Source organism: Mixophyes fleayi, chromosome 1 (genome assembly GCF_038048845.1).
Source record: "Mixophyes fleayi isolate aMixFle1 chromosome 1, aMixFle1.hap1, whole genome shotgun sequence".
NCBI lineage: Eukaryota > Metazoa > Chordata > Amphibia > Anura > Limnodynastidae > Mixophyes > Mixophyes fleayi.
In genome coordinates this window covers 361045833-361117921 of record NC_134402.1, presented here as the reverse complement: position 1 = coordinate 361117921, position 72089 = coordinate 361045833, and the positions used below count along the sequence as shown (strand labels likewise).

At 40.9% G+C, this 72089-nt stretch overlaps 1 protein-coding gene across 1 annotated transcript; it reads left to right on the top strand.

Moving 5' to 3' along the window:
• Window positions 1-17580: 17580 nt before the first annotated feature.
• LOC142096118 (uncharacterized) lies at window positions 17581-24025 on the top strand. Its single transcript, XM_075178502.1, has 3 exons — window positions 17581-17768; window positions 19168-19401; window positions 21812-24025. Exons 1-3 carry the CDS (start codon window positions 17612-17614, stop codon window positions 22705-22707), a joined length of 1287 nt encoding a protein of 428 aa, XP_075034603.1. The 5' UTR covers window positions 17581-17611; the 3' UTR covers window positions 22708-24025.
• The last annotated feature ends 48064 nt before the right edge of the window (window positions 24026-72089 follow it).

The following is a 72089-nucleotide window of genomic DNA, read 5'->3' as shown; positions in this document are numbered from 1 at the left end:
TATTTGTACACTGAAATTTAAAGTTGATCTAGAACATGCCTTAACCCAACTATAAATCTGTCATCACATTTTAAGTTACTCATTTTTTTTGCTTTACTTTCCTTAATGAATCAGATCCTGAGTCTTTATCCGCTTGTCACCACCACCCTTATGTGCGCAAATTAACAAGTAGGGTGTACTAGTGCTTTTGTGAAAGTAACTTGTTATTCTGCTGTATCTATTGCACTAGCTCTGGGGCTAGTCTAAGTCCCGATCAGTAATGATGACAGTCTCGTATACAAGCTTCAGTACATTCTATTTTTTCTTGGTGTATATTTATCCAAGGCTTGCAACATAGATTTTTTTTTCCCTCAAACAGATCTATAATGAGCAGGATGAAGTCACTTGTACTTTTGTATTTGAATTTTGTGTACACACAAAATACAAAGGTTGAAGCCTACTTCAGGCAGCATGTGATATCCACCTACTTTTAATGTAAGTAATTGAGACTCGGTTTGGTGGATAATCCAATAAGTGTATTAGAATTAATAACAAACAAATACCACAAGCCACTTGCCGTGCGGCTGTGTTGTTGCTTTTGCACCTGGCTTCTGGGTTCTCTGTGATGTGAAAGGCTGTATAGAAGAAGCAGAGGTCATTAGGTAAGCAGAGAGTGGCTGGGTATAGGGGGCTGGGGGGGCTGTTAGGAACCACTCAAGCCGGCACAACACAACCCGGAGTCTACTCTGCCAGTCAGGTGTTCACTGGAGCCCCTAGTGGTGGGGACAGGCTGGGCCGCAGACTGACAGAGGGTCGTGAAGTGTGTACCGGCTGGGGAGAACCCAGGCAAGCGGAGTGAAGTCCAAGCAGAGGTCAAGGACCGGCAGCAGATAGCAATTCCAATTAACAAGCCAAGGTCAAGGGTCACGAGCAGACAGGAAGATCGGTAAACAGGCCAGAGGTCAAGGGTCAAGAGATACACAAGCAAAGTCCAAATCCAGGCAAGGGGTTATACACAGGTAATCAGTAGAAAGTCCAACAGGCAGGAACAAAGCACAGAGCAGGTCAGCAGACTGGCAACAGAAGCTATAACCAGCAATGAGGCAGCAGACCTCAATACAGCCAGCAGCCAATCAGAGCCTGCCCCCAGATAGAGCACACTTGCAGGCTAATTGCTTGCTACCCTAAACACCAATCAGGGCTTAGCCCTGGAATCCACACTTGCAGGCTAATGCCTGCTAATTCAGCCACAGGCTGAATCTGATTACTTGCCCCCTATGCGCGTGCGCCCCTGGCTGCCGGGACGCGGCGCTGAAGAGGCGTCCAGCCGTTGCCTTGGCAACGGTCGGGAGTTGGGAGTCATGGTGACGGCCGGGACGCCGGAGAGGACAGGAAGCGAGCCGCGGCGGCTGTGAGTACCGCCGCGGCTCGTGACAGGGGCAAGATGGTTTGAAGATAAAAAGATGGGTTTGGGTTGGAGATTAGTGGGGCAGCAGGTGAAAAATAGGGACTTAACAGAGGGGAAAATTGTGCATGATGGACCAGAGGAGTTCTGGTGTGGGTAAATCAGTCTGATGGCTAACATAATTTTTTGGATAATGAAAACATGAAAAGATGTCTCTCTGTGAGATGAATTTAATAGTTGTGAGGTTAGTGTCCAACTTGTGGTGTGACATAGGCCATTGTAGTCAGCAATATTATTAAAAAGGAAAGCAATCTCACAAAATGTCTGAAATCTCACAAATATATGAGCTCGTGAAGTCACAAAATGGCTTGTCTGTATCTGTACCTCACCAGTCCTTTTATAGGCCATGCAGGTGCATCTTCATGTGATTTAATGCATGTGTTAATGCAGTGTATGATTAGCAAGGGGACGGGAATGCCTCCTAATTGCTTGGACACTGACAATAATTGACAGGTGAGGCAGATATCTTACAGACAGTATTGAAGGGATCCGCAAGTGACAAGAGTACACCCATGTTGCAGTGACAACCAACCACAGTGCAGAATGTTTGAGAGTCATTGACTTGATAACAAGAGTGCTGCCACAGTTGTCAGAGCTGAGCTGCGCATTTTAACTGCCACCACAGACGACCTGGTCCAGTCCAGGGGCCAGTACATTACTAACGAAGATAAGCTTTGTGCCTATTATTCATTGCGCATGTCACGCTTCAAAGTAAATCACGACTATGTGGTCCGGGATGTGATGAAGCAAAAGGTGTTTATTGCTTAGGAAATACAAATAAATAGTGCTAACCAAATATAGTTGAAACTGCACAGGGATTTCTGATAAAGGCTGAATTCTGGTTGCAAACTTACCTTGCTACCTGTGTCTGGTTGCACACACAGGTAGCAAGGTAAGTGGAGAGAGATCCGGAGAAGTGGAGTTAGCAGCAAAAGGTGAGGTTCTGAGAGCACAGGAGCAGCAGGAGAACAAAACCATAGGAAGGGCAACAAAACAACAATGACCAGCACAGGAAATAGAGGGAAGCAAATATAGGTAGGGAACCACCAGGTGTTACAGATGATTAGTCCAATAGGTTAACCCCTAGTAGTGAGAACAATAAAGCACAATAGCAGCAATCTCTGGTGAATTAGAGATACTGCCATATTATACACAATGAACACAATAATAAAGTCGAATAGTCCCGGAGGCAGGAGCTGCCAATACAAAGCAACAAGCTGAAGGCAGATCGTGAAAATACCCTTAAGGGCGGATTCCAGACGCCCAAATCACCGAAAATGGTTACAAAATATCTGAATCATAGTCCAGAGTCAGAGTCATAGTAGAGAAGTCCTCAACCAATGGCCAAAAGGAGAACTCATACCAGGGGGGAGTTGAGGCACCGCAGACCCTCCTCTCTTTTTTCGCCCTTTCTTTTTGCGAGACTTCCTTGGAATGGAAGCATGAGCCAATTGGGTGGAGCACCGTGGTAATTCATGGACCAAGGTGATAGGAGATATTACCGAATGTACTGATCACCCGCAAGTTGGCACTGCGAGGGATGGCACAAAATTTCCGATCACTGCTTCAGTAAAGAGTTGTAATCAGACAGGATGCAATGCTTAGTCTCGATTAAGGGGGCTGCCCATATCATGGCTTCTCCTCTAAAATTTGATAACAGAAACAGTACCTGCCTTTTTGGGTTGTTGTTGGGCAAGGTACAGAGGAAAAATATGAAGCACAAACCTGATAAGGGCCCTAAGTTGAGAAAGACTCCCATAAAAATTAGGTGACAGCTGGGACTGGAGACCGTCGGCAAGAAACAGCTCAAACTGCAGACCCTCGACAAGTGATGGCTCGGACTGGGCACACTTGGACGGCGACCCGGACTGGGCACACTTGGAGGGCGGCCCGGACAGGGCACACTTGGAGGGCGGCCCGGACTAGACACACTTGGATCGGACAGCACTGGGATAATGCTCGGACCGGAAAGCACTGGGAGAATCCTCGGACCAGACAGCACCAAGTAATAACTCAGGCTGAACCGTGTCAAGTGGCGACACGGGCTGGTCTGGCTTGAATGGCAACTTGGGCTGCACCGCCTTAAATGGCGACTCGGACTGTACAATTTTGACTGGCAACTCGGGCCGGACCATATTGACTGGCAACTCGGGCTGGACCGTATTGACTGGCAACTCAGGTCGGACCATATTGACTGGCAACTCGGGCCGGACCGCATTGACTGGCAACTCGGGCCGGACCGTATTTACTGGCAACTCGGGCCGGACCGTATTGACCGTAACAAGTGGCGACGTTTCTGGAGTGGACTGGAGGGACAGGGGCCTCTCTGAGGCGAATTGGAAGGGCAGAGCTGCCTTGGAAGCAGGCTGTAAGGGCAGCGCCCCCTCAGAATCAGGTTGTAAGAGCAACGCAATCTCTGAAGCAGGCTGTAAGGACAGCACCCTCTCAGAAACAGGCTGAAAGGGCAGCACCCTCACTGAAGCAGACAATGTTTTTGGAACGGAGACAGAGGCTTGTGACTCGGAAATGGAGACAAAGGCTCAAAACTAGTTGCAAGGAATACTGCAGACACAGTTATCATGGTAAGTAGAGAGAGATCCGGAGAAGTGGCGTTAGCAGCAAAGTGTGAGGGTCCGAGGGCACAGGAGCAGCAGGGGAACAAAACCATAGGAAGGGCAACAAAACAACAATGACCACCACAGGAAATAGAGAGAAGCAGGTATAGGTAGGGAACCACGAGGTGTAAGAGATGATTAGTCCAACAAGTTAACCCCTAGTAGTGAGAAGGATAAAGCACAATAGCAGCACCTCTGGTGAATTAGAGGTACTGCCATAATATATACAATAAACACAATAATAAAGTCCAATAGTCCCGGAGGCAGGAGTTGTCAATACAAAGCAGCAAGCTGCAGGCAGATTGTGGCAGCTCCGTAGGCGGCAGCCGTAACTCCTCGATGACCCAAGGGCTGAAAGCTGCAGATATGAGTTCTCTAGTAAAGGCACTTTTAAAATTAAAATGAAAGCTTGACTGTTAGATTTGTTTGCTGCTATGCTCTAACTGTAATAGGCTTAATTTGACAAAGTACAAGGCCTTACCCAAATACTATATGTAAGATGTCTACATCACCTGTCAATTATTCTGCCATTAACCATATCCTGTAATAATGATATCTCAGATTAACTATGTGATTGATATTTCCCACCCAGGTCAAGCCCACCTGTAAGTGGTGTAGAGGTTGTTTTTTTAAGCCACTGAATTGTCAATGGGGCATATTCAATTGTCTGGGTTACTCTCTAAAGTAACGTGGCATTGAAAGTATTAACGTTATTACGGTAATTCTAACCCGGATTTCAGCTCGCAGCTCCCTTAGCTGTGAGCTGCTGCTACATGCTCCGACATGCTACTAAAACTCTTATTCATTCTCTCATCATCTACCATCTTGACCACTGCAACTACCTGCTATCTAGCATTCCCGACACCTAAATATCCCCACCTCAATTCATCCTAAATGCGGCAAGACTGATCCTCCTCACTCACCGGTATAGATCTGCTACACCACTTTGCAAATTTCTACATTGGCTGCCTGTGTCCTCCAGAATCCAATCCCTTGTTTCAACTGTGCCCTCTTCTACTTAGAAAGTAAGCTTTCTAATGAGAGGGGCCCTCCTTACCCATTGTTTTCATGTCTGCATTTATTTTTTTTGTATACCTTGTATGTCCCTGTTTTATGTAAGTACTGTTTTCCCTACTGTACGGCGCTGCAGAGCACTGTGGTACCTTATAAATCTACGATAACAATAAAAATAATTGTCTGGTGATCACCAGACAATAACTACTAATAAGCACATAATTTGAAAGAAGGAACAATCCACATTAAAATGAGGGGGTCCCCATAACTTCTTGGAACCAGAAAATGGGTAGATCTGGGCACCAGTGTGATAATGTCATAATTCGTTGACTCATTACCCTCCCCCCACCGACAAGAAACACTGGTGGTGGACAGGTGGGTATTATTTTTTTTTCACTGTTGGACCACATGAGCACTCACCTTAGTACTGAAGGGTTTAAATAAACATATTAATACACATTAAAATTAAATTAATCGAATATATTACAACTACAAAAATTGTTATTGTGGACTTGCAAGAAATGTCTAGATACACTAGGATAATAAAATCCATTCTTTTTTAATTTCCCAGAATCTCTTGCATCCAAATTTGAACTAATGCTTAGTTTTATCAACATATGCTAAATTGCAACCACACTTTAACAGATAAATTACATAAATTGTGTTTCAATTAATAAATTGTCTAATCTCTGGTCTTATTCTTGTTAGTAAAAAAATAGTTTTGTATCTGTGCACAAATTTGCACATAATGCTTTTCGAACAAGGATATAATCTCTTCACAGTATTATATGTACAACAGCCATTAATGCTGCCAGAATAAGAAATCTTAGAATATGGCAAAAGGCTAGGCGGTAGTAAACAATTTAAGTTTGATGCCTTCTTAAATATAATCTTTTGTGTAGTTTGGAGAACCTTTTCTAAATGTAAGTCTCTAGATAAGATATTCTAGTGTTTACAAAGAATAGCATCTGTTTTTTTTGTAACCCTTACGCAATCTAATAACAAAGGGGCAAGTATAATCACATTCAGAATTGGCTGTTAGATTATCTTCTTTATACTGTAAGAGACTAGTTCTATTGTTATTTTGTGCCTTTAATTTACAAGCATTTATTTTGATTTCATCATGGCCTTTTTCGTGAAAATTAAAAGATATTGTTTCTGCTTGTTTTTCAAATACATTATCCATGTTGCAATGACACCAAACTGTGATTATATAATTTTTTTTTTCCATTGGGAAACATGGGAACTACTTGATAGAAGAACACTGTTAATATAAACAGTTTAAAAAGCAGTGTTGAGGATCTGACCTGTATTATCAACTTCAAATGGTAAATCAAGAAATACTATGTTGGTTTTATTGAACTTATGGGTAAATTTAGGATTCCAATAATTTTTATTGATAGATGATTAAAGAAGTAACGAAGGATGTAAAATGCATTGATTATGGCTCTCTAATATGTTCCAGTGATGTGATTTGTATGCAACACTTTGGTGTTTAGTTCAATGGCTTGGAAGCATCTGTTACTGTTGATGTGATCCTGCTTGGACACTGGGCTGAAACTTAGGGGTATATTTACTAAACTGCAGGTTTGTAAAAGTGGAGATGTTGCCTAGAGCAACCAATCAGATTCTAGTTATGTATTTAGTGCTTTGTACAAAATGACAGCTAGAATGTGATTGGTTGCTCTAGGCAACATCTTCACTTTTTCAAACCCACAGCTTTTAAATTTACCTGCTAGAGTTTCAGGTTTACCTAATTTTAATGAAAATGTGGGTATATCCAAAATTAATGAAAATACATTAGACCTTCCACTTGACCTTACCTCAAACCTGTGGGCAGCACATAGGGAAGACCCAGCCAAGATCCAAGATTTTGCTTATGTAGTCACAGTTAATCCTAACTCTGTGCAGCAATTAGAAAAATTGCATTTGCCTTATTTTATAAAATAAAGTTTGATATCAATATCTACATGGTTGTCCATGTCTCTCTGAGGCAGGCAGCCAGTTTTTTCAATGACTCATGATATTCCTTAGAACTGTCACCTTGACTGTAAAAAAGCCACGGACCAAATCACAGCCTGATTTTTCTGTTTGAGCTTGTACAGAGAGGTAGCTCAATTCTGTACAGCCTGTCAGTTCATGGTCCCAACAAATATGCCACAAGCTACCCTTGTTTTAGCATAGAGCAATAAACTTGGTGGAAGCAATATAACTGTCATCTAAAGGCTATATGTTTATATATCAGTGATTGTGGATTACTCCACCAGATACCCAGATATGTTTGCCCTAGAAAATGCCAATGCAAAAAAGAACGCTAACAGGCTTCTAGAGCTCTTTTCTAGGGTTGGCCTCCCCAAGAATATCCTTAGGGATAAAGGAACTAATTTCATGTAAGGTACATAATGTTTTGCCACTGTTAAAGGTCCACTCGGTCAGGATGTCAGGTTACCACACTTCTAAAATCAATGTAAAAGAGATTTGTGCCATCTAAGAAAATTTTTAATGAACTCTACATCTTCTTGGTGAAAGAAGTGCCGTAGGCATCCACAGGCTTTTCCCATGCAATTTACTATAGAACTGGAAATGCTGGGGTGTCCCTGTCCTGTTATGGGAGAACCAAAAAGCTCAACCCTTCCTTGGTAATAATACATTACAGTACTCAAATGGTATGCATAACAGGATGGGTTTGATGGTTCAAATAGCACACAATATTGTTATGTCATATCTAAGAGTTTCAGGAGTGACTATATAATGAAAATGTCTGCTTCTTACTCTGTTCACACAGGACAGCGAGTTGTGAACTAAATGGAAGGGTCTTTTTTAACCGTGGACATTCAAGAAAGCTGTACTATGAAGTCACAGAGCTTAACATTTGGAGGGGAAAACACATTTATTATATTATCTTATTAAAAGCTTGGAAGAACAGAATGCATTATTTATACACCTCAACTTCATGATATGATGTAAGCAGAAAAATAATTTTTGGATATTTCTCAAATGTATTTTCTGAAGCTCAAACCTTGTGAAACACAAAATTACACTAATGTAAGTATTCATACCTAAGGGCCATAAGGTTTACATAAGGGAAACCTTTTCAGTGCTGCAAGGACTGAGGTGGACCTGTGTACTTTAAATGCCAGGGCTGACTTTTAGTCCCTGGTTGTTGCTAAGTTGTTTCACTCACCTCTGCCAGCAAACTATGGATGCATAGGGGGGTATTCAATTGTTAGCGAGATTTTATTTTTCTCCCACGGGTTTTGCCGGCAATAGCGACCGTTTTTAGTTAGCGCAGCGGGAAAACTTGTGCAATTCAATTAAAAAGAGGGAACACTTCCCCCAAGTGTTAAAAATTGTGTTTGTGAGATTTTAGGGGTGTGAAGGGGAGTTTTAACGCTGTCATGAAGAACACAATTAAAAGGTTTTGCATACATTTCCATACATTAGATTGCATTACACATTGATACACATTGATAATATCAGTACTTTTTTTTAGCACATTTTTTTATTGAACTATATTTTACCATATAATCATCTATACCATGTCAAAAGACATTACTACATTCATATTTGTACCAAAAACATATATAAATCGAATTAAATAGTGATTTTGTTTTTTTTATTTTTTTATTCAATATTTTTTCACAAGAAAATCAACTTACACAAGTTAGGCATTAGTGATAAACAGTTTAACTTATTTTCAACATTTTTACATGATTTCCAATTCTTTCAGAGGTTTTTCATTTTTAACACACCCCAAGGAGGTGCGAGATAAAACAACATATTTGCCTGTTTTACTCACCGCTTTAAAAAACAATTGAATAGATTTTAACACGGCTGCCTCTCGCACACCCTATACTTTCAATAGACCTTCTACTGGAGCGCGAGAGGACCGTTTTTATGAAAAAAAACCGTAGCGTTAAAAATGGAATTGAATTGCGGGTAAAGTTAACCCGCTCGAAAATGATAAAAAAAACAGCATTAAAATGACTTAACACACTAAAAAAAAAAAACTCGCTGACAATTGAATACCCCCATAGAATTCCAGTTCTCGGAGTCGGAACATCCCATTCAAACCCTAGTTTGCACAGTAAACATCTGCATACATTTTCCCCATATGCTACACAGTTCTCCCATGTAGTGCTGCTGCTCTAGAGAGCTGTGCCAGCGCTGCTCTCACTCTAGTTCTACAGCACCTCCTGAAAACCCCTATCAAAGTTTAAAGAGTGCTGGAGAACTGTTTAAGTATGGAGAGCAGAGTAGGTGGCTGACTGAAAGCTTCAGCGTTGCTGCAATCAGATCAACACTCATCTTCCAGCGGATATCCACTACAATCAGCTGGCTATCTCTGACATGACTTGATCTGACTGTAGGCAATTATATTGGCAGGAGCCCTCACAAGTTAGTTGCCCTGGTCTCCCTACAAGTCTTAATCCAGCCCTATTGGTAATCATAGTCTTAACATGTGCATAAACCCTATTGACTTATTAATATCGCTCATTGTTACAAGTTCTGTACCCCAGCATCAACAGTCAGATTTATAATTGCATGTCAATCTACTGCCTGAAAAACAGGAGATGAAAGAACAAAAGATGAGATTCGAAAATCTAGTGTTGTTTAGAGATGACACAAAAAAATCTGAAAAAAATCATGAATTCAATTAGCAGCTACTGTCCTTGGAGATGAATAATGTATGCAGGCAGAGGACAATAGGGAACTAGAAAAAGCTTTATTCTTTTGTTAGAACACTTTTATATGGAACCATAGATTGTAAACTGGAGATTTTTTCTACTGCATTATAATTCTAATTCACTGAAAACTGAATGCAAAAGTATACTTCATTTTGCTGCTTTAATACAAATTTATCTTCTAATTACATGCAAAATCAACTTTAAAATGCATGCCAAGCAACATTATAAAGCAGCTATACTACAAAAATGTTATGATTTAATAAATCGTTTCTCAACAAGGAGTATCTTTTTTTCTTTATCTTCTGTTTTGTGACTTCGTCCTTTGTTCCTTGTTTGCTGAATATTATGCAGTATTTTACAGACAGATCATTTGAGAAATATATCAATGTGCAATGAGTCATATGATGCCATTAAATTCAAATATACATTATTTACTATCTACTAAGAATCATATTTCCAGCCTCAGGTGCTAATGTTTATTACCACAATGGGGGGAATTCAATGCCCCCCAAAGTACCGCTGAGCTAAAACTACTACCATTATTATAATAACCTTATTACGGTAGTTCTAACGCCGGCTTTTTGCTTGCAGCAATATCTATAACGCAGAGGTACTTCGGGGGGAATTGAATTCCTCCCAATGAGTCAGACTGCAGTAAAAAAAAAAAGGGGGAAAAATAATCAAAACTAAAATAACATTAACATGAGGTAAGTTTTCTCCTCCACCTGTATATTTATGCGTAGATATATTAGCTGCCCACACTCTTCTTGATTGGTGAATATCTTACTCCCCACATACTGTTATAATCATTTTCTGCTAAATTCTGAACAAGTGACCTCACTGCCTGTTTACTTTTTACCTCACAACAGTTATAACTGCATGGAGGAAACCCACACAAACACGGGGAGAGCATGCAAACTCTACATAGAGTGCCCTGATTGGAATAGAACTCATAACCCCATCCCCAGATTTAAAATGCACATATCTCTCCACTTTTCATATCCATGTGTGAATGCTCTCAATATCCCCCTGGAGTGGTACACACTAATTAGAGAATATAGAGATTGTGATTTGAGATTCGGAGTCCCCTTCATGTTATCCCCATTTGTTCAAACTCTGCTCATATACACTAACTTTAAGGGCCTGAGTCATTAAGGCATGTATCTGCAGGGCGTAGTAAAATTCCATGCAAATAGGCTCTGCTTGCACCGAAGTCAACATGGAACGGATCTCAAGACACATTCCTCGCTCACTATGGGTGTATTTTCCTTCTCTGTTCTACTATAAGTCTCTACACTTATCTCATCATTTCACCCTACAACTTCTCCCCTCAACCCTATTCCCTCCCAACGTCTCCTCTCCCTCTCCTCTACTGCATGCCCACCTCTTAACTAACCTCTTCAACCTATCTCTCTCCACTGCTACATTTCCATCCCCCTTTAAACATGCGTTTATCTTACCAACTCTAAAGAAACCATCTCTCAATCCAACCTTTCTCTCCAACTACTGCCTTATTTCTCTCCTCCCCTTTGCCTCCAAACTACTTGAGCAATTAGTATACAAATGCCTGTCTCATTTTCTCTCCTCTCACTTCATTCTTTACTCACTGCAATCAGGCTTCCATCCCCAACATTCCAATGAAATTGCTCTAATGAAAATGATTGATGATCTACTTACTGCAAAGTCTAAGGGTCAATGCTCCACTATTATTCTCCAGGACCTCTTGTTATGAATGAGGGTTCACCCCTGCTCGCTTCTACCTGCGCCCTGGCTGTTACCAGGGCAACAGCCGGGATGCTATTTGAATCATCACTTGCTGTTGACCCTTGAACTTTGAACTGTTCCTGGCTTTTGCCTCCTGTTTTCTCGTTACCCTTATCCTGTGCTATGGTTACCCTTGATAGGCTTTTATTATACTACAGTGAAGTCCTAGTGGCATCCGAGTACCTTCGAACATAACTATTCTACGGGAAAGATGGCAGGTATATGTGAAGACTTCTATTCCTATATTGTTCTAAAAGTTTATCTAGGTAGCTGTTAGCTGCTTTTGACACTGTTGATCACCCTATTTTCCTACATACCCTTCACTCCATTGGTCTTTGCAACACAGTTCTTTCCTGGTTCACTTCCTACCTATCGAACTGCTCCTTTAGTGTTTCTACCTCTGGCACATCCTTCACTCCACTCCCACTATCTGTTGGGATCCCACCAGGCTCTGGTCTTGGCCCCCTTACTTTTTTCATTGTGCACCTCTTCTCTTGGGCCACTAAATTGCTCATTCAACATCCAGTACTGCCTCTACGCTGATGACACCCAAATCTATATCTCATACCCTGAGCTCTCCGTTCAGTCCTATCTTGTGTAACCAACTGTCTTTCAGCTATCTCCACATGGATGTCCCAAAGCTACCTAAAGTTCAACATATCCAAAACAGAGCTTATTATTTTCCCTCCTGCCAGAATTATCACCTCTTCTCAAATCTCCCTCACTGTTAACAACACTGCAATTTCCATAATCTCCCGAGCCTGCTGCCTTGGTGCCACACTTGACTCCGCCCTTATGTTTATTTCTCACATCCAGACTCTTGAGTCCTATCAATCCCACCTTAAAAACATTGCCAGAATACACCCTTTTCTTATTCAACATGCTACCAAACCTCTTATCCATTCATTTCATAATCTCCCATCTTGACTGCTGCAACCTCCTGTTACATGGCATTCCTGACACCCATATATCCATCTTAAATGATGCTGCAAGGCTGATCTTCCTCTCTCACTGCTTCACATCTGCTACACCACTTTGCAAATCCCTACACTGCCTCCCTGTGTCCTTCAGAATCCAATTCAAATTACTCACGCAAATCTACAAAGCCCTCAACAACACCACCCCTTCATACATCTCAAATCTCATAAAATACTCTCCCTCCCACCCTCTTAATCTACCTTTGACCTGCACCTTGTCTCGTCTCTCTCTGGTAATCACCTCTCACTCATGCCTACAAGACTTCTATTGTCATGCTCCCCACTTATGGAATTCCCTAACAAGCGCAGTCAAGCTTTCCCACAGCCTTCAAATATTTAGATACTCTCTAAAACCCATCTCTTTTTTTAAAGCTTACCTTTATTCCTGATGATACTATTCACATTAATACACCCACACATCTGTCCCAATCTCCACTCTAAGCCACACTCGCTCCTCTTGTTTCAGCTGTGCTCTCTTTCACTTGAATGTAAGCTCTCTAATGAGCATGATCCTCTACACTTTGTTTTCATCTCTGCATTTATTCAGTCTGCCTTGTATGTCCTTGTTTTATGTATATCCTTGTTTTCTCTACTGTACGGCCCATTTACAAATCAACGATAATAATAATATTAAATAATAATAATAATACTACACAGGATGCTGCAGGATACATTGTACCTGTCAGCTCCTGCAGCAATCTGCTGCTCTCTACAGAGTAAAAATAAATATTAACGAGTGAAAAAAAAAAGTGTGCCCCCTCCTCCCAATGATATTAACCCTTTTGCTGCCAAGTGTGGGGTCCCCCTGATTTTACTCAAACCAGCACTTGGCAAGCAAGCTGAGGCTATTGGCATCAGCAGCATGGGTCCCCTCTACCATAATGACACACCAGTCCCAGGCTGGTCAGCAGAGGACTGGATTCTCTAGCGAGTGGGTCCACATAGGGATACCCAGCACCTTGTTAAAAGAACTAGGGCTCTTCCCATGCCCCTGGGCATTGGGTGGGGGAAGTGTGGGGGCTGGTGGCACTATACTTGGGGAACCTGCAGCAGGGATTTCCTCTGTTTTAATGCTAACCAGCCCCAGGCTGATCAGCATGGGACTGGATTCCCTAAGGAAATCAGGTACTTACCCTGTTGCTGAAAGCACTAAATGAGTAATGTAAGTATAAACACTCTTTTAATTGTGGGGGAAAACAGGTCCCAGCAAGTGCAGGCTGCCATTAACAGTCTGGGCATGCTGGTGTTTGTAAAACTACAAGTATCAGCATACCCATGGCTGTTAGGACATGCGGGCAATTGGAGAACCATAAGTGTCAGCATGCCCTGCACATTCCTCATTCATACCTCAACATTTTATAAGAAATAAAATAATCTGTGTTTTTCAACTGATCCAATCTTGCAAGCTTTTAATCCAGTAGGCCTATGTCCATAATAAAACCCCAATACATTCCAGGGCCTGTAGCTGTCTAACAAAAATCATATCCAAGGTCCTGGAGTTGTCCATAGAAATAACCCCCCAAAAAAATTCCACTGGTGAAGAATAAAAATCTACTGTTATTGCATCTTAAAGAACCCAAAATAATCCACAGGATCTGACTTGGGAAAAAAATAAACCCTCACAGATGACGAGAACTTAGTTCCTGTATGCATGAACACATGCCGCATAATGAAACAGGAAAGATGTGAGGTCTATTTTTAAACTAGGAGCTACCTAACACAGCACACAAGGAGAATGGTTTATTTAAATTCTATTTTGTACAAGCATCAGCATGTCCTGACTGTTAATGGCATCCTGTGCTTGCTGAAACCTGTAGTTCCACAAACTAAAATAGTGTTTACACTTATATTATTCATTTTATTACCCTCCCAGGTGTGCGGGAAGAGAGACGTAGTGCATTCAGCATGGGGCTGGTTATCCCTGAGGTGGGGTTGGTGCACTTTTTTTGCAGACCTCAACTCCCTAGCCTGAGGCTGGTTTGTCATTATGGAAGGATTCCCCAGCTATAGTGCCAACAGCCCTGGCTGCCTTGCCTAGTACTGGTTGAAGTAAAATCTGGGGGACCCCATGAATTTTCCCCCCAATCTTGCTTCAACCAGCACTAGGCTGACAGCAGATGGTTAATATTGTTTGGAGGGGGAGATTCCATGCTTTATTTGTTTAAACATCTGTCTTTTACAACTGCCTAGTGCTGCCGGGTCTGACAGCTGTAATGCCGCCAGAGGCAGCACAAGCACTTCAACTAGTCCCCTTGCATGTGCAGGAGACACTGGTGAAATCCGTGCACTTTTCAGTATGCTGGAAGCTGACTTAGACATCCCCTCAACGGGAATACACTTACTGTACACTGCTAGCCTATTTTCACCCACCCATTACCTACCCCGTTCCATCCCGTAAAACCAGCTACCTCTATGCATGCGCAAAACGTTTTGCAGAGTATATACCCAAAACAGGCAGATACGTGCCTTAATGACTCAGGCCTTAAATGTCTCGTGATGAGGATTTCAACAATTACATTAAATTGTTGGTGCTACTCAATATACTGTGATATTTAACTAATGTTCATTCTTATATTTCAATTCATCATTTACAGTCATGGCCAAAAGACACAAACATTCTTTTTCTCAAAGTGTGCTGCCTCACTTTTTATGATGGCAATTTGCATATACTCCAAAATGTCATAAAGAGTGATCAGATGAATCATATGAATTGTAATCAATTTCAAAGTCCCTCTGTGCCATGACAATGAACTTTATCCCAAAAACTACATTTCCACTGCATTTCAGCCCTGCCACAAAGGGACCAGCTGACATCAGGTCAGTGATTCTCTCGTTAACACAGATGAGAATATTGACAAGGACAAGGTTGGAGATCATGGTTATCTGCAAGGATACACGTGCAGTCATCTTTGCACAAAAAGGGCTTCACAGGCAAGGATATTGCTGCTAGTAAGATTGCACCTAAATTAACCATTTATCGGAACATCAAGAACTTCAAGGAGATAGGTTCAATAGTTGTGAAGAAGTCTTCAGGGCACCCAAGAACATACAGCAAGAGCCAGGACTGTCTCCTAAATTTGATACAGCTGTGGGATCGGGCACCACCTGTGCAGAGTTTGCTCAGGAATGGCAGCAGGCAAGTATGAGTGCATCTGCATGCACAGTGAGACGAAGACTTTTGGACGAAGGCCTGGTCTCAAGAAGGCCAGCAAAGAAGCCATTTCTTTCCAGGAAAAACATCAAGGACAGACTGATATTCTGCAAAAGGTACAGGGATTGGACTGCTGAGGACTGGGGTAAAGTCATTTTCTCTGATGAATCCCCTTTAAGATTGTTTGGGGCATCTGGAATAACACTTGTCCGGAGAAGGAAAGGTGAGCACTATCATCAGTCATGTGTCATGCCAACAGTAAAGCATCCTGAGACCATTCATGTGCGGGGTTGCTTCTCAGCCAAGGGAGTGGGCTCACCCACAATTTTGCCTAAGAACATAACCATGAATAAAGAATGGTACCAAAACATCCTTCAAAGCAACGTCTCCCAACCATCCAAGAATAGTTTGGTGATGAACAATGCCTTTTCCAGCATGATGGAGCACCTTACCGTAAGGCAAAAGTGATAACTAAGTGGCTCGGGGATCAAAACATCGAAATTTTAGGTCCATGGCCAGGAAACTCCCCAGATCTTAATCACATTGAGAACTTCTGGTCAATCCTCAAGAGGCAGGTGGACAAACAAAAATCCACAAATTCTGACAAACTCCAAGCATTAATTAGGTGGGAATGGGCGGCCATCACTCAGTATATGGCCCAAAAGTTGGTTGACAGCATGCCAGGGCGAATTACAGAGGCCTTCAAAAAGAAGGGTCAACACTGCAAATATTGACTCTTTGTATAAACTTAATATAATTGTCAATAAAAGCCTTACACACTTATGAAAAGCTTGTAATTTTACTTCAGTATACCATAGCAACATCTGACAAAAAGGTCTTAAAACACTGAAGCAGCAAACTTTGCAAAATACTTCTATCATTCTCAAAATTTTTGTGCATGGTTGTATATGCAGAGGATTCCCATATTTCATAAACCAAATATCACAGCAACCATGAAATTGGATGCAAACTCAGGGCCTCATTTAGTCCATTTCAGGTGCATCCTGCACATTTCCACTAACGAGCATGCACAGTAAGCAAAAGTTCCCTGCAGTTCTGTCTGCTTTTCAGATGCAGTGTACACTTGCGACAGCTTGCGTCTCAGTACGAGGGAAAGGGCGGAACACAAAGTAATGTCGGCGTGACCATGAATAATTTATATACTATGGGCGTCTACCCGCAAAAACTACCCTAGTCCGATCAAGATGCAGGCGGAACACACGTCACAAAAGACAGAAAATGTGCGTCAGAAATTAGGTGGCGCAAGTAGTTTGCTAGCTATGGGAACAGGTCGCAGCATTACGAGTTTGATGCAACTGGAGTTGCATGCCACTCATAATACCCTACCAAGATGTGGCACACTCCCACTTCTGCTCTTTCATGCACGTCTAGACGTACATTGCGTCCATCTCTAAATGAGGCCCTCAGTCCGTAATAGGCCCTTCCCCCTTCATTTCTTTGTTTTGCTGTTAAATATTGCAAAACTTTTAATAGCAATAAAATCTGTTAATCTGTGTTCTACAAGATTACAGTTCTAACATTGATACTTGGCCATGATGACTAACATATGTAGATTAAAAGAAAAAAAGCACTTATTATTATCTCTTTTTCATGAATATATTATTTATCATTCTATACTGGGGAGATAAAACAAATATATTTTGAGCCACTGTAAACTAAAATATAGGGGTATAAAATTGTCAAGTGTTTAGTTCTTTCTGGAGTTTGGGCTCATCGCAGGACAGTAAAAAAAACTTATTCTTGTAAGCACACAGTGAATGTTGGATATTAGTCCCTCCCACACACATACTCTTCTATGTGACAGATGCACTGTCTTGCTGCTTACCGATTTACATGTCTGATTTGGTAATATATACAGCTGTTCTGGTTTCTGGTTCTTTGTTTTATATTAACATCTTAAGAGAAGTGTGTCCCTCAGACTAAACGCAGTTAAAATCATGCGGGTGAGTGACTTACCAAAGAACCTATTAGCTGTGGATTCCTGTAAGTTTCAGCCAATGAGTGCAGGAAGGGGTTGGGACTTATACACAGTTATAAGTCAGTGTGCAGAGGCTTCTGCCCTTCCTGCTTCCGGATTCCTGAGAGCTAGGCTGAGTACTGGTTTCCAGATTTCTTTTGTATTTCTGTGTGCTGTGTCCCCGCCTTTTTCTCTCCTTTATTTCACCTTTTGGTTCTGTCTTTTCATTTTATTCTTTTTATTTTACCTCCTTTCCTCCTCATTCTTCCCTTCAATCTCTCCCTTTTTTCCCTCTCTCTCTGCAGCGCGGGGCTCCGTGTATTCTCCCTCCCCCCCCCCCCCTCCTTCTCCCCTTCTCTCTCTCCACTTGTCTCTTCCTCCTTTGTATAGCTGACAGCTATGTCTCGTCCTAGCAGGGTGAGGAGTGCCTCAGCCAGGTACAGGGACGCAGTCCCCGCAGCCCAGTCCCTCTCTTCCCCGGCGGTAGCCCACGTGGAGACAGCGCTGTCCCCTATTCCCAGCGGTGTGGCCGCTAGGGGGACTCGCAGCGCTTCTCCAGTCAGACGCAGTCAACACAGGTCCCCTTCCAGCGGGCGGCGGGCATTGAGCTCCACCGCCAGAGGTTCTCTGCTTTCTGCGGGGGAGGGGCACTAAGGCAGCCCCCGCAGCTGCTAAGGGGGCCAATGTTATTAACATGGGTAGCGGGATAGCACAGGGGGACATTGGCAGGCAGCAGGACCCTCTTCCTCCTTCCATTAATCCTCAGGACCCTGGTATCTTCCGGAGCTGGGAGGGAGCAGGTGTATCGTCTGGGGGCATATCTGAGGCATCAGTATCACAGCGGGAGGCCCTTTCTCCATATAGGGGGTTAGGCCCTATCATTCGGGACCCCCTGGTCCCAGGGGGGAGGGCGGAGTTGACCCGGACATCAGGGTTCTCTAGGAGTCAGGGAGCAGTCTTCTTGGGAAAGAGCTCTTCCCTCGGTTTCCCCGCAGCGGACACAGCGGGCGGGGATCCCTTCGTCTCTGCAGGCCCCTATTCGGGGGCCGCCGATGTTCTTGTGGGGGGTGTAAACTTGTATTCTTCCGTAGCCCCCCCCCTCATTTGCTCTTTGCCCCTACCCACCCTCCACGTCTCTGTCCCAGGTCAGGGGTGGGGGTCCCCCTTTAGTTCCTCCTCCCATACCGGTGGACCCTGTCAGTAGCCTTCCGCGGGGCGTGCAGCCGAGTATCAGCCTCAACAGGCTGGGGGGTGGGGAGGGCTGGAATTTACCTTATCCCCCGGCTGGGGGTGTGGCTGTCCCGGGTAGTTCTTTTTCTCCTTCCCCTCCTTACCCCGTTCCCTCGGGATCCTATACTCATTATTATCCGGTTCCGGTCTCCCCTGCGGGTGCGTTGGCGACGGGTCATCAGGGGTCCCCCTGGAACTTTCCCCCTCCATCGGGTTTGGTCGGGACAGGGCAAAACAGTCTCTGGGGTTTACCTCCTACTGGTGTTCATCAGGTTGTTTCCCACGTTAACGTGCCTGTGTTTTCAGAATACCAAGGTCCAGGAGTATCAACTTCGCTACAGCCCCCGAATCCGGCTGGGGTCACAGCTAGAGCCGCGGTCCAGACGGAGGTCGCATCCGAGAATCAGGCGTCTTCAGCAGGCATACCGCTAGGAGTGTTGTCGGTTCCGGAATCTCAACAGGTTGCAATGGAGACTTCGGTGGTCCCGGGGCCATCTGGGGCGGCAGAATCCGGTCGGCAGTCGGCTGCGGGTGCAGGCGGTGAGTTGTCTAATGTTGGTTTATCTCTCGCACCTACACATAGCCCACCCATGTCATCCACTGACGAGGACTCCCCCTCTTCATCGGGGGAGAGCCCCGGAAATTGATTAAGATCCTTAATACTCACTTCAGTATGTCAGCATCGAAAGGAGATAGACGAGGGCCTGTAGGGAAGACGTCATTGAGTAAAAACCCCATGGTGCTCTGTGAGAACACCGCTCTTTTAGCAGGCATTCGCCCCTGTATTAGAGATAGGATTAAGAAAGGTTGGTTTGTAGACATGTTCGAGATCACTAAGGCTAGCAAGAAAGAGCTAGAATCGGCCCGAGGAAAAGGGGGGATAGGCGAGGACGCATACAAAACATTCTCTAACTGGCTTTCAGGTTATTGCTCCTTCGCGGCGTGCTATATTGACACGAGACCTCAAGCCACTGAGGAGGTCTGGAAGTATTTGCATATGATAAACGAGATGTTTATTAATGACCGCCCAGGTACGTGGCGCAAATACGACGAATTGTTTAGAGAGAGAGTAGAGGGTCGGGTAGACATGCCCTTGGGCGTTAAGGATGTCGAGATTTGGATGCAACTAAACCGGGCTAGTTTAGCCTTCAGTTCAGGGGCACAGTGGAATAGGTTTCCGCAAGGGGGGAGACGTGGAGCTCCCCAGTTTGCAAAAAACAGATGCTTCGTCTTCAACAATGGAGCGTGCGGCAGGGGTGAATCTTTCAGATACAAACATATCTGCTCCTACTGCCGCGGTGGCCACGCAGCCAGAGAGTGTCCGAGGAGTGCCCCCGGCCTCTCCAAAAACCGTGGCATTGATAACAACGCTCAGTAAAGCCCCATCCCCCATATGTAATGACGCACTTGAAAGATGGCTTAGACTGTACCCAAATACGGAGCAGGCTTCCTTCTTAAGTGAAGGCTTTCGCCACGGGTTTAGGCTCCCTATCAACACATCAGTTAGTGCTAGGGCCTCTAGGAACTTAAAATCGGCATACTTATTCCCTGATATACTAGATGAAAAAATCCGCGGTGAGATAAGCCTAGGCCGCATGATCGGCCCATTTGATTCCCCCCCCCTGGCAGATTTAGTCATATCCCCGGTAGGTATAGTCCCTAAAAAAGTTCTGGGTAAATTTAGGCTTATTCGGCACATGTCACATCCCGCAGGCAAGTCCGTTAACGATGCCATAGATCAGGACATAAGTTCAGTAGTTTACCAGTCATTCGAAGAGGCGTTAATGCTTATTCGAAGGTTTGGACCAGGGGCTCTTATGGCCAAACTAGACATTGAGTCGGCTTTCAGACTACTTCCCCTACACCCGGAATCGTTCCGGTACATGGGTTTTAAAATTAAAGATAAATATTTTATCGACAGATGCCTTCCCATGGGGTGCTCCTTGTCATGTGCTTACTTTGAAGCTTTTAGCTCCTTCCTTCACTGGGCGATCCAGGCGGGCACAAGGCAAGAGGGCATCGCTCATTACTTGGATGATTTTCTATTCATAGGCCCGGCTGGCTCTTCAGTGTGCTCTGATTTGCTATACGCGGCTCAGGCTCTTTTCTTGGTTATGGGGGTACCAGTAGCCAGGGATAAGACAGAAGGCCCATCATCTTGCTTGTCGTTCCTAGGGATAGAAATAGACTCTGAAGCGGGCTGCTGTCGCTTGCCAGCTGACAAAATAGCTAAAATGGAGAGTTTGATATCCAGTACTCTGGCCTCTCCTTGTCGTACTCTTAAACAAATTCAAGCGTTATTAGGATCCTTCAATTTTGCATGTAGAGTTATACCCATGGGTAGAATCTTCTGCAGGAAACTGCAGTTGGACACAGCAGGCAGAAACAGACCCCATGCTTTAATAGCTCTGAGTGACGAGATAAGGGAAGATTTATCAATATGGGTGACATTCCTTCAGAAGTTCAACGGTTCCAGGATTTGGCCTTCACCTCCCATTTCCACATTAGAGTTAGACCTATTCACAGATGCCTCAGGCGCTAAAGGCTTTGGTGCTTTCTTCCAAGGTCGGTGGTGCGCTGCTTCATGGCCGCAATCGTGGATAGACGGGGGGCTTACAAAGAATTTATTGGTATTGGAGCTCTTTCCCATAATTGTAGCACTGGAATTGTGGGCCTCTCAGCTGTCAGGGCGTAATGTTTCCTTTTGGTGTGACAATTTGGGCGTGGTGCAGGCGATTAACCGTCAGAGCGCTTCCTCTAAGCCGGCAATTTGCTACGCGTTCTGGTGCTTCGTTGCCTGGTCTTCGACATAAATTTTCGCGCCAAACATGTACCTGGTATAGACAACTGTATTGCTGATTCTCTGTCCCGTTTTGAGTGGGAGCGCTTTAAATCTTTAGCTCCCAGTGCTGACCCCGTGGGTACATCTTGTCCATTTTATGTTTATCAGATGGTCGGTCCGGTTTAAGATTCTTAGCAGAGGCCTCTCTAGCACCAAGTACGTGGAAGGCTTATCGGGCAGCCTGGAAACGATGGGAGGTTTTTCTGTTATCCGGTCCCGATCGTTCCTCGGGGGATTCTAACGGTATGATAGACTTCATGTGGGGGTGTTACCAAGAGGGCCTTAGTAGAACATCTATGACAGCTATGCTGGCAGGTATATCGTTCATGGCCAAGTTACAAAGTGTACCTGATCTCACTAAATCATTTCTAATAAGTAAAGCGTTAAAAGGCTGGTCTAGGCTCCACCCCACCCCCAAGGATAGGAGAAAGCCCATAGATCCTATTTTATTGTCCCGTATGATTTTTACTTTACCGGATATTACATCGGACCATTTCGAAGCTTCCCTGTTTGCGGCTGCATTCTCCTTAGCTTTTCATGGCGCCATGCGAGTTAGTGAGCTAGTTGCACAATCCAAAAGCAGGACAGATGCTTCATTATTAGGTAAACATGTGGTGTTGTCGGACGACAGCATTCAAGTGAAAATTAGGCGATCAAAAACAGATCAGGCAGGGATTGGTCATTGGTTCACGCTTAGTAAAATACAGGATCAAAGTATATGTCCTGTTAAAATTTGTAAATATTTCTCCAGCATTAGGCCACATGGATCAGAGGTTTGGCTAGTGCATGAAGATCTCTCCCCCCTCACCAAATTTCAATTTCATGCGGTTATGTGCAACACTTTAAACGCTCTTGGTTTAAATTCATCAGAATTCGGGACGCATTCATTTCGGATAGGGGCGGCCACAGCGGCCGCAGCGAGTGGGGCTTCAGTAACTTCCATACAAAGGCTAGGAAGATGGAAATCTGGCTGTTATAAATCGTATATTCGTCCTGATGTTTAACATGTGTTTTTTCCCTCTAAGCAGCTCTTCTCTACCTCTTTTCTCCTCTAAGCTAGTGAACCCAGGGCGCTAGGCTGCTCGCCGCTATTTGCGGGGGCGTTGAAGGGCTTTTTCCTTATAGGTTTTCACCTTCACCTGGGTTGCTGCTTTTCCTTTCGTTCTGTTAGGTTTAAGGTTGGAATTAATGTTTTGTCACAGCATTCACCTCACTCCCTACCTCCTAGTTTTAAATAGGTTTAATTTATAGTTGTGGAATTTTACTTCAGTTCATGGCAAATATGTTAATAATGTTTCTTCTCCGCTTAGTTAGTTTTTCGTGCTTTATTGCTTATCCCCCTCCTTTTATTATCTCGTTTTAGGATCCAATTCCTCTATGATTTCCGTCTGGGTGTTGGGTCACTCCTACATTTTCTGGGCTAGCAGACATCCGTTATCTCGTAATTGTCATTGGTTAGCGGATAACGTTTACATTAGATGGATAGGTAAACGTGGTTTAAAATGGGACAATTTGCTCCCTCTTCTTTCAGAGGAAATTTTATCATTTGGTGTGCCGGACATTTTAGTGGTCCACGCTGGTGGCAACGATGTGGGGCAAATTAAGACCCTGGAGTTAATCATCAGAATTCGGGAGGACACGTATGCTATTTCAAACAGATGGCCTAATATTAAATTATGCTGGTCCTGTATTGTTCCTCGTAGGCATTGGAGATCTGGTATGCCCGCCATTAACATCGGGGCGGCGGTACGTAAAATAAATCAGGTGGCCAGTAAAAATTTTTGTTCTGTGGGTGGTTCTGTTATAAAGCACCCATTGTTGAAAGTAGAGTCCCCCTTTTTATATAGAGTTGACGGTGTTCATTTGTCAGATGAGGGTGTTCGTTGGTTTATTGACCAGCTTTTGTGGCGTTTAAGGGGAGTTGTCAGGTCTGTAGTTGGCGGGCCGCATGTATAATTTCATGCGGCGTGGTAGGAGAACAGTGCAGTCTGTAACTGTGCATATGGTGCTTGGTTGATCTTGTCATAGGTCACTACCCCCCTGCGGTTATGGTGTCATACCATGGTTGGTCCGTTTTGTTAGTAGGACCTTTGGGCCAGTTTTTGTATGGTTTATACTGGCGGAGTTTATTGGGGGTGTAGTCTTGCCGTTGGACTTGATCTTAGCACCGGCCAATAGATAAGATATGATCCTGGTTTGGTGGTATTATGGTCTGACCTTTCCACCTTATTGGTTTTGCGTTCCTGACTGCCCTGCTCTCGTCCGCCTTACAGTCCTATTAGTTTAAAAATAAATAAATACCGTCATTCATTCCAACTTTAATTTTGTGTCCGTGTCTTTATTTGGTTTGAAATAATGGTTTATCCCAGGTGTGTTATTTGGGAAAAACTTCCCTGCTATGCATTTTAGAGAAGTGTGTCCCTCAGACTAAACGCAGTTAAAATCATGCGGGTGAGTGACTTACCAAAGAACCTATTAGCTGTGGATTCCTGTAAGTTTCAGCCAATGAGTGCAGGAAGGGGTTGGGACTTATACACAGTTATAAGTCAGTGTGCAGAGGCTTCTGCCCTTCCTGCTTCCGGATTCCGCCCGCCCTCCCTACAATTGGTTACATAACTTTGAATGTAGTTGTTGAGGGTAGGAGAACAGTGCAGTCTGTAACTGTGCATATGGTGCTTGGTTGATCTTGTCATAGGTCACTACCCCCCTGCGGTTATGGTGTCATACCATGGTTGGTCCGTTTTGTTAGTAGGACCTTTGGGCCAGTTTTTGTATGGTTTATACTGGCGGAGTTTATTGGGGGTGTAGTCTTGCCGTTGGACTTGATCTTAGCACCGGCCACTAGATAAGGTATGATCCTGGGTTGGTGGTATTATGGTCTGACCTTTCCACCTTATTGGTTTTGCGTTCCTGACTGCCCTGCTCTCGTCCGCCTTACAGTCCTATTAGTTTAAAAATAAATAAATACCGTCATTCATTCCAACTTTAATTTTGTGTCCGTGTCTTTATTTGGTTTGAAATAAAGGTTTATCCCAGGTGTGTTATTTGGGAAAAACTTCCCTGCTATGCATTTTAATGATTTTACTATTGATTCTGATTATGCTTCTACTTCATATTGTGCTGCACAGATTGTTTTAGAGAAAATAAGATTTAAAAAAGACATGTCAGATACTTCATTGCTTACGTGTACTGAAGACATACAATTACTTGCTGTGCGTGTGCCTCCTCTGGCTCTCTTGGGCTGAATTTAGATGGCTGACATGAAGTAGTGGCCAAAATCAATAGCTGAAACAAATACTGCCTTGTTTGTGCAGTGTTTTAATCACCTAGAGATGTTTGTTCAGGTATGGGTTTAAGAAAGTCCACCTGAGGCCAAATTATCTGCACGACATCTAGTTCATGAATATCTTTAGTAGGTAATGTAGCTCTAATCTTGGATGTGGTAAACGAGTGACAGTAGGAGTCTCAATTTGTAGTGATGAGTTCATTGCAAGCTTGGGTAAAAATTGCAATTGGGGGGTAGTTAATGTGGTATAAAATCCATTACAAATACGTAATTAAATTCTCCCATCATGTCAAAAGTTCTTCATATAAAACGGGCTGCTTATAATTCTTTTTCAATGTTTTTCTCTTTTCTCACACAAAATTGATTATGTCACACAGGAGGAATATTCTGCAATGTCTGGCATTTGACAAATGTAATTTTGGTAGAAAAATAATATTATCAGTTACATAGAGCTTTTCAGTTACAGTGCTCAGGTGCCTGTTTATTGAGTATTGCATTTCAAAGCATTGCATCTACAACAAGTTTACTAATCTATGTGTCTGTTTGGGGTTGAAGGGGGTTTGAAAGTGCAATAAAATCTGCTCACACTCTTGGACGGCATATATGATGCATATTAAATTATGCTGAGTCACAAAGCATCCACATCTAGTTAGTGTTGTAGTTTAATAATTTTATTTCTACTCAGATATTTAGATTCTGCTTCTTTCTTCCTGATTTCCCCATCAGGTTGTGAAACCTATCTAAGTATCAATCTTGGTCAATCTTGTTACTAAATATCTTTTTCTGCATATCATCACAGACTCATACTCGTACATGAGCTGCTTTCTGAAGCTTTGTATGTTCCATTATATTTTACTTTAGGGGTTCAAATCGGAGTCTCTACTCAATTAAAACTCATCAGTAGAATCATCTGTAAATATTGAGTGTTTTGACAAGCAAACATTTCTCTGAAGCAGTTTCTTCAGAACAATTAATTCACACTGTTTTCCTCGACCATGTTGGCCTCTAGAACAGCCTTCACCTTATTGGATAGCTTACTGCGCACACTATCCAGAGCTTGTTTGACCTTTCTTTGCAGCCGTTGTTTTCTGATGCAGCTGCTCAGACTGTTTAAGCATGCAGTTGCTTATTACCTTTTTCTAAATCAGCCTTAAGATCTAATACCCACTTTAGGGAGCAGGTCAAAGTCAGAGATTTTTTTTTTTTTTACTATGAGCCTCTGCTCAATCCTATTCATCTGTGTATTTGTCAGAAATAATCCTGTGTGAGTAACTAATCAATCACAGCCACAGATACGTCTATCAGGAGGTGTATCTGTTGCAGGTGGTATCCGTTACGGGTGCTCTACCACTGGAATAAAAATCCATGATGATGATCATTGCTGACATTTGCAGATTACCAAAAAGTATGACCCCCCCCCCCCCTGGAAAAAAAAATAACAACAACCTGCAAACAGACTGTGACAGCCTGGGCTGATCACACTATAACATGGAAACAGATAAAATGTATTAATGAACCACATTGCTACAATGAAGTTCATTGCTGCCCCATGTGGCTCTAGCTGCAACTAACCATTCAGAGCAGTTTGCTCATGCTCTGACCGGTCAAAGCAAAGCCTCTATGGATTGGTTAACTGCAGACAGGCCTCATGGCTCAGCATTTGGGTGGCTCTGCAATGTGTAGTTCCATAAGCGTCACTATACTCTGGCAGCCATGTAAATGTTGGCATTTGTAGTTCTACTAGCACCAGCAACCCCAAGCAGTTTGTGGCTGACAGGACTTGCTGGGACCACTAGTACCACATATGAAAATCCTATTTTATACTTAAACCCTTTATTACCCCAACACCCTCCTCCCAGGGGTGCTCGGAGGAGCTACAGTGCTTTCAGCTGCCAACATTTTTTTTTGTAATCCCAATTCCCTTGGAGTCCACCATAACAGAGGGACCCCATGCTGCAGGTTTCCCTGTTATTTGGTGATCAGCCCAGCTTGGTGCTGGTTACGGCAACCAGTCCAGGCTATGATGGATGGTGCTTCGATCACGCTTTTCATTTATTTATCATACTCATTGTCACTGGGGTTCTATGTTGTTCTGCCCGCTTATACACCTTCTCTTCCTCTCACTATCTGTCTCGAGTAAGTATGGGTACAACATAGTGTCTTCCATTTCAGCTGCAACCATTTTTGGCCAGCTTGTTAGCTTTATTGTTAAGGTGTTCGAAATCCAAGATATATGGACATCTACATAGCCCACCTGTAAAAAGTTCTCAAGTGCAGTTTTCCAAATAAAATACCAAAGATGGGCCACACTACCCCTCGTACCACAATGCCCCATCAACAAAATCATTAAATCCTTTTAGAACAATCATTAACACACTCTGGGAATGGCAGTACTGAGACTTGCCCCCAATGTGGTTCAAGTAAATGTGCCAGGGATTTCTGTAACTTGAGACAGCCTTTGGCATACCTCCATTCGGGCCCGGGTTAGGAAGTATGCAGATTGTGGCTGTACATCTGTGGGTGCATGGACTCTTTATCCATGATGGATATGCCATTGGGTGAAGCTTTTTTTCAGTCAGAAAGACTGGAGACTGGGGATAGGTATAGCTAACTGTTTAGTAACATCTCCTTCTTAACCTAAAGAAAGACCTCCTCTTTCCTGCAAGTACAACTTCCATTTGAATAAAGTCAGACTGTGGGCTACATTATTATTAATAGATCTCAACATCGGTCAGTCCTAGATGGGCTATGAAAACTACCCAGAACCCCATTACTTTAATGAATTACTTGGTTCCTTGTTTTGGCTTGATGGGCTGAAGTCCTTGCATCGTTTGTAACTTTTTCAGAATTTTGCTCTGAGACCCAGACCATACCATATCAAGAAATTTTACCTCTCATTCAGACCATACATTTTTTTTATGTTCATTGACCATCCTCTGCTCTCCATGTGAGCAATCGGTTTCAGGAGAGTTTCTTTCACATTGTGATCACTTTTTGTGATCATGTTGTTATTAATTTATTGAAAAAAATCTTCACATCCAGACTGAGCCTGCTTAAATCTTTGACCATCAGTCTATGGCATATGGTAGGAAGGTATAGGTAACTTTGAGGAAACTTGTTGAAAGTATACTGCCACCGATCTCATGGTCATGTTAGATAAGATTTATAGAAATTAAAAATTATACATTAGCAAGGTTCAGCACTGCATGACATTCCCATTCCTTTTTTTAATACATTTGACACCATATCTGGGAATACTGCTATTAGAGGGATGGATGCCTGTTTATTTAGGCCCTTGTAGTCTGCTGCCAGATGCCCTGTGCTATCTGTGTTAGATAATTAAAGGCAAGATTGAGGCAGGAGAGATTTCCAAACTGAGAATTATATTGAGTATGTAGAAAACACCCAGAGTAATTGATTATTAGATACAGAGGAAGCACAGCTTGCAACTGATTAATGAGCACAGAAAAAAGTCACCAGTAATAGTAGTCTAAGTCATCCGCAGTAATTTATCTATCTTCAGACACACTGGCAGTGTAGTACTTCAAAAAGTATAATAACAGCTGTGATAGTAGACAATAGTAATCACAGATGTAATCTTGGAAATGGAGGTTATCCAATATTCCTGATCTCATGAAAGCAGCAAAACTCCCAGCAGAACTGAGATGGGCACAGAGCCCCTCAGTACTGTATCAGCAGGCAGAGTTATGTAGAAAAATTTCTTTCCTAGCCCTCAGACAATTGTTACATATAAGCAGTTATATATTCAAACTGTACTACTCACAGAAGAATTCAAATTAAGCTGGATGCCAAAAATCTTGGAGTAGTAGTGCTGCTTGCCAAGGTCCAAAGTCAGAGTTAAAGCAGAAGCTGGCAACTGAAGAATCTTGGAGAGCAAGCTGTTCAGAATTCCAGAGTCCAGAGTAACTTTTATTGCAGACAAAGAATGCATGGAACAACAGGGAGTTTTTAAACTACAAAGTTCCAATCAGGTAAGGGGAGAAACACACCTTAAATTAGCTGAAGAGATAATGAAAACATACACAATTAGTGTTTCATGCTCACCATAGTTATAGAGGCAATCCCAATATCCTAACAATCTGGTTCTTTACCTGGAAACAAAGTTAAACACATTGATTTATCTGATGGTGAGACATATTTAGGTTTCCTCTTGACAGTTCACTCACCTACTGAGTTTGTTGGTCTTAACAACACATCTATCCCAAGGATGGTTTCAGATAAAGATGAAAGCAGCATGTTAGTCCTGAACACTGACTGCTTTCCTATAGACATTTTTACCTATACTAGAAGAATACCAGGCATTGCTCTACTCAACATGTACCTGCTCACCGTTATGAGGGTATGGCTGCATTTCAACAATGTTACTTTTGAACCAGTATTCAGCACTTCTGCAAGTATCCACCAGTGTTATAATATAGTGAGGTCAACTTGATCCATGACACCATAATGATTATAGTATGAAGAGTTGTTAATATAATTAATAGTTGTTTTTTTCCATGCGTTGTAATAGGACTTTATATTGTACATATTCATGGGCTTACCTTGCTATCTGTTGTGTCTGTCTGCAAATAGCAAAAACCGTATAGCCAGAGCGTTCTTATACCCATATTCAAATAGAAATGTTTCTTGTGATCTGCTTGCACTTGAGTACGTTTTTACGATTTAAAAAAACACAAATTGCGTTCACATTGTGTTCTAAGAAGATTCAGGCCTTTTATGTATACACAAGGATTTTCTCTACTTGTCTGTCCACAGCACTCTAAAATTTTTCTCTATGCCATTCTCATGGTCAGGTCATCTATGTTTCTGTTTCATATTTTACTTTTAGCGATCAGAGGTCTAGCTCCATACTTATACTCATTTAGGTTAGCTTTACCCTCATCATAAGATATTTCATCCAACGCCTCAATTCTTTGTACCCTATTTCTGTGTACTATGTTCCTGCATTCTGTTGTCCTTAATAGCACTCAGCAGCTGTGTCTCAACTTTTTTTTCCCCATCATCCCTAATAAGAGTGTCTGTAATCATATTCATCCCATTACAGCTGCCACTTTCTGCTCCCTCTTCTTGTATTTAGAGACATCTAGCTTTGTTCTCTTAACTTCTCACTGATTTCCTTAGAAGTGGAGTTTCATTTCTAATTAATCCTTGAGCCACAGTCAACAAGGGCCCAGAACTAGCCCATAAGGTGACAGCATTCAAATAGAATATTTGCATCTCTCTTTTTAAACTTACACAGAAGTATAAGAAAAAAAATAAGAATTAGAAAAATAACAACGAGAGGACACTATATCCACTCTTGCTATAACTTATGCATATATCATGTTTAGTCTATGGCTACAGACAATATTTACCAGTTAAGCCATTTACTGTCAATAGTAAGACAGTTATTATACCCAAGGAAGCTGATAAATTCACAATGGGACACAAATAAACACACGCATGCACACAGAAATTGTCACTAGTCAGAGAATTCAAGAAGCTGAGAAAACAAACATTATACTTAGGTTCACATATGCTGACCTTACAAAAGGACAAAATGGAGACACAACTTCTAACTCATGGAGACGTCACCATAGTCTGTTATTTGACAGAGGAAGGGATTTCCCTGCTCACACAACCTGCTGTCTGAGATAATTTCCTCACTTAAAGGCACACCCGTCTTCATGAGCTAAATGTTCCATTTGTTTGATCCTTGACTTGACTTGGATTGGGTTCACTTGCAAACATGATTTTGCCCTTCCCATCCAGTTTTGTTTAACCCATAGTTTACATTTGACAGGATCATCTTACCAGTTAAATTACCTGTATGTTTTGGAATGTGGGAGAAAACTGGAGAGCCCAGGAAACCCACACAAACACAAGGAAAACATACAGACTTCACACAGATAGGACCTTTGTTAGAATCAGACCCATGACCCCAGCACTATGAGGCAGCAGTGCCATCATGCTGGAGAGCGATAAAGCTGACCTGATTAATAGATGCATGTTATACTTGTCCTAATACACGTGTCCTAGTTTGTGGTGTAAATCATAGGGACTGCCTCCAGACTTGCACATTTTGCAATGTCTTTGCTGTGAAGAGTCATGCATGAAATAGCATGCGTTAACAAAAAGCTAATCTGTATGGAGTTTTCAGAGATCTGTCTCCCTTTCATTTCAAGGTTGTCTTTGCTTCATCAAAAGTCCAATTCCCTTTCTCCCTGGCATTTCTCTTCCTGAAAGGCGATGTGGCTGACTTGAATTAAACTGTAATTGATAAGAAGTTTTGGTGCCATGGGAAGCATGTCTGTTCTTGACACAAATGGGTCACTTAATGAAACAAACTGGAGCGATTCAGCATTTCTTTACATTTTTATTAATATAATTGATAAATAGAGTCATCCCTGACTTGTCCTAAACTGTTTTTAATAAATATATATGACCTCTTGAGCTCAGAAACTGGTATTTACTAATCTAATTTAGGATATGGGATTAGTATCAATCAGAAGTGGGTCTGTGCCTTTAAAATACTCTAGAATCATTCCCAATTATTCCAGGATTATTTATTTAAAGAAGAAATCTACCAAAAATTGTATTCTGTGTGGAGTTCAATTGGCTAATATAAATATTGACATGTACATTTACAGTGGATACACTGTTCACCAGATCCACAGTGAACGTCTATGTCTGTTACAGTCCCATGTTGCACTTCTCTCTCTTATAAAAAATCATCCTTGGTAGGAGCCATCTGTGCTTCTAATGGTTGCTGCTGGCTAGATCTGAGCACCTAATGGGAATCCTTGTTTTCAACAAAGATCCCTGCAAACGGGTGATGGAATTCACTGTGGAAACTCACAGATTACAATCTAAGTATACAGAAGAATATAACAGGAATCATAGTCAATATACAGAGCAAAGTCAGGACAAGCAAGAAAGAGACATATAACAAGCTAGGATCAGGGTCACAAGCAAATGATCAGAGTTAGAAAATAAGCCAGGTCAGTATCAGAAAGTTAGACAGATTTATGCTTAAATCTAACACATGCTAACACATCCTGTTTTTTAGGTACCAGAGAAGTGGTGTCAGGACTGAACGTGCACTCACTCATCTCAGTGATCGCCTAAATAGTTGTTTCTATAAAACAACCACCTAGTGAGGCACATGCCTAAAAATGTACTATTAGGTTGGATCACTTTTGAAGAAGGCAAAAAATGGTTATAGTGTGTAAGCTAGCAGGAGCTCCTGGACAGGGTTGTTATAACTTACAACTAGGCCTGTTTCAGCAGGTGCTAAGACCACACCTCTGTGAACTTTTCATTCAGTGGGACACTTACTTGTAAAAATGATTAATTCATACGTGCATGATAATGATAAACTTCAACATTGAAAATTAAGGTGTTAAAACATCATAAGGACCCATTGTATATGAATCCATCTATCCACAGAGTACTTCTGTAGAGCAAGCATGCAATCCTGCATTTCACATTATGCTGGATCAGATAGAAAAGAACCTCCTTCCTAAAAATGTCATGCTGCTGAAACAGAGTGAAGGACTTGGAGACGTTTAATTAAAACTAAGTTCAACTACCCTATATTATTCAGCTCAGTAATACATAGTTTTATATATATTAATGTTAAACAGAGGCTTCATTGCTCTTTAAGTAATTGAGCATTTCTAGTCTAGAACAACCCATCATTACTCCAGTGTAATAAGTCAAATGTTCTAGATGCATTCAGTTACATGTGACTCATGTCTTATGGTCACTAATATTTAGTTCTGAACTGCTTTATATTATTACATCATTAGATTACTTTGCATATTTAGATGGGTATATTGTAAGGAATAAGAATAGCTACAGATGATTCACTTGCTGACTGGTTAATATGGATAAAAGGGTATACCTGCAAGCAGTCCCAGCATTTGCAGCACACTACTAATAGTAGTAATAGTATTGCAGTGGATTTTTTTCTAGCAGCAAAACTAACTTACAAAATCAGGGAGAGGGTGCAACCAAAAGTAACCCACTTAGCCGTATTGCTACATAATCAGTTATGACTTACTCTTCCAGTAACTTCTAGAGCAGTGTTTCCCAAACCCAGTCCTCAGGGACCCCTAACAGTGCAAGTTTTCCAGATGACAAGTGAAATAATTATACCACCTGTGGGTCTGTTACACTGAGTCAGTCAGCGATGAATACACCTGTGCTCCAGCAAGAAGATATGGAAAACATGCACTGTTAGGAGGCTGTGATGGCTGGGATTGGGCAACCCTGTTTTAGAGCCTTCTAGATATTTTCCATCGTCCTGTCTCTTACCAGATTTAGCATTCACCATAGCCTGGAGCACAGCCTGGCTATGCTCCAGGGCTGTAAGACGAATTAAAACTTCTCTTCTCATTCTCACTTTTTTCCTTTTTCCCAAATTTATCTTCCTATCTCAATCCATCCTCCTCCTCCTCTTGGCATTCAATAGTGAGTGGGTTGTTGTAAAAAAGGGACAGCTGCTTGTTATTATGTGACAGAGAGTTTTGTTGTATTTTCTTGAATAGTATGTGAAATCTTGATTTGTATTTTTAGTTAGGCTTGTGAAATTTAAAGAAATGTCATATACACAAGAGAAGAGTTTCAGTGTTAGTATTGAATATGAACGTTGCCTTTTCCATATAGAATGTTGTATAGATGTTATAAAATGGAAATGATAAATAAGAAATCTGAATAGATGGCTGCAAATTGATATAATATAGCTGCAACTCTAATAAATTAAGTAAAATCAGCTGGAGGAATTTGTACTCAAACAGCCAATCAGTAGTGGCTAGACAGGGCTACTGTTGTCATCATCATCAACTATCTGTACAACAGGTCTCCAGTACCTGTGAAATATATGTCTCCTAAGAAGCATATCAGGGAATGCACCCAAGTCTCATTAAGTCATGTGTTATACTTACACAAACACTTCATTACTGTACTCAACCTATGCTTGCCCACCTCCATGCTGCGTTTCCATGCATAATAGGTCACAAACCTGAAACACAAAAAACAAATCTAAGCACAGACTCATTTTGGTGCGCATGTGCAGTATGAAAATTAAATTACTTACCAACTCTAAATAAGGTCTATAGTGTCATTACATATCATTGATTTATTTTTGCTTGAATTTCTGCATTTATTTACATTAGTGCCTACTGTTACGCAAGAGCATATAATCTGGGGAATTATAAAGGCAAGTTGCTGAATCAATTTTAAAACAAGTAACAAGTAAAAGGCCCTCAAAAGAGTGGGCTAAACTTTGAAGCATAAAGATATAGGATCTACCAACAATCAACTGCTACCAGCAAAAAAAGCATAACAAAGCATAGTGAAGCTGCTTCTATACTAATAATTAAAAACTAGAAGCCTCAGTTACATGCATTTTCAAATACCTGCTAAAACATCCAGCCCTGTCAAGGTGCTTACAGCAATGAAATCATGACAAAACAAAGGCATTTAATAGATTTGGCATTTATTCTACTGGATTCAGATGTATGATGCGTTTGGTATTCTTGAAGTAAAAAAAGTATGAATTTTATGGTAGCCAATTCCCAGAAGATCAGTGCACACTAGGCAGTGTGCGGGATGATGCAATTATGCGCCAATCACTTCATAATGGCCCTGTCCACTGCTATGCAATGCCATTTTGATGTGATCTGTGATTGTTTCGTCACGTCCCCACCACGCCCCTCCCAGGCTCGCATGCACCTGACCCCGAGAGTCCCCAAGGGAGCCAATTAAAATCAGCAAGTATGGTTTTAGCCATCCAGTACTATATCCAGGCTATGCACATTGTCTCAGAGCTACACATTTTTATCAGCTCATCAATGATTGCCTGACATTCATCATAAAATAGAGTCCATTAGTACTTCACATGGTAGTGGTAACAAGGTATAGAATATTTTCCAAATGTGAGCTTTGAAATCTGTCTGGTTTACATCTGCATTGTCTGTTATCTTACTAAAAGCTGGGTACACACTACAGAATTTTCCACCAACTTTTTATGCCGATCGATTTTACATCCGATCGATGGTCCGATCGCTCGGTCCATGGACTTCATACACACTAGCCTTGTTTTAGGAGATAAAGGGAAGAGTGGCCGTCCCGTTAGCGACTTTTTACAGCCATGTTGTCGTGAGCAATGATTTTAATTTCGTACACACTGAAGCAACATTTGCGGGGCATGTAACGATATACCAAAGACATTAGCATAAAGGGGCAGAGCTTTCACTATAGTTAACACCCAAAACCGCATAAAAAGAGAAGACCACACTGCCTCTTCATTCAAATATAAAATAAAAGTTTATTACCATACATAAAATTTAGAAAAAACATTTAACTTGTAAAGTGCAATGCAATAATTATTCCCTAATAATAAAATCCTTTCGTATGTAATGGTCATGTACGGGTTAAAGTTATTGCCCAAAATCTCCATACAGGAGGTTATTATACACAAATAGGCATCACCCACAATGCTCCATTCTCTGCGAGCATCATTGCTGATTGGTCCACAGCAGAAACGAACGCCCATGTCTGAGTGTATAAAATTACAGAGGAGTTTGTCTGGCGCAGAGGAACGTGAGAAGATGGCGGGTGAGAGGAAGGTGTCAGTGGGGATTGCAGCTTGGGAGACAGAGACAGAGTCAGAGTCAGAGATGGTGCTGGAAGGGCAAAAAATTTTTGAAAAAGTTAAGGTGGGGGATAGAGATGCTCAAGAAGAGCAAAGAGCAAAGTCAATGAGCCCAAGAGAGGTGGAGATGATGGTAAAAGTACTGGACCAGTACGACTATGACATTAAAAAAAGTGAGTAGCACATGTAGTGTACCTGTTTGAAGGACTTTATGTATTTCATTCTAGTTTCACCCGTAGCAATGAAAACGCCTGATTTTTTATTGTCAGAATGAAGAATTAACGGTGAGAAGGCCTCTTTAGATACCTCTGATACCACTAATGTAACTTTCATTTAAACGAAAAACCTAAATATGTTATCTGTTATTTAAGAAAAGTAAATAATTGTTCCCTTATTTTTACAATTTCAGTAATACATCGAACATTGAAACCTATACATCATTCCGGTCGTTACTTAAACTAACCAGAAATTTTTGGGGGGTGTTTTTGTTTAGGTATTTATCTCTTATTTGCTTCTTCCATATTCCAGTGGCATGCTCAATAAAGGAGAGACATGTTAATAGTTTAAAAAGGAACGTGACTCTTCGATTGCAGTAGAAAAATCAATGTACAGGCAAAGACAACAGTTTTTACATACAGTCCACTAAAGCAATCCTTTATATTGTTGTCTAGAAACCTGTTGATAATTGGTTTACTAACAATTGGAATATCACATATTCCCAACAAATAGTCTACAACAATTTATGGATTCATTGATATTAATTGTAAGATTCATTTGTGTTAGGTATAAGTCATATCCAATTGTAAATCGCTACGGAATTTGCTGGCGCTATATAAATAAATGTTGATGATGATGATGATGATGATATATTCCAGATCCATAATATATTAGACCAGGTCTGGTCAACCTGTGACTCTCCAGGTGTTGTGAAACTACAATCCCCATCATGCTTTGCCAGTAAATAGCAAGCTGTTAGCTGGCAGAGCATATTGGGACATATAGTTTCACAACACCTGGAGAGCCAAAGGTTGGCCAGGCCTCTATTAGACCATGTTTCTATTTTAGTATTTTAAATTACAGTAAAAAATAAATCATACTTCTCTTCTTGGGGCTATGATAGAACATGCACAGCAAAGTGCAACTATTGTTATACTTCTATTTTTCCATTGTAAAACTGCAGTTGTTTCTATCTTTTTTTTTTAACCAAACAGGCAAAGCAATTTACTTCAAGTATGGAAGTTAAATATTTAATAAGCCTGCCCTGCTAGAACATAAAACATTTTACATGAGTTTCCAGCAAACTAGAAGTTGAGCAATGTCCCTGTGATCTCAGCTGCACTGTTTCTGTTTTGTTGTTTATTTCATGAAGGTCTTTATTATTGTCCAAAAAGCAAAGCTGAACATACATTTTGCTGTCTGCATTTTAGCACAGTCAGCATTTTTTAAAAGCTAAGTTACACTGCTAATAGTGAAAGATGTTATGTTTAATTCATTTTGTTTATTTCCAATAAGTAATAAACATTGGACAATCCTTACAACATTGCCATGTGAAGTCTTGAAGGAGTAGCCATTGCAAATTTGTTTAAAGAGAACAATCTCTAATAAACTAATTAAAGTAAAATGTATAGTAAATATAATTAAAAAGTCTACAGTTAATAGGCTCATAATATGTAATGTCCATGTCAATGCAGGATCTAGAAAAGTATCCTACCCCGGGCGATTTAGGGGGGGGCGATTTAGGCCCCGCCCCCTTTTTGCCTTTAAGGCTGCCGGCGGCTGCACAATATGTGCAGGTCCGCTCGGCAGTGACAATGTGCTGCCCGACTGCTTTGATTGTGTTTTAAACACAATCAGAGCAGCCGAGCAGCACACTGTCACTGCCGAACGGACCTGCACATAGTGTGCAGCCGCCGGCAGCAAGCCCCCGCTAGGGGGGGCGATCGCCCCGATCGCCCCCCCCCCCCCCCTGGATCCGCCACTGTGTCAATGGAGACTTTGAGACAAATCTATGGCTCTATGGCATGGTCTTGCAGTTCACCCAATTAACATCATAGAATTCAGACCTGATAAATATACCTGGACGCGCCTCAAGTACATTTCAGTTGCACCCACTCTTATTTATTATCTGCTGTAGTCTTCTGTTCTACCTATTCTCCTTTTCCTACAAACATTGGGAGCAATTACAATTTAAGTTTTACTCGTTCAACTATAAATCCTTAATGTGACAATTTTATTGGAACACAAAATTTGCTAGCATACAGTTCCTCTGCTTTTCAGTGGTAGATAGATCGTAACTGCCTTAAGATTGAGGACAATAAATAAAAATGTGGCCCCTGAAGACTACTAATGCTGCATTCATCTCAAGCATGTTGTTACTGCCCCACCAGGTGAACCTCTCGTATGCCATGGGACTTCATCTGAGCCTAGAGGCAGGTCTAGACATAGGGGTTACCCCGTTATTCCCAACTTTTTAATATCTTACATCTATCTCACAAGACATTGGCAATAATCTCTCCATCTGAGGTTGGAATAAAGTAATAGATGTTTTCATAAAAAGGAAATATTCTTTAAAATGTTAACTAAATATAATAGAAATAGATCTCCCTTTGCCACAAGCATGGATTATTAGCATAAGAAGGTGCCACAGTCATACTCATGGAATAACCTGACAATTGTAGATAGAAAGCCCTATCAAACTAGAAAACAATAGGCAAATTCCAATAATTGGATTAAAAAAAATCTGACTGTGGACCATTATAATGCTCATTAGCAACTAAAGATTATCTTGTAGTCTGAATATTGGGTATGGTGGTATACAGACTACACGCGTCTACCATACAAAGAAAACAATTATTGGGAATAGGAGGAAGTGCTTGTAAAGCCAGGATTTACTCCATTTCACCAGGTTTAATTGGTGTTTCACGATTCTCTTTGCCCAGTTTCCATTCCAAGCTTATTGGGCTAACCCTAAAAAAATAAAGAGGTCATATGCAACATGTGCAGCATTGACACCACAAATGTATTTCTTGGTTTAAGTCATGGTGCAATTTGAGTCATTGTATACATGACAGGTAGGAGCAGATTTTTTGCTAATTCACAAATTCAGCGCACACAACATAATATGTCCCACGTAGAGACACTTAGATTGGGCCCATTGATGCTATGTAATACAAGTTAGGGTGTAATTTTTTCCTCCATGTGAGGGAGCCACAGTTTTTGGTATTGCTCCCTTTAACACTGCATAAAGCGCTAAGTCCTGTGAACCGTCCCCTGACATGTGTATCAATTGCATTGTAGTAGGAAACAAAGTCCCCTTAAAACAAAGTCAATGTTACCTGTGGCTGCTAGAGTCTGTAGTGTAAAAGTCATCATAGAGCCACAGAATGAAAAGACAACATAATGAGAGGGTTGGATGTTGATAAATTATTATTATTATTATCGTTTATTTGTAAGGTGCCACATGGTTTTTGCAGCGCCGTACACAGTACAAACAGTAGACCATACAGGGTAAAACAGTACAGAACATTAAACATAAAATACCAATACTTCACAAACACCGGGCAGGCAAATAGAGTAGAGACGGAGTATGGAGACAGGAGGAAAGAGGGCCCTGCTCATACGAGCTTATATCCTAAGGGAGGGTGAACAAAATCAGGCACAGATGGGAGCCAGTGAAGCAAAGGGGAGAGAAAAAAGGGGGCCAGGGGAGAAACAGAAGAGATGAGAGGTTAAGTGGATGGTTGGTAGGCTTTAAGGAACAGGTGAGTTTTAAGTGCTCGTTTGAAGGAGCACAGGTTGGGTGAGAGACGGATGGAGCGAGGGAGGTCGTGAAGGGGGGCAGCGTGGGAGAAGTCTTGGATTCTAGAGTGGGAAGAGGTGATCAGAGTGGAGGAGAGTCGGCGATCATTGGCTGAGCGCAGGGAGCGGGCAGGAGTGTGAATGGAGAGGAGGTTAGAGATATAAGGGGCAGTAGACTGGGAGAGAGCCTTGTAAGTGGTGGTAAGGAGTTTGAAAAGGAATTTATAGGGGAACGGGAGCCAGTGTAAGGCAAGACAGAGAGGGGAGGCAGAGGAGGAGCAGCGTGAGAGGAAGATGAGTCTCGCAGCCGCATTGAGTATAGAGCGGAGGGGGGCGAGGTGGGAGCAGGGGAGGCCAGTAAGGAGGAGGTTGCAGTAGTCAAGGCGGGAGATAATGAGAGCATGGATGATAGTTTTGGTGGCATCTTGAGCAAGGAAGGGACGGATGCGGGCAATATTACAGAGTTGGAAGCGACAGGCTTGGGCGAGGGATTGGATGTGGGGGGCAAAAGAGAGAGAGGAGTCAAGAGTGACTCCCAGGCAGCGGAGTTGGGTGACAGAGGAGATAGTGGAGTTGTTAACAACAATGGAGAGGTTATGGTGGGAAGGGAATCTGGGTGGGGGAAAGACAATGAGTTCCATTTTGGAGATGTTAATTTTAAGAAAGCATGAGGACATCCAGGAGGAGATGGCTGAGAGGCAGTCAGTTACACGAGAGAGGAGGGAGGAGGAAAGATTAGGAGAAGAGATGTAGAGTTGAATATCATCAGCATATAGGTGATACTGAAGACCAAACGAGGAGATGAGAGCCCCAAGGGAGGAAGTATTAAGTGAAAAGAGTAAAGGGCCAAGAACAGAGCCCTGAGGGACTCCTACAGGGAGAGGGGAGGGGGTGGAGGAAGAACCAGACGTGGATACAAAGAAGGAGCGGTTAGCAAGATATGAGGTGAACCAGGCATGGACAGAACCAGAGAGGCAGAGAGAGAGAAGAGTTTGCAGGAGGAGGGGGTGGTCCACGGTGTCGAAGGCCGCGGAGAGGTCAAGGAGGATAAGTATAGAGAAGTGACCCTTGGATTTGGCCGATAGGAGATCATTAGTGACTTTAGCCAGGGCTGTTTCGGTGGAGTGGAGGGGGCGGTAGCCGGATTGGAGAGGGTCAAGGAGGGAGTTGTCAGAGAGGCGTCTGGTGAGGCGGCTGCAGACAATCCGCTCAAGTAATTTGGAGGCATATGGGAGAAGAGAGATAGAGCGGTAGTTTGCAAGAGAGGTGGGGTCAAGATTGGGTTTCTTGAGGATAGGGGAGATAAGAGCGTGTTTGAGTGAGGATGGGACAACGCCAGAGGAGAGTGATAGGTTGAAGAGGTGTGCGAGGTAAGAGCAGGCAGTAGGAGAGAGAGAGCGAAGGAGGTGGTAGGGGATGGGATCAAGAGGACAGGTAGAGGGTGGAGAGAAAGAATAAGGGAGCGAACTTCTTCACCTGATGTACCGATGAAGGAGCACAGCCGGTTGATAGCGGGAGGTGAAGCGGTGAGGGTGGCGGGAGAGGGATGGGAGGAGGAGATGTTCTGTCTGATGGCTTCAATTTTGGAAGAGAAAAAGGAGGCGAAGTCAGAAGCAGAGAGGGAAGGCGGGACAGTGGGAGGAGGGGAGAGGAGGGAGTTGAATGTGGCAAAGAGGCGGTGGGGATTGGAGGACTGAGAAGAGATAAGGGACTTAAAGAAGGATTGTTCAGCTAGGGACAGGGCAGAGCAGAAAGAGCAGAGGATGAATTTGAAGTGAAGGAAGTCAGCCAGGGAACGAGATTTCCTCCAGAGGCGTTCGGCTGTGCGAGAGCACTTTTGGAGGGAGCGGGTGAGTTTGGAGTGCCAGGGTTGGGGAATAAGGCGACGACGGCGGATAGAAGAGGCCGGGGCAGCGGTGTCCAGGGCAGTAGTGAGGGATTGGTAGTAGAGAGAGGACGCCTGGTCAGGGCAGGCCAGAGAGGGGAGGGGTGATAGGAGAGTTTCAAGAGAGGAGGAGAAGGAGATGGGGTCGATGGCGTCAAGGTTGCGCCTGGTGAGGGTGGCTTTAGGCAAGGTGGGAGCAGGGGAGGAGAAGAGAGTGAAGGAGAGGAGATGGTGGTCGGAGAGTTGGAAGGGAGAGTTGGAGAAGTCAGAGAGATCACAGAGGTGAGAGAAGATAAGGTTGAGGGAGTGAGCAAGACAGTGGGTGGGGGAGGAGGTCTACTGAGTGATAAATTTAGATAAATCTAGATAAATCTAAACAAGAATGGATCTTGATTACTTACTTTATTGATTAAAGATATATTAGCTGCATCCAGCCCGTACATGTAAAGAGACACTTCTACAAATTAGAAAAGCTCTGAGGTTTCTGGGCAGGTGGATAAAAAGCCTGAGGATGTGCACAGTGTAAAAGTGTAAATGTCATATCAAATACAATCTACAAATTTAGAACCAGCCTTTTCCATTTCCACCTAAAATAATGCTCAATCTAGGGTAAATTAGTCTTGAGAGTAAAGGGATTTCAGAAATGTCGTTATCACATACAGCATTTTTGAGTATTGAAGCTTATTATTACATTGGAAAAAGGAAGCCTAAAAATGTGATTCTCTGCAAAAGCAAATAGATAGTGCAAGGTGGTTTGACACTAAAAGTATAGTGATAAAACTTCTGCAAAACAAGGAGCAGTCCCTAAAATTATGCACTTTCTACCTCATCTATTCCACACTTAGCTAGAAATGCTCTCTCTACACTCAATTCCTTCAATTGACCAGCGCAAATAATTGCACATCTGCAAACATTGTAAGGCATGTGACTTCACCAAAGAGCATCTGGCAGAATATATAAGAAACTGAGAAGTATTTTGATACAGTGATTGCTAAACCTAGTATGCCAGCAAGCTCCATGTGCTTCAACAGTGGTATGTTTTATAATGCAGAAGGTACATACAAAAATGACATAGGCAATTTTAACACTCTAGCCAGCAGTTGTCAACTATACGTCTGAGCATGCTGTGGTAACAAATCATGCAGAAGTTTTGGGTAGAAATTGAACTGAACCAACAATTTGAATGTCCACAAGTCTTCTATTAATCAATAACACAAACTCTAGTTTAAATCCAGTCCTCTCATGATAACATTATGGCTTGTTTAGTTGAATATCACACACTGCCAGCTATAATTGATTATCCCCTAGGCTATGTGTGACATCTGTCTCTAGAGGAGATTACTTAAAAAAACAAGTATTGTTTTCATGCATTTGCTTTTTTCTCCATTACCAGATTCAAACATCTGATTTATATAGGGAATTTAAATCAAACTAACTGTACGTATGTTATTACACCTCATCAATCATTTTGTCACTTGATGGATATCATAAAAGCATAATTATGTTTATTACACCCAACAATGCAGTTTAATATCCTATGAATATTTTGCGCAGGTGGTAGCTCAAATTCTTATTCTAAATTTATAGTTCCTCTCTGGTAAAATGTCCACCCTTATAAATCAAGAATATATTTCTATATTTACTGCTGCAAACCTTTTAGAATCTCTGCCAATGTTGCTGAGAAAACTGTGTTTTAAATAATAACAGTTAATTACCAAGAAGGTTGCCTAAAATCAAACTATATTTATAGCATAAGCAACACAAAAAAAGCACATTAATTATACATTTTCAAGACTATCGTTTGTATAAATAATGGAAATGCTAATGCTATGCAAAGTTACTATGCCTCTCTTCTAAATACAAAATACATTCTCTTTGTAAGTCAGGCCTAATTTTATATAACTGGACAACATTAAACATTTATACCCATGTTAGACTTAGGCACCATAAAATACTGTAAAGTCTCCCCGTTTTTAACCATTATAAATTAGATGATATATAGTTACCAATTGGGGTAATTTATGAACGTAACAAAGGAGCAATGTTGCATTGCTGAAGGCATTGATCCCTGTAGTGAAGTATCATACATCTACTTTTGTGCTATTGCACCTCTTTTTATGGAGATTAAAACATGGGGCAAAATATGGACAGATGGGGATGTTTCATTCCATATGTAATGCAGGACAGCCACTATAACACACCTGGTTATGGACAGAAATGATTAATTGAGTTACAAATTGAAAACATTATAATAGATAGAGAGACTCGAAATTGTGTAAAGCTGTTCCTCAAACTGATTTGTCAAATGGCAAATCTAGAACGGAGTATGGAGACCTTTCCATCTCTAAAACAGTATAGTTCACTGCCCTTGACAAAGGTGCTTGGAGGGCACCGAAACGGCTGTAGGGCATCATGATGTACACCACTGTGGGTACATTGATATACACCACTGGGTACATTGATATACACCACCGTGGGTACATTGATATACACCACTATCTATGAGTATATTTTTTTTCATATTCAAGCTGCCTATTCAATTTTATAAGAGTGTTAATTTTGTGGATGTTATTGGAATAGAACTTATATGTTATTTTTTTTATCACCTGGCACCAACAATTTATGGAAAGGTAGGTATGTAGGTAAGTAGGTAGGTGTGTGTGTGTGTGTGTGTGTGTGTGTGTGTGTGTGTGTGTGTGTGTGTGTGTAAGAGCCCGATACTGATGAAGCAAATGCAAACTACTTCTTCCTTTTTATGTAGTTTTATTGTCAGGATGGTAAATGTTTTTGACACAGTAGAGATTTCACAGCAATTCTGGACATCCTACACGCTAGCTAGACAAAGATCAGCTCTCTAAACACCAGCCAGCTTCCCCAGCGTTGGTCTCCCTGAACAATGAAAACAGGCAGGGTTTTATACCTGACACTCCTCCCACAGGCCTAGCTTGATGGGCAGGTGACACACCCACCTTCCCTTTAAGAGGAAACTCTCATCAATGGTTCTGTTTGCACTAACAGACACACCCTGTCTGTTTGCTGTGAGGAAGGAGCTTCCAAACCATGTAAGTTAACCAAACTTTAAACTATTGTTTGTCACACATAAGTCTTTGTCTGGTTTATCATCAATCTAGGTGCATAACTGCACCAATGTTTTTCTCTGCTTGCACGCTTTCTCTGCATATTGTCAGCTAAATGCCTCTCTTCGTTACAATATATACACACACACATATATATATATATATATATATATATATATATATATATATATATATATTGTTATAAACACAGCAAACAAATGATGATCCCACAGTTTTGCTGAACCACTTTGCTGCACTTATATTTACAATTTCCCACGACCCTGCTTCTGATTAAACACTCAGTCACCTCACTAGTCATTGGCCAACTAGTTCAGCATTGATCGTCCCGCCCACAACAACAAACCAGCTATTTATGCTTCCGCCCCAGCACTAACTAACTGCTAAACCAGATATTAATCACACCCATGTCCTCCACCAGTGAGCCTTTGTTCTCTGTGCAGATGAGGGTAAAGGACTAACCCTGACTGAACCTGCAGACTCCCAGAAAGACTATCAGTCTCCCTTAGAAGTTTACCTGGTTTAAAAAATGAAAGCTGTTAATACTTCCTGAATTTTTGGATTTGTAATAACCTGGTACAAGGAGTGTGCACATTTCATTTCTGTTTATTTACATGGACAATGTAACAGAGATGTTGAAGGTGAACTCCTGAAAGACCTTGCACCATTGATAGAAGAAAAACTAGAGTCAAATGGCAAAGTAAATAGCATTGTTCAAATTTGCTCTCCTAGATAAAGGTTAATCAGAAAGGGCATTTGAAAGCAAATACAGTAGCTCATAACTAATAGATTATGCTAAAAGAAGTGTCTAGCCTTCAGGTACAAACACTCTAGAGGCATAGGCATTGGTGAGCTACAGAAACTACAAGTTTGTAATAGAGGAAGTAATGACTTGAATAAATGCAATGGTTCATCACATAATTTCAGATTTTAATAATCCCTCCTTCCCGAGGGTCCGTTTGACATTTAAGTGTACATTAGTGACATTGAATCACCGTGAAAAGGCAGCATTTTGTTAGTACATTTAGTACATTAGCATTGACTACTTATATCAATAGGAGGTTTTGGTAACCACTAACACAGCGCTCTATGATCCTGACTGCAGCCAAAATCTTGGAAAAAGGGTATACAACCTAAAACAATCAAATAACAGTAATATGCCAAGACATTCAGCGCTATCTGGTTCTCACGAAACACAAAACATAAAAAACAAAAACAGGTGCAGATACACTCCACCCTAATCACAATGTAAACTTGTTCAGTCCTTCATTTATAAATATTGTGAAATAGTTCATATATTCATTCCTATCTTGCAGTGATGTTATTGGTGATCTTTTCACATCATAAGTGGTTTATTTCAAAGGAATAAGCACCTCCCCATCCCCCATCACCTTCGTGGTAACAATATAAGATGGATTCCTACCAGATTGTAAAATATTGTAGGCTTGTAAGTATTTAGAGGACTTCTCCCAACTTAGAATTCCTGTATATCAAAATATCTCACTGTTCATCTCCTCTCCAACATGGATGACATCAGTTTCAATTTACAAGAGAAAGATAAACAGAATCTGGCGTGATATCGTTTAAATGTTCCAAAATGTATTAAAATTACATATAAAATCACAATAATGAGTGAATACTCCTACCAGAGATATGTTCTTTATCGCATATAGGGAAGAAATCAGATGTTATTGGTCCCGGGCTACTTTTCTTCACTTCTATGCCATGCAGTCAATCTCTAGTAAGCTATTAAAAGGTTTTCATAAATCAGTCATACCGCTCCGACGCGTTTCAACCGTCTTGCGGTCTTTGTCAAGGAGATATGACTGATCCTAAACTCCATCGCTACTTAAACCGGATGTAGCCAATCCGGAATAACTATGATGTCCATATGTCACGCTATGTAAATATCGGTAAAAGTGTATATTCGATATATTACATGGTACAATATGTATCGATGGGCATATAATATAATATAAAATGCACTTCCAATATCTATATCTCATAAAAATAGTAATAACTCTCTTAGCTGAACCGGATATGACATATCGATATCCGTGGGAATCTTGGGAAATGTAGTCCACGCCTTATATAGGACTCCAAAAAAAAAAACGGAAATGACGTATCGCTACCAGCGTTCACTGACATCAATTCGATCTACAATGATGATATATGCGGCTAGTGTATCTAACATATTTAGATGGAATATGGCACTTGGAATATAATATAATGGCTGAATTCCCTTAAGGGCTCAAAACATCAGATGTGACATATCATCACTAACATATGTTGTTATAATACAGTCTATGATAAATGGCATAAAACATCTAACATGTTAAATGTAATTCCCAGTGAGTATAGAGCACAATAACACGACTGTCCAGAATATATAACAAAAAAAGGAAGGAGGATATGACTTATCAACATCAATGGGGGCCCTGGGAAATGTAGTCCACACTTTATACACTATAGGATCCAGATGGTGAATGCCGGAAGTGACATATCGCTACCAGCGCTCATTATTACAGTACATATTGTGTGATATATGACATTAATCAATCTGATATTTTGAATTGAAATCCACAGTGCATAATATCTTGACTGTTATATATAGCGGAAACAAAAAGGAGAGAGAAGAATAAACCCAATATATTACAACATATTATATAACAATCTCTCAAAGTTTTTAAAGGAAGCACTTTAACTCAAAGTCCTTGTTTAACCCATGAGGGATTAAACTATTCAAGTGGAATATCCATTTCATTTCCTTTTGTGATAGTTTAGTATCGATAGCTTTATGTTTCCAGGTAGGTTTAACAATATCAATCCCTATGAAATAATCTATTCCTTTCTCATTGCAAGAATGATGTGTATTAAAGTGAGCGGACAAAGAGTGGGTTTCTAGGCCTTTTTTAATGTTATAGAGATGTTCACTCATCCTTTTCTTTAACGTCCTAGAAGTTTTACCCACATATATTAGACCGCATTTGCATGCGATCAAATAAATGACATTGATAGAATGGCATGTAATAAATTCACGTATATGAAAGGTCTGATTATTAACTGTGAATTCCATGATCTTATTTTTGGAGTTATTGTGAGCTGTAGATCTATGTAGATCATACTTATATCAGTCAAAAGGGCTACACATTACCCTTAATCTCAGTAATAAATTTAAACAATACATTACTTAATACAGAAACAAGTATCTATAAGACCATACCAGGAGGCATTTTAAACAAGTGTTACAAGCAATAACAAACAAATCTGACAATCCACGAAGGAGTAAGGGGATGCGAGTTAAAGCCACTCCCTGACATAATCTGGTTGTGAAAGTATGTTATTATGCTCAGCATTAAGCAGAAAAGCAATTGAAGGAGGGTCAGTTGAGAGGGCTAATGTACCCGCTTCCACCCAACCTAGGATGAGTTTGTGATACAGTGATTGGGTGAATGGGCTATTGAGCTCACCACACAAATTGGTATATATTTGTGGTGTAATAATGGTGTGCCAAATATTACAAACAAAATATTTATCATCTGCATTCACATTTGACAATATATTAAAGCATATATTAGTACAATTTAGATGATATATAGCTACTTTAAAATGTATTTAAAGCAGGAAATACATGTTACGCTGGCCAAATAAACACAAAGATTTCCTCATCTGTTCCTTCAATAAACTAAATTCATAGGACATTGTCTAATGTTCTTAAATATATGTCAAAGGTGAAAGCAGAGGAATACGTTTTATATTGTGACTGGTAACAATGGTCATAGTATCTATTACTCTGCAGGCATTATGTTTATTAATTTTATCTTATTGTGTACAATTCATATATGATCTCAAGGACATGTATTCACTTAGAAACAAGCGTTTCATATAGTTTAGCTAAGTGAAATCACTACTTTTAGAGACATATTAAAACTTTTCCCCTCTGCAGCTCAATATTATATACCATTAGTTTTCTGACAAGGTTTATTCTGGTCACACACAGCAAGGTGCTAAATTATATTGAAAGCAGGCTCTTGCTGTTCCCTTGTCGCCACTTACACCTCACTATAAATAGGTGAGATAGCAAACATTGTGAAAAAACATGGCATTTAGAGTGCAATGGTTTTATGTTGCTGACTGTGCTATCAAGTATAGACATATAGCCAGTGCCTGAGATGCCATTCCTCATTAGCTCCTCCACTTTGCCCTATGTTTCCTCAAACCCAAATTAAAAATGGAACAAAAAAATGCTTCCACCATGGCCAGCATCCTGCCTGTAGTTCAGACCATACTAACCAAGGAACAGAACTATCTGTCCATTAACATTATTGAGTGGCTCAACCTACTAAAGATGAATGCTGGATGCTAGTTTGCTATGCTATAGATATGTTCTCTTGCCCACCTGCCAGATTGCTATATAATCTCCTAGTATAGTCAGTTATAAACTAACAACTTTGAATGGTTCAATTTCTGATCCTTTCTACATTCACATTCCCTCACTGAACAAAGACGATGATTCTGAAATTTTAGTGCCACTCTACTCTTTTCCAGCATCACCATGTGACTCACATCTGCAACTTGATTTTGTAAAAATAATCCGAAACAGAGGCTGTGAGGCTGCCTGGGACTTCTGCACCTGAGCCCGACACTGAGTGGTAGCAGCTCCATTTGAGGGACCTGATTCATTAAGAAACTTAGGCAAGAATTTGAGTAAGTGTTCTTACTTAAGTTTTCTGACCAAAACCATGTTACAATGCAAGGGGTGTAAATGAGTTTATTATTTTACATATAAGGTAAATACTGCCTGTTTTTCCATATAGGACACAAATACTTGATAGCCTATTTGTACACTGAAATTTAAAGTTGATATTTGTGTCCTACATGAAAAACCAGTCCTTTACACCCCTTGCATTGCAACAGGGTTTTGTCCAGAAAACTTAAGTAAGAACACTTACTCAAATTCTTGCCTAAGTTCCTTAATGAATGAGGCCCAACTTCTTTATCCACTGCAGAAAAAAGATGCATTGCAGACCTCAAAACGACAGAGTCACTATGATGCAAGGCCAATCTAATTTATGAAAAGCTTCCAGGTTCTCCACTTCAAAAGTGTTAGTTACATAGTTATATAGCAATTTTTTAAAAAAGAATACAGATCCATTAACTTCCACCTTTCAGAAAGTCTAAATGTGTTTATCCAGAAGAAAGGAAAACAAAAACAGGCCACATCTGACATAAAAAAGGGTGGCATTATAAAGTAGGGGGCATATACATTTTATCATACAGATGATAAACAAAGCAAGCAACAGGGGTAATGAGGCAATATAAGGAAGAAGCCTTGTATAGTAAATACTTTTGCAAATTTGCAATAAAATAATTGACATATCTAAAGTAAATTGCCCATTTCAGCAAAATAAATATCTGGGCACAATTACTTGCTACTCTTTTTACATGAACACCAAACTTATCCAACACACTTACATTTAGTCAATGAAAACATTATGAATATTATTCCATAGATTTAAAAAAAGTGAAGAAGCTCTATATCAAGGAAATATGCGCAAAACACCATATAGTAATGAGCTCTCTAAAACATTTGATAAGAGCATGGTAAGATTTTTAATTATAAGAATTAATGTAATTAAGGTGTTTATAGTGTTAACTGAATATAATGCTAATTAGTGTATACCCTGCCCCATACTGCATCTCCAGAACAGCCTTTGTAATTAAACATATTCATGTTCAGTTGTATCTGAGGAGTTCATGTAGAAAAAAAAAAGAAAGAAAGTGTTTTGTATCATTTTAGAAACTGTAATCTTTTTTTATTGATTTAAGCAGAACAAAAAGGAAATAAAAAGTCTAAGGTTTTAAGTGCATTATTGACTAATGTAGATGCTTCTGGAGCAGAGGTATTGATCTTTTTTAAACCAGACAAGCAAATGAGAAGGATCTGTTTTCAGTGTTTGTTATAACCACACACTTCAAGGGTTAGATTTACTAAGAATTGTGTTTGGCGACGGTTGTGAAACCCCGTGCATCACCACGTTTTTTCGCCGTTTGAGGTCGAAAGTACCGAATTTACTATTGCACAGTTTAATGGTTCAATTTGAAACCGCCAGCAATGGATGGCGGTATGCAAGCCTAAAATTCACCGGCGGCTTTTCTTTAAAGCTCGGAGGTTTCGTTTTAAAACGCGGCGGTTTGTGTATCTGGCGGGATTTTTAAATGGGCAACTTGTTTCTGGCGCATACCTATTGGCTATTTTCTCTGTCAGGAGTTTTGACATCACCATCACTATATAATCTACTGGACTTCCTCATTTTTTTTAATAGGGTTTTGAGGAGGAAAGAGATAGGAGCTTGGAGGTATTAGTATTGTGAGTGACTTGGTTTAGAGTAGAGATGCTCACTGACCCCCGTGTTTTGGTTTTGGTTTTGGTTTTGGATCTGGATTACAGTTGTGTTTTGGTTTTGCCAAACCGTCATTGCGTGTTTTGGTTTTGGTTTTTGTTTTGTTTAGTTTTGTTTTGCCATTTTTGAAAAAAATACAATTTTTTTGGGTCTAAAATAACCTAATTTTGTGCTCCACCAGTTTCTTGGATAAGTGAGGTAATTCTAAAGCTAATAAATTATGAAATAAACAGTTTAATCCCTGGTAGGCCGTCCTTAATTCGAACACTTGCCTGCAAATTATACTGACAAACATGATTGTCTACCTCCTCCATCTTTGATTATTGACAATGTAGCCATCGTCTTTGGGTGTATATTACACCCTCCACTTGTAGTTGAATAGAAAAAAAGCAGCCTGTATAGACTGTAGAATTAGAAAGTAAAAATAAATGGACCAAGGTAGTTTGTTATCTGTCTGCATCAGACCCCCTCTCCACTAGGAGTAAAATAGAAAACTATTCAGCCGTTATAGAGTCAAGAATATAAATAGAAATTGAAAAAGGCAATTTGGTATCTGTCTGCATCATAATCATCAACATCATCATTAGTGCCCTCGTCGCCTACACAAATCTCCCCCTCATCCTCTTCTATTTCCAAAGTGGCATCCTCAATTTGTGTATCACCGGCTACACTCGGGCTGTTCAGGCACATATCAGCAGAACTGCTGAAAGGGTCCCTCTTTATGGGTACACTAACAGAATGCTCACAATTAGACATCCCACTGTTGGATGGACTCTCCACAGGGATTGGTGTAATTTGTGATTCAGAGCAAACATTATCCTCTAATGTCTTACTGTTATCTTGCAGCTCGGCTTTGACGCGTAACAGTAGTTGTGCACCACTTGTAGGCTCGGTAACATTTTTTGATATGCCACTAATAGACAAAGGTGAAGGCCTCATTCTCTCTTTGCCACTGCGTGTGTAGAATGGCATGTTGGCAATTATTTTTTTTATCAGCACTTAACTTTTCCTCATTTACACTTCTTTTTCGCTTCAACACAGTAAATATTTTTTTGGTGTGTGTTTTTTTGACTGATTTCAAAAGACTGTGTTTTTTGACATCCCCTTTCCCAGATGACGTACTGGGAACACTACCATCAGGACTGGTGACAGAACCTGGTTGCTGATTCTGCTCATATGTGGACTGCTTTGAATCCATTATGAGCCCAAAGCACTTGTAGTGCTACAAATTGTTTTAGATACTGCTGACAAATATGACTTTTGACAGCCAGAAATATTAATGCAAAAGAATGAGGGACAACCCAAAAGCACTTGGAGTGCTAAATATTATTTTTTTAGACTGCTGACAAATAGGACCTTAGTTTTGACAGCCAAAAAAATGTATGCAAAAGAATGGGGGACACCCCAAAAGCACTTGGAGTGCCAGAAACTGAACAAAAAAACCCTCCTCTATCTTCCTCTTACTGCTGTAAAAACTGGTATTAAGATTACAATGGTATTGCATACAAACAATAATGTGTCCAATTACTGCTCTGTCCCTGCGCTGATATAGCCAGTGTGACCCAACCCTGCTTTCTCCCTCTGTCAAATGGCGATGGATTGCTGTGGAGGCTGGTATTTATGCTTTTCAAATCTCGCGAGAACCGAGCTCAGAAATACGAATACGTCACAATGAAGTTTTGCCTCGATTTCGAATCCGAATGGGCAGGAAAATACCGAGCGTGCTCGGCTCGGTACTCAAATAGGCTAAATTCGGATGAATTCGGATCCCGGGGAACCCAGCCCGCCCATCTCTAGTTTAGAGCGTTGTTGTGCTGTGATTTCTGCTTGGAGTGTGAGTAGTCCTTTGATTTTTTGTGTTGTGGTTTTATTTTCTGATTTAATTTCTGTCTTGTTTTTTTGGTAATTGTTTAGTCGTTTGTCTGTATTTCTTGTGTGTGAGTGTGCTGTGCCTGTTTGATTAGTTAGTTGTGTTTGTCTGTAGTTCAGTGTTGTTTGTTTTTGTTAAGCATTTGGGAATATGGCCAGAAATAGGAGGGGGGCAGATGGTGAAGAGAGGGAGATGGTGGTGGAGGGTGCAGAGGAAGGTGAGGAAGGGTTAGATGAGACAGGACAGGGGAGGAAGACAAAGTCAGGGAGGAATATGATGAGAATTGTGTGCTGGTACACAATATTGTTCCCTGCTATGAAATCATTTTATGGAACCTTGCAGCCCGTACTCCGCTAAACCGGCGACACCAATTGTGGTCGAACATATGCGAGGACGTGTATGCAGTGGGACCTTTAAAGCAGTCAGTAAGTCACTACCGCAAACTGTTTTCCGACATAAAGAGGCGCCTAAAAGAAAAAATGGGTGAGGAGAGGAGGGCAGCAAGAGGCACAGGTGGTGGGCCACCACTTTGTGTGGAGTATACTAACTATGAGGAGGAGCTGCAACAGATACTGCCCCCCCCCTTCCCGAAATTGTGGAAGGTGTGAATGTCCAGGACATGGATTTTTGGACACCCCCTTTTGGACAAGAAGGTGGTGAGTTGTTTTCAAGTTTTGCTATAAGTGTTTTGCAATGAAACATGCAAGTTTATTTATTTAATTTTTTTCTTTGAAATGCATGTAATCAAATAAATATCATGTGGTAAAAAAATGTTATGTTTCTGAGTCCAGTGTTCAAAATGCAAATACATGTGAGTTCCTATCTACTTACCTTGGTTATTTCTCATCAGGAACCTCATCATATCAGCCATGTCAGCGGTACTCATCGCATATGTCACCTTCTGATGACACAGAGGAAGACACATTAATCACCTTAGAAGTGGTGGATGTCCCCGTGTCTAACCTCCAGGAGCAAACAACTGGCCCTGCGGAACAGACAGAACAGCTGCAAACTGCACCTCCTCTACTGGATACAGAGCAAGAAATGGCACAATCAATTGCCAATTTTCAGGCTCTGCAATCACAGTTCATAAACACCCAAACCAGACATATGTCACATATTGTTGGACACTTGACGCGTTCCAACCTCAGTAATAGTCAAATTCCTGCAGGTTTAAATCGTATAGCTGCAGCTATAGAACAATCAAATGATTGGTGTTATGGAGGCCTTACACACAACAGTAAGGGAGGTCAATGCCAACCTGTATTGTATGGCAGCCCAAATTCACCAGGACACAATTTTTAAGGTTATCTTTGCCAATGTCATCGACCGAAACCAGTTTGGATAGTACGCCTGGCCGCCCAGTCTAAAGCAGTCCACCAAGGAGAGGTGCTCGCACCAGGGGTGTCTGAGGGAGAGGAGAGAGTGTCTCCAGAAGCTCAGATGTACCTGACAAAAGGCGTAGGTAGATTTATGTGTGTGTGGGTTTTAAAAAAAACATGTAAATTTTTGGTTTCATATTCATGCCATGTTCTTTTTTCCCCATTGGGAGAAATGTTGCAATATTTGTAGTCTGTTATACATCTGGTTCGCGTACCCTGCGCATATCACAAATGGAGTGTGTCCATTGTGGTGCATGTTTATGCAATATTGATGTATACTGTAGCTTATGTACCACAATAAATATTGTTACATTTAAACTAGAGATGCTCAGTGATCCACGTGTTTTGGTTTTGGATCTGGATTACCTTCGGGTTTTGGTTTTGCCAAAACCGCCCTTGCGTGTTTGGTTTTGGATCTGTATTTTTTTTAAAAAAATTGCTAAAATATGCTGAAATCACATAATTTTGCTGTTTCTTTTATCCTATATTATTATTAACCTCAATAACACTAATTTCAAATAATTTGCAGTCAATTTTGACCACCTCACAGGTCACATTATTATGTTCATACACTTTTGGACCAATACTGCTGGGACCTGGCTGGATGGTAAGCGACAGAGCAATGACTCAAACACACGGCAGTTCCTACCACATCTAGGACATATTGGCACACAGCAGTGGCAGAAAAGAAAAGTGGTGCAAGATGGAATTGTCCTTAGATCATGAAATCAGTTATGGTTCATTTGATCGCTCCACTCATTCTTTGGATAACTGGGGTAATTCTACAGCTAATACATGGACAGAGTGAAGCGGGCAGTTATGTACAAGGTCCTGAAAGGTGGGAAAGGGATCCCGAATATCCCCACCATGCTGCGCGTCTTCTTTTTCTGCAACTGCATCCGCAGAAACTCTTATTGAAAAGAACATTTGCTCTGCTGGGATGTCCATGTCTCGCTTTTTCCTCCTGCCTCTTTGGACGACCCTTGGTTGGGACAAGTGGGACAGCTCCTTCCCTTACAAGTGGACTACACCTTGGTTTTACCTGGATGTTGGACAATTTGTGAGGGAGCAACATCTGGAGGGACTTAAACCAGACTTGTGGAAGCCAAAAACTGTCCACAAGCTCATCAGAGCTAAAGACATTATGGAGTCTGTTCCAGGGCTCCCTGCTGCAACAACAAAAAATGTGTGGAAGAATGTGGCCTCTAAGAGGCTGACTAATAGACACAAAGACATTGCATGGATGGCTAACCAGGGGAGTCTGCCTCTCAGGACATTCATGCACTCCCGGAACCTGTGACGATATGTCCACTGCCCCTTCTGCATCACCAGAAGGGAAACAGCACAGCATATTTTTTGGGACTGCCCCACTGCACATGCACTGTTGGATGTCTTGGAACATGAACATAAGGACAGTGTGCCCAGAACTTGCCTTTCATACCATTTGGTATTTTATAGATTATTTCATGGGACCCACATCATTGGGGCAATCCAGGAGGCCTGGAGCATAATGAACTGCTTTAAGGACACTATTTGGCTTGCCAGGAATTGCCTCATCTTGAAAAGGGAGAAGATGACCATACAGGACTGTTGCAGGCTTATCCACAGCCTACTAAGAGACTATAACACCATTGACAGTCATGAGGAAGAGGAAGATGATTAATTGTCTGTCTCCCTCTTCTCCTTCTCCCCCTATGTGTCTGTTTATTCAATATAACACTGTTGAATTTGCCTGAAAATTCAGAAGACAAGTCTGCTTGTCTTCCTATTCATCAATGACTCTTAGCAATGGAGCACTTGTCTTTGGGTGTTACCTATATAAGACAGTAGAATTTGTCTGCAAATTCAGGAGACAAGCCTGCTTGTCCTTCTATTCATCAATGACTCTTAGCAATGGAGCACTCGTCTTTGGGTGTATATTAGACCCTACACTTAGTAGTGCAAATTAAGAAACAAAACCTGCAAGGACTTGAAATATTAATCTATATTTCAGCAATGACAAAATTACCAAGGCAGCTCTTCTATTTAGGTGTATAACTGTATATTAGACCCTACACTTAGTAGTGCAAATTCAGAATAAAAAGACTGCAAGAACTTGTATATTAGGATTTCAGCAATGACCAAATGACCAAAGCAGCTCTTCGATTTGGGTGTATATTAGACCCCTACACTTAGTAGTGCAAATTAAGAAAAAATGCCTGCAAGGACTTGTATATTTATATTTGTATTTCAGCAATGGCAAATTCAGCAATGGAGCTTTCTCAAACACTGTTTCCACTCTCCACTTTCTTTTATATCACTTTGCCTGCCCAACTGCTCTATACTCTGTCCTACCCTTTCTCTGTCCCTCTCTTAAATGGCGCTAGATCGCCGTGGAAAGCGGTATTTATCAATTCCAAAACTCGTGAGATCCGAGATCCGACGACGTCACAATGACGTTTTGCCTCATTTTGGAATCCGAAATAGAGCAAAAGTACCAAGCCGACTCAGCTCAATACTCGGAACCCTTTCAAATGGGCTCGGTTTTCGGGAAACCGAGCCCACCCATCTCTAATTTAAACACAAACAAACTTTCTTTTCTGCCTGTGAAACAATATTATACTGCGTTCAAGAAACATTGCTAAATTGGTACTTACACATTGGCAGCTGTCTGACTCTTACCACTGAATATTCAAGGTTGCACATGAAGAGGACACACTAACCTATGATCAGCAAACTCACATAAACATGGTAAATATATTTTTTTAAAAAGTTCAGTATCCTTTTTTCTAAAAAACAACTAAAAAAAATTGTATGCTGTTAGCTCAATCACACCATTCTCAACCACCTCTTTTATTTTGGTTGTATGCATGGCGGTTTTCAGGCGGGTTTTCAAACCCCTGCTTAGTAAATCCGGCTGTTTGTATGGTTCACACTGTTAAAACCATCATGGCGAGTTTAAAAGTGGTGGCTTTCAAAATACACAAATGTGGCCATTTTCACGGTGGGTTGCCCTTTAGTAAATCCGGCAGCTTTTGAACCGCTGGAAAAGACGCAGAAATCCATTGGTTTTACAAAACTGCCCGTTAGTAAATTTAGCCCCAAGAGTTCTCTATATCTGTCTGTCTATCTATCTCATTTTGTACAGTATTTAAATTTTTGCTCTATTTACATTCCAACTACTTTAAAGCTATTTGCTCTGTGGGTAAGATTACATGATATTGTTTTTGTTCTCTCCAGTCTGTCTGTTCATACTCAGGATCAATTGAGAACTACTACTTTTTGCAGACTTGCAATGAATCTGAGGCACATTGTAGTCAGAATATGGATGGTGCCTGGGTTCTGTCTTCTAGAGAGGATGCAACCAACCCCAATGCAGATAGAGGTTAGTTCTCCCTATAGGATAACATCCAGAATAATTGGCACTCTGTTTATTATTAGGGAGGTAAAGGTTAAGGGAATTTGGATTGAATATTGATTTCTCAGTAAATAAATAAATAATAAATAACATAGATTGTCTAAAATAGTCAATTATTCCTCAAAATATAACAGAGCAGTCAATTAACTAATTTAAATACTTTAAACAACACATCAATCTCATATATTACATTTATTTGTGAAATTGCTTAACACTGTAATCTAGGAATGTACATTACCTTTGGACTGCCTATATTTGGCTTATTCAATGGTGCTATTAAAGTGCTGCGCGCACTCTCATTGTATCAGATTCTGCGAAGCCAGAGAGGCTTTGGCAGAATCCCATAGGAAATGACAGGTAACGCCATTCTGAGATGGAGTTACCTGTCTGCGCAATGCAAAGCTTCATGCATTGCAGAACTTCGCAGTCCCCATAGTAATCTATGGAAGCTGCAATGCTGTATGGTATTAGCCTAAACGGAGGAGATTTCTGTGAAATCTCCTCCGTTAGGTAGTTATTGCATAACAAATATACTTAAAAGATGCAGAAACAGACATTTCCGCATGTTTTAAGTGAAAAATTAGCTTGATGCTTAGACCCCTTGTCACCGAGTTAGGGTCAGAGGTCTACCCGTACAGTCGGCCCACGTGATATTATCTCCCGAGAGGAGCGGAGTCTAACGGTGAGGCAGGTGGTCGCCAGGGACTCCAGCAAGGGAGTTTGGAGATAGCTGCTCCCAGACCGCAGGTCACGGCCCTCTTAGGGGGTGATGAACGAGGCTGTATTGAGAACCAAGATAATAAATGAAGATGCCACAGATGAGAAGTGGCTCAATGACTGAGAGACTAAGAAGCAGTTTCCCAGGGCAACAGTAGAGCCAATGTACTGAGAGTAAGGAACAGCAGGCGACTATGCAGGTTATACTGGAGACTGTTAGCGATGATCTGCGGGTAGATGTGCTGGAGACTCAGAGAACAGGTAGCAATAATCTGCACAGGATAGTGGAGTCGACACAGAGACTGTGATGATCTGCGAAGAGATGTGCTGGAGACTCATTGAAGAGGTAGCAATAATCTGCAAATCGTTACCACAGGGTAGTGGAGTAGACACAGAGGCTGGCATGATCTGCGGATAGATGTGCTGGAGACTCAGAACAGGCAGCAAACAGGAGCCAGGGAACAGGACATCAGAACAAGAGAATAGGTCTGAAGATCTGGCAACTTGGTAGAGAAGCATGTGCTTTAAATAGACAGAGCTGACAGGCAATTAGCCAATCAAGAGGATGCAGAAAGTATTGAGCAAACCAGGTGTGTGCATGCGCAGTTCAGACCAGCAAGTGAATACAGGAAGAGGGAAACAGGTGAGAACAGTGAACATAATGCAGGTTTAGCTGGTGCAATGTGTGACAGCCTTTAAGGTCATTCACAAGCCATTGTGAACATGAAGTTCATAGATTTTTGGTAAATACAGTAAATTGATCTTTATGTGCATACACAGATGCACACTATTATTTCACCTTTTGGAACTGCATGTGCCTATGCCTTGGTGAATTATATTGTCTGTTAGAAGCCAGAAAAGTCCTGTCTATTATCACTTTTAGATCAATGCCTTAGATAAAACTTTTAATTTTTAACTCATAAATATTCCTTTTTGGCAACTCACCAATATTTTAAGTCATTCCATTAATATGTGAAATTTGTACAATTTAATATTTTTATTTTTTGTATATGTAATATATAAATATATATATATATATATATATATATATATATATATATATATATATATATATATATATATATATAATAACATATAAATGAATGACATTTTTCATTGAAAGTGAATGCCAGGGCCAAATCTCCAGTACCTCTGAGGATTTGTTAATGTGCAAAAAATCTTTGTCTTTGAAGCTTATTTAAATACCTTGCCCTTCAACATGAAATCTCATTTTTGCACTTGATCTTTATTGCATACTAGACCACATAAAATCTGTTATTTAGTCAGTGCACTTCACTCATACTAGTGTAACTAAATCTCCAATGATCTTCTCACTTCCAAAGCTAAAGGCGGTTATTAAGTCTTATTAATAATTCACCTGGATTTAAAATAATAAATCACAATCTTATTATGCAAACTCTCTGTCTTCTTACAGATACTGCCCTGAATTGGTCATGAAAAGTAATTTTAAAGGTTGTTATTATTTGAAATGCCAATGTTCTCTGCCACCTTAGAATTTTCTGATATCTATACATACATTTTAAATGTCATTCAATAAGTTGTCTTATTCATACTTGCCAACTCTCCTTGAATGTCAGAAAGACTCCCTGAAATAAGGATGATCTTCCTCACTCCCTAAAGAGTCTGGCATTCTCTCTGATGCTGAGCCAGTACAAGACTTGGTTGGCTTCACCATCTGTGGTATGACAGAGTTCAGAAATTGTGTCCTTTGTCCATGTATTGATGCCTATGGAGGTGGCCATTTTCATGGAGACCAAGATTTAATCAAAGACTGACAGGTAAGACAACATGACTTCAGTAATGGAGACAGAAATGTAAAAGACACTTCAGTCTCTAGAGATTTATTAGCTGCTTTTCTTTATCGCATTGTTGCCTACTCTCCCGGAATGTCCAGGAGACTCCCTCATTTCTGGGAGACCTCCCAAGCTCCGGGGAGAGCAGGGCAATCTCCTGGTTCTCACCCTCACAATAGATAAGTGGTGTGGGGAAAAAAATATTGCGTCATCTTAGCCTTGCCCCTTGCTGTAATTGGCCAAAATTGTGACAATTGTTTAGGGGGTGGGGCCAAAATGATGCAATTCATCAAGCCCCACCCTTGCACGCCCACATTTCCTGGGATCTCCCTGAAGCCAATGATGAAAAGTTGGCAAGTATGGTCTTATTTACTTTTTTTTTTTTCTTTTGGACCTTTATGTTAGTCAAAGCCTGTCAATAATACTCTGTCAGTGTTTAAGGTCCTTAATGTTTCTGTATCACTCTGACATGGTACATTCCACGTCTCCGACTACTCCTTCAGAGTTTCCTCTACTATCTACTAGTCTGTATCCTAAACCAAATATGGCACCTCAGGAATCAGTGCTGAGTTCTCTTCTTCTATCAATGTATCTGCCCCAATCCCTTTGTGATTGTTCCTTAATCTTCAAAGCTTTAGGTGGTCTCAAAAAAATGAAGAAGGAATATAACATTTGAGATAGGAACTATGAATACCTTATCATGCCCTCATGGTTTGTAATCGAGACATCTTCCAAGAGTCAATAATACTATTTTCTGTGCTATTTTCTGATTTTTAGTGATATTAATGCCAATCATATAGCTAATTCCCTAACATGTTTCATTACCAACCATCAGTGAAACGGCGACAGGGTCATGGGCGCCCAAGGCTCATTAATGGGCATGGGGAGCGAAGACTAGCCCTTCTGTTCCAATCCCACAAAACAGCTACTTTTGCCCACATTGCTGAAAAAGTTAATGCTGACTATGATAGAAAGGTATCAGAACACACAGTGCATTACAACTTGCTGCATATGGGGCAGGTCAGAGTGCCCATTCTACATTCTACCCCCTGTCCAGGGCTGAAAGCACATACAGTGAGCGCCAGAACTGGACCATGGTGCTATGGTAGAAGGTGGCTTGGTCTGATCAATCATGTTTTCTTTTACATTATGTGGATGTCCGGGTATATGTGCATTGTTTACTTGGGGAAGAGATGGCACCAGAATGCACTATGGGAAGAAGGCAAGCCAGCGAAGGTGGTGTGATACTCTGGGAAATGATCTGCTGAGAAACCTTGGGATCTGTGGATGTGGATGTTATTTTTACATATACCACCTGCCTAAACATTGTCGCAAGCCAAGTAAACCCCTTCATAGCAACAGTATTATCTCCTGCTCTTTCAGCAAGATAATGTGCCCCACCACATTGCAAAAATTGTTCTTTAATGATTTGAGGAACATGACAAATTATGTTGACTTGGCCTCCAAATTCCTCAAATCCCAATCCGATTGAGCATCTGTTGGATTTGCTGGAAAAACAAGTCCAAGCCATGGAGGCCCCACCTCACAACTTACAGGAATTTAAGGATCTGCTGCTAACATCATGGTGCCAGATACCATAGAATACCTTCAGAAGTCTTGTGGGGTCCATGCCTCGATGTGTCAGAGCTGTTTTGTACACACGAGGAGGACCTACACAATATTAAGCAGATGGTTTAGACTTCAGGGCTGATCAGTGTAGACGTTCAAATACCCCATGCAATACATTGCTTGCTATTGCTATCTGCACAGGTTTTACAATCACACACAGGCCAGAGATAAAAGCCATTGTTTCTATACTTGCCAATAGCACCATTTGTACCAAGTGTAAAATTACCCTGGCTATAAATTATCTTCTTAAATTGTATATTTTTACCATGCAAAAACAGGTGGAAAATATGACCCATTTTTTATACACTGCTGTTTTTATTTTGTTAACCTCAATGTGCAGAGGTACTTGGTCACTTACCAAAAGACTGAATGTATATTAGCATCATTAAGGAAGATCATATTGCAACAAAGATGCTCTTACTCCAATACAAAACAATTTCTCACATAATCTGCTCATATGTGATCCTCCAAGTAGATTTAGAAAAGTTTTTAAGTTGTGTGCAGTAGTATAAAAAGGTGATCACCACAGCAAGCTGCTGCCCAAATTACTGAGCACATAGTCGTACATCTGCAAGCCATGGTGGTCAGTCAAACAATGGGGATGATAAGGTGGTGCTGGTAAGATGTGTATTGATGATGGCTGAAGATTTAATAATTGATTAAGTTGAATAAAAAGTGCAGATGTATTTTGAAATAAATTTCTATGCGCCTCCTGAATTCCTTCCCCTCAAACACCTGCATTCAACACTCGTCTGCCTATCATTAATTCTCAGCAGGAGTGTCAAGAGTGTCCACAGTGGGGTTAATTTAATTAAAATTATACTTTTTTCCTAATATTTAATACTTACTATAAATTGGCCTGATTTACATTTTCATCAGGTTTTCCAGAACATTAATAAACACATTTCTTCTCTGGTCTGGGGGGAGAAGTGGGCAAGAATTAAAATTAACACACAAGGGGTGTGCATGTGTAAGGCTACAGGGTGCCATGCTGTTAATAATTTTAATTTATACTACTATGCTACCCAATTTACCTATTTGAAAGAAAGTGTAGTATGTATCCAGGAGAAACCTTGAGGCATTTCTTGGGTGAGCAAAAGCGGTCTCCACTAGCTCCCCTGCAGATAAAAACAAAAAAGGTTTTCACAATCATTAAAAAAAATCATTAGGCAGGCAGTCTATATCTGGGGTGCCATGCTTCAGCTTTTGGGTGGTAAAGGTATTAATCTGTTTTAAACTTGTGAAACTTTTTTAGATGATAGATTGTCTTAGTATAACTACCAAATGTTCTTTACTATAGATTACCTTAGTATAGATTTAATACAGATTAATTGGTTTGTTTATTTAAAAAGACTTTAAGGGGTAAATGTATCAAGTGGAGAGTTTTCTGGCGGGTTTGATAAACCAATCAGATACTAGCTATCATTTATTTAGTACATTCTACAAAATGAATGCTAGAATCTGATTGGTTGCTATAGGTAACATCTCCACTTTTCAAACCCGCGGAGAACTCTCAGCTTGATATATTTACCCCTAGGTCTGCGTTCATAAACATTTAATAAATAACCTGTATTAATGATGAACAACTATTCACTTTAATCTTTTAACCTGAATTTCGTGTGGTGCATCCAGTAACAAACATGAGATATAGCAATTTAAATTTATAGCACATACCATAACCAGTGAGTCAGTGACTATAGATTTAAAAATACTCCCAGTCAAATGAGAATAGGCTGTCAACAAAATCTGAATAAAAGTTAATGACTATGAAAAATGAAAATTTTTAAGAACAATTGAATTTATATATTTTTCTAACAGTTATTGTACTAATTAGTAATTAATAATAATAATAATAATAATAATACTTATGTAATGTATAAATACATTTTTGGCCAATCCCTGAAACATTAACAAAAATCAACAAAGGATTGGGAGTCTTTGTAGATCTACAGTCACTGTTGTAAAATGAGATACTAAATGTAAAAAACAGGGGCTCCAAGCCTTATACTAGTTCTTGGCCTTTTGCCCCCCCCCCCCCCCCCTCATGAAAATTTTCATCCGTACGCCCTGGGCATAATGACAGGTTTTCTGAATTGGAAGAAGGATAACATATGCAGGATAACATATGCAAAAGTTTGGGGTCTTCTATACATTAACAATCTCTTGAAATCTTTCAAGCAACAAAGATCACAGATAACAATTATAACTATTTTGTTTTACAGGTATCTACAATTACGCCACAAATGGGGACTCAGTGTGGAGGTGAATCCCCAAATTACAAATGCCTCACTTAAAAGCATTCTTTACAATATAGGGGCGTATTCAATTGTTCCTCCGGCCGCCGGAAAAACGAGCGCGTTAAAACTATTACCTTTTATACGGTAATATTGCGCGTAAAAACCGTTATTACGGTAGTTTACTCACTGAATTTCATCTCGCAGCTCAGGGAGCTGCGAGATGAAATTCAGCGAGTAATTACCGTATTAACGGTAATAGTTTTAGAGCGCTCGTTTTTCCGGCGGCCGGAGAAACAATTGAATACGCCCCATAAGCTCTTTCAAAGTGATCTCGATATTGAATTTGTATTTGCTGTCACATATATTGGCCTTACAGCTCTGAGACTTTATTGGGAAGAAATGTGGCATGCGTCGGATGAGGAGTGGGATTTTATACTGGACAGTGCTACATCTTGCCCGATATTTCAACAAATACACCTGTACATCCCATATAGAGTATATCTCCTTCCTCTTATATTATTTAAGATGGGTAAAAAAAAAAAACCCAGACTGCGAGACCAGATGTGGTATCTTCTCTTATTTTTGGCACATGTGACAACATGTTGTGTTGTGGGATTGCGCCATATTAAGGTATTAAGGTCTAGTTGCGGTTAGGTAGTTTTTTTATTGTTTTCTTTTATGTTTGTTTCTTTGTGTTTTGTTTTTTAATAATATGAAAAACATTTTAAAATATTTTTTTTCTGACTCTACAAAGGATGTACTGTACACAGCAAGTGACAGCTAGGGAGCTTGAGTAGCTATTTGTGGCTAGAAAGCTTACAGAAGAAATCACATATATAAAATTGTTTTTTCATTACTAAATGCTAACAAAAGCTACCACATTTGAAAAAAATAATAGAAAGAATGCAGGAGCATGATTGCTTACTCCAATTCACTAGACTATGAACTATATATGTATATATATTTGTGATGATGAGCTATGGACATCAAAGATATTTACTTGGTAAGTGCACAGAAGCACAAACACACTACTTCCTTTGAAACTATTTTTATTGAAGGATATCTTTCTGAGATACAATTTCAAACATTGCAAGCTTTAGAACATATATATATATATATATATATATATATATATATATATATATAAGTTAACCCGTGCATGATACTCATGCATTCTAGTCAAATCAAGCTACTTAAGGTCTTAAAAAGTTTCTTGTCATGCATTTGGACCTAGCCCAGGCCTCCTCAGGGGAAGAGCGTTACTTCCCGACGCAAGCGGCCTTTTTAATGTGTGTTCATGAGGTAAAATTACCTCACGAAAATGAATTTGACCCCTCAACTCGTAAATTTAGCCTTTACTACCTCTCCCACGGGGGGAAGGGAGATGATGGAAGTAAACTGACTTGACTATTCTAATTTTTTTGTCAAATAATGTCAGTATACCAAATTTCAGGTCAATTGGATGAGCCCTTTCTGAGAAAATAGTTTTTTCCACACACACACACACTAACGCACGCCTCTACACATGTGTGTTCATGAGGTAAAATTACCTCACGAAAATGAGTTTGAGCCCTACCAAATTTCAGCCCTTTTTGAAAAAATTTTCACACACACACACACTAAGAATTTAGTAGGTCAGTGTATAACTCTGCCCAGCAGGTGGCGCTGCAACTTGTTGTTTTTTTTTTTTACATACACACAGACAGACAGACGCCACTAAGCATTTATATATTAGATAGTGAGAAAGTGGACCATGCACAGGAATCGGACACAGGTATGCTGAACCATTTAGCTGTTTATTAGCAGTTGTCAGGGTGGTAAAACAGCTCCAATGCTGGTACAGCAATCATATCCAGTAACAGTACGAGAAAATCCCCACCACCTACATCTGGCTAGACATTACTTCCCTGTCTGCTCGCCGGCCACTTACTGGCATCGGTGGTCCACTCACACACACAGACAATGTCTTTATCCTCCACCCCAAGCACTACAACAAATCACAGCAAACCAATCACACCCATGTGGAACACCTGTGTGTGTGTGTGCTAAGAGAGGAACCTAGGGAAAACTTAACCCTTTCTCCATCCTGCTGTTGCAGACTAACTGTGTTCCTACCTGTTCCCTTACAAGGAAGTGTCGCAAATATCCCTCTTTGCCACATACCCCTCCCCTTAGCGTCGCCAACCTTGGTGACGCTGACACTTGCTTGTTTCATTGTTCAAGGTGACCAATGCTGGTGAAGCTGGCTGGTCTTTAGAGAGCTGGTATTTGACTAGCTAGCGTTTATTGTCTCAAGGAAACGGTGTGAAATATGTATGGTGTCAAATACATTTACCATCATGACATTAAAGCTGCATAAAAAGGAAGAAGTTGTTCGCATGTGCTTCAGCAATAGCGGGCTCCTGCCACAAGTCGTGTCAGGAGTGGGACCCTCGGGGAAGCAAATTTCCGCTACCCAGATGTTAACATTGAGGAAGAGTTTAGAACACTCGTGAATCTGGCCGCTGCACAGCAAGCCCAGATGCTACGAGTCGTCGAGGCACAAGTGGAAAACACCAGGCTATTAAGGGAAGCGCTAGACCAGGTGAGGCATGACAGAAATAAACCACCTGGTCCAGCTCTGCAGAAAATGTTGCCAGCTGATGACGTCGAAGCATATCTGGTGTCCTTTGAGAGACTTGCAAAAAGGGCTAAATGGCCTCCAGAAGATTGGGCTGAGAGGCTGGCACCATATCTGACTGGTGAAGCTCAGCGAGCTTATATGGATCTAGATGAGGACCGGGCCTCTGATTATTTGCATCTAAAGTCTGAGATATTGGCTCGCATTGGGGTTTCTGGGCCAGGCAGAGCCCAGCGCTATCACCAATGGTGCTATGCTAAAGATAAACTGGTCAGAGTGCAATTAGCTGCGCTTTCTAAAATTTTAAAGAAATGGCTGCAGCCTGAGGATAATTCGCCTTCTCGGATTATTAAAGTTTTGGCGATAGATCACTGCATCCGGGGGCTGAACCATGCTCAGCCAAAGTGGGTGTTGTAATCAGACTCACAAACTAATGAAGAGCTTGCCGCAATGGTAGAGAGGTTTTGTTCGCTACAGCAAATGACTAAAGAACCTGCATTCATGCCCAAGTCCATGCCACGCCAAAAGCCAAGTTTGACAATCCTTGCTACAGGGTCCAATGGCAAAACTGCTAATGACAGAGGGCCAGTTACAAAGGTGTCTAATCTGAAGTGCTTTGAATGGAACTCTGGAACTTGGAGGCCACAGCTAGGCTTAAATTCTGTATTAATCACTATATGCAATATTTATAAATGATCTTACATCTATTTACCATTGGCCCTGGCCAAGGCACCCCTGTGAGATCGCCATGGTACCCAAGGGAGCCACGGCGCACAGTTTGGGAACTCCTGGACTAATCTACCACAGTAAACACAGTAAACACTACCTCCACCTGTCTCACTCACATTATTCCCCAATATGTCACTACCAAGCTGCAGCAAAAATTTCCCTTGTATCTTCTCCTTCCCCTTTATCCCAAACTAGCAGTCCATCCCCCAATCCCTACATCACCACACAATAGTCTCTGCCTCAGAGTTTTACAATCCAGCCCGACTCCACTTTCCAGGCCAAATTGATTTGCCAGTAATAAATTTCAACACAACAACATTTAACACACAGCTTTTGGAAATCAGGCCATGTATTATACAAAAACGTACAAAACTTATAACCAATCTAATCCTGCCCCCCCCCCTGCCATTTCTGCCCTCACTGCCATCTCCCCACCACCACCACACCACCATTTCTTTCCCCTCATCTCCCCTGCAATCTCTGCCCCCCTTAGCGCTCAATAGACATCTGCTGCACCTCTACTCTCTGCTGCACCTCCACTTTCAGCTCTTCCACTGCCGTCTGCTTATTCCACACTGTTATCTTCAACATTATGAGAAATGAGAAGACAGGTGCCTCTCAAACCCCCACAAAAATTGCCGGTAATTGCCAGCAACAACAAGGTGCACATCTCTGCTCTCTTTAAGTAAAATCACTTGAGACGAGCGGTTCTCTGCTGCTCCACCCCACCAACGAAGCAGGTGGGACTATCAAGCATCAGGGCCCACCGGGGAATACCCCAGCACCCTCGTGGGCCAGTCCGCTTTATAATGCCTGTTAAATTTCAGAAAACTACTTCAGTTCAGCTTAAAATAAAGTGTTGACTTTTTAATGTCCTTCCCCTCTAGAGAGGAGCAACAATTTCAGCTAAATTTTACGTGAATCAAGTTCCACAACAGAACTGGTCATTTCACAAAGGTACAAAGTTCCAATATCCAAGATCTGCTTTTGGTTTACCATTCACCAGAATGTCGTACCACACTGTATTTTCCTTTAAAGGGATTTATAATCTACGAAAAGAGCTGGGGTGAAGACGATCAATTTATTCTGCTGTGGAATGGTTGGTATAGAAATAGGAACACCTAAGAATAAATTCTGACAGTGAAATGTGCAACGTGGCAATGTGGAATGAGACAAATATCTTGTGAAATAATTGTGAATATTTTGCTCACAGTAAACTTTAGTCATTATGATCCAGTGCATCTATATCCATATATAAGCTCAGCTATCTTAACTTTGCCAAAAAACTACGGGGTAAATTTATCAAGTTGCGAGTTTCCAGCAGGTTTTAGATTTTGCCTATAGCAACCAATCAGATTCTAGCTATCATTTATAGGTTTTACTAATTAAATGATAACTAGAATCTGATTGGTAAATTTACCACTAAACAATTTTAAGAATTTTAAAATAACTGCCTCCACAGGTGCTCGTCACTTGTGTAAAATGAAAAAATATGTTTTTCATTTATATTCCCTATTTGATAATAACATGTATTGCAAACAATGTTCTATTCCATCAATTTAGTTGTGCTTGAAACAGGATTCAATAAAAACTATTTTCTTCTATGGTATTTCTATCTACTTCTTTTAAGCAATTAGACTATTGGGACCACATGCAAGAAGCTCTTAAGCATGCTAAATTATGAAAGAGTTCCATAAAATAGCAATAAAAATATTTCACTTTGTCGCATTCATAATATATGGATATAGGTGGCCCATTTTCTTTACTGTGGTTTTTAAATTTTATAGGCTATTAGTAAATGTATTTGAATTTAATTAAAATATTTATTATTAAAATGTATTTATGCATTATTTAAATACATGGTGGTTAGAAAAAAGCTTTATCCAATATAATGCAGTGCTCATTTTTAATTGCAACACAATTTAAGGAGGATATTGGTATACAGACAATATAAATAATGACATTGGAAGCATTGCTAGAGACCATGGTTCAAACCCCAGGGTCTGTTTCTGACCTTGAACAAGTAAATTTTTCTCCCAGGAGCATTGTTTTGCTACTTGTAATGCAATTAGTTTATTAAAAGGTTCCTTACAGAGTCACATAGGGAATTTAATATACACTGACACATACACAAAATCTGTCAGAGAATTCAGTATCTTGAGAAAAAAAATATACTTGTCTTCTGACCTGATTATTTTGCAAAAAGTAGACCCAACTTTCATCACTCGAGGGAGCCCCCTTATTCCATTACTTGACTCCGGAGGAAATAAGGATATGGGGCTTGATTCATTAAGGAAAGCTAAGCAAGAAATTGAGTAAGTTTTCTTATTTAAGTTTTCTGGACAAAACCATGTTGCAATGCAAGGGGTGCAAAATAGTTAATTATTTTGCACATACGATAAATACTGTCTTTTCTTTCATGTAGCGCACAAATACTTGATAGCTTATTTGTACACTGAAATTTGAAGATGATCTAGGACATGCCCTATCCCAACTATAAATCTGCCATCGTATTTTAAATTTACCTCCCCCTCCAATGCAACATGATTTTGCCTTACCTACCTACCTACTTTTGCTTAACTTTCCTTAATGAATCAGGCCCATGATGACTGTCCTGACACAGTGGGCCTGATTCATCAAGCATTGTAAATCAAATGTATTGAGCATTTTTTTTAAACGCACATAGATCTGGAATACGCACGTCTGTGTCCAACAATGAATGGCTCTGAAGATACATACGTGGAATACAGGTCTAGGCCCGCTTGGCTCTATCAGACAATACACTGCAGTAAACATCCTATACATGTGTGGAATATAGAATCACAGAAGAATGCACAGAAGCAAAACACAACTATTCAAGTAATGTCACCTGTTAATAATATACTCATTAATGACAAAATATTAAAAAATAAAAAGTGGGTGTCAGACTTCAGCCGGAAACTAGAGGCCACTAACCTGTATTAGCACTACTGAACTAGAAGGTGCAGAGTGTAACGTGCCCCTGGTGTTCACCAGGGACCCCCGCAAGGAGGTTTGGATTTTGCTGCTTGAGGCACGCAGGTCGCAGTCCTACTAGCCAGTTGCCGGTGTAGCGGTAAGGAAGGTCAGACGGTCTGGGTCGGAAGTCAATCGGGAGGCGAGGTACAAAAGGATGATCCAAGTGGATAGTCAAACAGGCCAAGGTCTCGGTACAATATGGGGCAGGCAGAATGGAGAATGGTCGACAAGCCGGCTCACAACAGGAGAGCACAGAGACGAGAGAATGGTCAGGAGAGCCGGGTCAAACAGGGAATATCACAGGGAAATGCTGGAGTCAGGTACCTGTCACTCTGGCACCCTAATGGCGCCAGAGCCATGTTTAAATAGAGGCACAGGAACAGAGATTGGAGGAGACTGGGGAGAGACACGCTACATGCAGGGGAAGCATCCCGTTGCTAGGCAACGGGACGAACGAGGGCACATGCGCCCGACAGCGAGGCCCGGCGGAAGCCGCTGTGCGCCTGTTGCTAGGCAACAGGGCACCCCGGCCGGAGCCACCAGGCGCCCATCTCCGCATAACAGGGGAACAGTGGGGACAGCGCCTGACAGTGGGTTTTTGTCATTTGTTTTTTTTCCCATAAAATATATTTATTAGGAAATTATTAATGTCTATTGTCCATAAAAAAAACATTTTAGTTGCTCCTGATTGGAAACACATGTTCTAGCATGCATACACAGCCATCATCACTAGTAATCAACGCGTACACCAAATCTGTAGCTGGTGCAAGCAATATGACTGAAAATCACATACCTTTGAGAGCTCCAAAGTTTGAAACAGACACTGTTGCTCGAGCTTGGTACGTTCTAAGGCTAGGTGCACACTGGAGTGTTTTCGTCCAATAATCGGGCAAATCAGCCAACATATGATTATTCCGACATTCGGTCATAAGACGGGTTAGTATGTATAATAAAAGCGATGGTCGAAAGTCTTTCCAAAGTGTTGATTGTCGGCTCATTTGATTGGTCGTACTGTTTAATATTTTCAGACCAATCCCCTAACAAGTATGCAGTGTGTATGCACTCATGCTCACAATCTCCATAGTGTTTACAGAGTTCTGCTCTTTTCAGCCGATGCCAGCAATGAATGTCTTTGTGAATAAATGTAGAGAGTGCTGTAGAAGGAATAATTAATTTGTTTGTGCAAGCTTTCATTTATTTAGTGCATCCTACAAAATGACAGCTAGAATGTGATTGGTTGCTATAGGTAGTTAGTAAATATACCCCCAAGGATCATGAATACTAGCAATTAAACATCATAACAAGAATCTGAAGTTATATCCATGTGTGTGCATATCTATATCTATAAATTATCTATCTATATATCTGTGTATATGTATATATGTATATATATATATATATATATATATATATATATATATATATATATTTATTTTGATGGCAGAGACCCAAGGCGCAGGGAGGCCAGGAAAGAGGGGAGGGTCCATCACGTGAATGGGACATTCTGAAAATGCTTTCGTTTTATACCAAATTGTCTGGCGCACGCACTCCCAAAGCTGTTCTCTTAGGGAAGTAGATAATGTAGTAATATAGATTTCCCAGGTCTCTTTAGTTTAGTTTCTCCTTTTGGAAGGATGATTCTAACCAGTCCATCCACATACTATTTTTTTATTTTTTTAAAGAGAGCAAGTGTGGGGGGAGAGCTCTGGATCCACATGTGGAGAATCCATTTTCTAGCCACTGCTGATATCGCCATTAGTAGCTTCTTAATCACTTTAAAAGTTCTCTCTTATCTCTCTCCCTCTGGATGAAGATGAAGGTCTCAGCCACTGTTCAGTTGTGGACTACCTGCAAGTCTGATCTTGC

Excerpts from the sequence above, each read along its gene's own strand:
- LOC142096118 (XM_075178502.1), top strand. The coding sequence starts at position 17,612 with ATGCGGGTGAGTGACTTACCAAAGAACCTATTAGCTGTGGATTCCTGT. Across the intron at positions 17,769-19,167 it reads ATTCCTGAGAGCTAGGCTGA|AATACCAAGGTCCAGGAGTA; the intron begins GTACTGGTTTCC and ends CTGTGTTTTCAG. Across the intron at positions 19,402-21,811 it reads GTCGGCTGCGGGTGCAGGCG|ATGGTCGGTCCGGTTTAAGA; the intron begins GTGAGTTGTCTA and ends TATGTTTATCAG.